Raw genomic sequence first — 61898 nt, 5'->3', positions numbered from 1 at the left:
ATTACTTGTTCCTTCCCCTACACTTCCATTTTTTTCAACCAACTTTTCTCCAGCTCTTTCTGACTGTCTCAGTCCAGAGCTTTGCCAGGTACATATCTCTCACCTCAGGGATTCATTTACTTTCATATACTCTTAGTAAGTTCACAGATGACACTGATTTGGGCAGGAGTGTTGGTCTGCTGGAGGGCAGGAAGGTTCTGCAGAGGATCTAGAGAGACTGGATCAATTGGCTGTGGCCAGTTGTATGAGGTTCAATAAGGCAAGTCATGCACTTAGTCACAACAACCCCATGCAGTGCTACAGGCTGGAGGCAGAGAGGCTGGAAAGCATCTCCATGGAAAAGATCTGGGGATTCTGGTCCATGGTGGCTGAACACAAGCCAGCAGTGTACCCACGTAGCCAAGAAGGCCAATGGCATCCTGGCCTGTATTGAAAATAGTGTGGCCAGTAGGACCAGGGAAGTGATTGTCTGTGCTCAGCACTAGTGAGGCTGCACCTCAAATCCTGCGACCAGTTCTGGACCCCTCAATATATGAAAGACATTGAGGTGCTGGAGTGTGTCCAGAGGAGGGCAACAAAGCTGGTGAAGGGTCTGGAACACAAGTCTTCTGAGGAGTGACTGAGGGAGCTGGGATGGTTTTGCCAGGAGAAAAGGAGGCTCAGGGGAGACCTCATCATTCTCTGCAACTGCATGAAAGTAGGTTGTACCCAGGGTGGGGAGAAGTCAGCCTCTTCTCCCAGGAAATGAGCAACAAGACGAGAGGAAATGGCCTCAAGTTGCACTAGGAGAGGTTCAGGTTGGACATCAGGAAGTTCTTCACTGAATTGTTGTAGTAGGCTTTTGGTGTATAAGAGAAAACAGAGGTTTTTAATAAAAAGTGAACATGCTTCCAAAATGGCTTTGTAACTCTTTGTGCAAACTCACCCTTCTTCTTCCCAAGGTTCCTCAGTCTTATCTCTAGTTTGGAATGTCAAAGAGATAACTGAAAGCTTATCTATTGGTTGTTAACCCTTTATTATCATTGGTTGGTTGTAAGACCTCCTGAACTCCCAGTGGTCACTTTGTAATCCCCTCAAGAGCTATTTAAGTCACTACCCAGATCAATAAACTCTCTCTGCCTCTCTCCTTGCTGCCGTGTCCTGTGGTCTCTGCTGGGGCCATGGAGACCTCGTGGTGGGGGGAGGAGGGGGAGCACCTCCCCCTCCAGGAATAGAAGTAAAAGGAAAAAGCCTCTAGCTTGGAGTCCCCCTCCCTATCCCCCTTCAATGTTTGTCACTGATTGAATGGTTAAGCATTGGATGTGGCTGCCCAAGGAGCTGGTGGAATCAACACGCCTGTAAGGGATGTGATACTTAATGCACTCCTTCTTATTCTTAGCTCAAATGAAAATATAAGCAGAAAATGGAGAATAATATGCCAGAAATTAACTTTGTCCCCTGACCAAAGCGTAAAACTCTCATTCAGATTGGAATTTCAGCCCCAGATGGCTTGGCCAAAGAACATATTCCGATAGTGTGAACTGCACTGTATATGATTTGACATCTTGACACTTAGCAAACTTAAAAAATGTTATTAGACAATGATATGGTAAAGATGAGCCTTACTAATACTACTACACCTAGTTCCTGTTACTGTTTTCCTGAATTATGGGGCAGTGTGGAAGGCAGCTCAGGCTCTGTGCAGAACATCAAATTCATTAGTACTGCACCCTCACTAACACACTTCACTCAGAGATGGGCATTTCTGAAACTTGATTCACCCAGTCCAGTCTCTGGTTTAAAAAAAAAAAAAAAGGTATCATGAATTGCAGCCTATGATGGGAGGCAGAAGAACTCAGACGACTCCTGCAATAGAGCAAATATCTATCTCCACCTCCTGAAGCCTTCCCTATCCTCTGATGGGATGATGAACCAGACTAGTCAGCTGGGGTAGACAGCAATGAGGAATTGATCCAAAGCAAAAATATTGATACAGGACTCCCAAGGAACAAAAACTCTTACAGTGTGACACCCATCCCTATGCCTCATATCCTGTCTGCATGACATGCCTTCTGGAAGTGATGTTAGACTTGAAATGGTACATCTGCCTCAGTCGAGTTCAGGAGTGAGCTTCTAATAGCAAATGTCTTAATATCCCCCACATATCTCACTTTGGCTTGCACCACAGAGGAGGTTTGGAGCTGAAATTCCAAACTTAAACTGAAATGAATTTGAATTTAATTCCTTCTGGATGAAACTGAACAAGAAAGCATACTCTAGAAAAGCACCTGAATCAAATTAATTGCTGTTCAGCTCTCAGAAACGTAATGTCAGTGCTCACAACCAGGTAAGAATTAGTCCAAGGCAAAAATTCTTGGAATGCATTCAATGTGCACATTAAGTGGCATTTCACTACTCAGACCTTCTGGACAACAGTACTGGCTAATGTAGACATGTTAGCTACCACATCGGGAGAAACAGAAAGCCTTGGAGTACCCCAGGTGCTTCACCTAGGTGTCTGAGTCACCTTGCAATTGGGTTTCAAAGCACTAAATATTCCTTACAATAAATTCAATCAATCTTTATGGTGTAGAGAAGTGCAATTGCAAAGTATTCTACAGGCAATTTTTGTAAGTAATTTTTCTTGTAATTTCCATTACAGCTGCGAATAAAAACTTGCTCTTAATATTTTCATAGCAGTCTCCCACTTGAGCTGTTATCATGAAGTATGTTTTCCATCATGAAGTACTAAGGACAGCACAGCACAGATGGGACAGGTCATATAAAATTATTTAGGAAAAGGATCCTATTACTAAACAGTTGCCACGTTAAAAATTAGGAGAAAGGGTATGACAAGATTATCTTACAAAAAGGATGCAGAGGAAGATGTATTACTCCTAGTGAGATTTATTTAGGGTTTTTCCCCCTTAAAGTTGAGACTTAAGACACCACTAAAAACAAACAAACAAAACAAACAAACAAAACCCCAAAACAAACAAACAAAAACAACAAAAAAAAACCACAATAATTTTTAATTATAGAGAAGATTTCTTTTTTTCATAGGGTTCTGTAGAACTTCAGGAGACACCACAGAGAGGTATCCAAAGACTTCTCTGTACAACACTCCATCTAAGTGCAGTTGAAAACATAGAGTTATCTATCTAATGATCAAATGAAAAATTGCTCTGCTCTCAGGAACATAGTTTTTGAAGGAATTCCTAACAACGTCTCTTTGCTTTCTAATGTCACTCATGGAGGATGTTAGTTTAGGCTACAGCTGGCAACATAATTAGTTGATTAAGCAGAGTAATTCTGGAGTGCTCACTGATCTGATGCATGAGATCTAAGTACTGAAACATTTTGTTCCTCTAAAAAAAAAATGCTTCTCAAGTAAATGCACATGTACATACACCATAAAAAACACGTGGCCCTGCTGTGGCAATGTTCCAGGGATGCACCAATGCTTACGAGAAGCACCTTGTACCTAGCACTGGCATGAAACTGGAGTTCATATGACGACTCAGAACAAATTCTTCTGAAAAGTCTGCAAAAAAGGCATAAATATGCCTTACAGGGCAAAAAGATAATAGCCTATCACACCATTTTTTAGCAAAGGGTCACCACCCTCAGTGGGAACAAATAAATCATAAAAATGTTACAGTAAATGTCAGAAAAAAAAGAAATCTCCTTTCTTTAACTTCAGAGGCACCTTCCTCCTATGAAATCAAATGCTACTGACTCAACTGAACTTTTCAAATAAACTCTGTAAGCTCATCTCTGTTTTAATCAATACAATAATTTAAATTTTAAAGTAAAATTAAAGCAGCTGTGTGCTTCCCCTATCCCCTCATCAATAGGGAATTGGTTCCCTGGCAATGCTGAGATAGAATTTTCTACAAAATCCAATCCTATATGATAGATTTCTTGGAAAATTTCATATTGGTTATGATGAAGACTATTTTTTTGTATCTGTCTTCTCTCTCTCCAAAAGGAATAGTGAATAAATGAACTAAATAACATCTCTCTCAGCCCACCAGCAGTAGCAAGAGTTTTTGATTTTAACACAGAAAATTAAATTTTCTAAAGCTAAAGATTTTCACTCCAGATAAAACCTTTGCTTTGTTATTAAGACTTCTGGAGAAATGCAATCAAGATTTTCTGGTAATCTATAATTCCTGTTTACTGATATGTGAAAATTACCACAAATTTCTCCTCTGGGATGCTCATTTATTTCTACTGTTAATGCAAAAAAACTGCACAACTATTTATTCATCCACGTGGTAAATAGCCCGTGTTCAATCAACAATCCCTAATTAATATTCACAACATTTCTCTGAGGTTTTGTTTACTTCATCTTATCATCAAAAATTAATCCAAGATAGAAAAAAGGGATCAAGATTTCAACAGATTCATTAGTAAAGCTACAATTCTAAGCTGCACCTTCTTGACGCTTATGCCTATATACATTTGTCCAGGTGCCCAAGAGAGGACTAAGAGGTATTACCTCCCTTCTTGTCAAATATCCCATGAAAATTCAAGGATTGCCTACAAATCAGAAGCTTTCCATGTTGTTTTGGAAAAAGTAAGCATTTTTCCTCCTGTTTTCCTACATAGCTGTGGAAGATTAACTGCACTCATTGCTCTACACAAGGATACATGAAGACTAACTCCCCAAGTCCTACAGAGACATTTTTGACTAAACTACGTGGATAATGGTCTTCAGTAGAACAATGAATAAGGGTCTGAATCAGGGAGGGAAATTAATTTTATGTTAGCAAGGAGCTTCTGACCTCCTACTTTCTGGCAGCACCACATGTTCCAGCTCTGCAAAATGATTCAACAACTTTCTGGAAGCACAAGAACAGGCCATGCTCCAAAAAGGGAAATGAAGAAGACAGAAGAACCTGGGTTGTTTTATGATACCCTGAAAATCAGGATCCCATTGCAACACTAAGAGAAAACCTGAACACAGATGAAAGCTAAACCTGTAAAGAGATAAGCTCTCTGAAATGATAATATTATCGACATCAAACAGAGAAAAAGAGAAAAGACAAAACCAGAAGGATTGGTAAGCCCTTAAAAATTTTTCAAAAGAAGCTTGAAAGTAATCTCAAAAGCCATTTGCATGGATTACACAATGAAAATGTTTCCAAAGTACATGTAAAATAATGAAAAACACTAAGAACCAAGCAAAATACATAAAATATTTAATAAACTGGAAAGTACAGCAGAAACCAAGTTAAAAACAGCAAACTCACATGATGAGGTGCAAATTATCTGACAAGGATTTGATAGTCATGCTGTATTCAGGACTCAGCTTTTACTCAATCCCTGCCTTACCAAAGGGATTTTATTTTGTGTTTCTGGGCTTATTGCTATTAAAACCCACGTAACAATTTATATTTACATTGCACTTTGTGACTTGCGGCAAAAGATCTCTCACCACAGAGGTCTCAGGGGTGAGAGACATCCTTGTGCGTGTTTGAGGGCCTAGGAGGCATTTGCACTGAAAATGCTGTTATGTTTACAGCAGAGAGGAATGCTTGATATGGCCAAAGGGTTTTGGGCAGGGGGTCTGGGGAGAAAAGGAGCAAGAGAAGTCATTCCTGAAAGACCTTGGAGGGAAAGCAAAATCCTGAAAATGCCACAATGACTTGAAGAGTAACAGGGTTAATTTACTAACAGTTTAGTAATTGTCAGGCTTCAGTGAAAGGCACAGAAAACCTTCAAAATCCCTGTAAAAGGAGCCTGTTTTAAAGAGGTTGTCATGGCTGAAAAGAAAAATAATAGACTAATGGGACTAATTCTAAACCCAGCAGGTCTGGAGCTGAGGCCCCACAAAACAGAAAGGGAAAGCAATCATGTCAGATGAAAGAGAACATCTAAGGGGAGAATATTCTGCTGGGTACCGTCAAGTCAATTGTAGACTAATGCACATCTCTCATTGCTGTCACTAATTTAAACAGGCTGAACATTCAATCACTACTATATGTTATCTTTTTAGCTGAAGGTCAAACACATGGGCATTGAAACATTACCATTTCTCCTGTACATAGAAAAAAATCCGTGTGCCTACATTTGGTATGTAATATTGTCCTTTGTAACTAGAATGTTTATTTGTAACTGGAATTGAAGGACATACCTGAGGAAAAGAAAGCAGAAAATGCTTTGCTGGCAATCCCTATCCAATGAGTAGGAATACATATCAGCAAGGTATACTCCATTTCATAGACCTTCCCAGTGTGGACACACACTCCTGTGCCAGGGCTGTGGCCACCAGTGAGCAGTTCTTTTTACTGTGGATCCTATGATTATTTCTCATAAAACTATATGATGGAAAACGACAAAAGTCTCTATAGGGCTTTTCCAATATTTATGCAGCCCAGGATGCACACACTGAAAAAACCAAAAAAATCATGAATGAGAGTTATTAGTGGAAGACCACATCATAATTCTGTATCTCCAAAACAAGAGCTATCTCTGTTCTCTAAGTTTCTTAAAGAATCTACAATAATTTAGGTAGGAAGGAAAATACATCATCTAGGTGGACCTACCAGAGAAGGACCAGCTTCCAATTTAATGAGGTTGCTCAAGGCCATGTCCAAGAAAATTACATCTACAAGGATGGCAACTCATCAACTTTTCTTGGTAAATATTCCAGTGTTTCACATACTCATTGTGCAAAAATATTTTCTTTCTATCTATCTGGAAGATTTAATGGTTTTGTATTGAAAGTAAAAATTGCTAACTATGGTCTTTTCTGCATGCCAAATAAATATATGTAATCAAACAAATGCTCAGGTCTTTGCTAGAACTTGCAGTGTAACCTGGAATATAATAATACATTTTTAATAGGATATGCCTTGTCAAAAAAAAAGGAAAAAATTCAAGACTCTTCAGGATTTCTGAGTTCCTACTCGCTCAAATTGAAAAATGGGAATAGAGATGAGAGATCATAGCTTTCTATTCTTCTTTTTAAACTAAAATAAAAACAAAACAAAACAAAACAAAAAAAACCAAACCAAACAAACAAAAGCCACAACCAAACAAAACCCCTTGTTTGGATCCTTCCAAAAAAAAGTAGTTTAATGCACCCTGTTGCAGCTCCACATAGTACACACAGGATACACCCTATCCTTCATCAGCAATCACCAAACCTTCACTGAAGTATATTCAGATAATGGATTAGAAATTATTAAAGTTATAGTTAATTTTATATGTATCCTAGTGTCTTAAAAGAAACAGTTCTGCTGTGGACTGTGCAGCACAGAACAGCACAAGAGTTTCTGTCACATTTAAACAGTAATAAAGTACCACAGGCATGGACTGGTCAAGGAGGAAGAGAGGAGATAAGAGAATCTCAGATCTCAGTCTCCTGAATTCTGTCCCAGCACTGGGCTATCCACATCACAGACCCAGTTGCACTGGGCAGAGACCTGCTGTGGGGAGCTGAAGGCTGCAGTGAGGTATGCCTCCTCATCCCACACTTCAGCAGCACAAACGGAAAGAGGATCTTCATCACACACACACTGGGATCACCTTGTCCTCCTTCTCCCCTGCCAACCTGACCTGGGGCTGTGATGACCTCAGAGCCAGATGCCATTGGTGGAAAACCAAATAGTTGAAAGGGCAGAGAGAGACAGCCCTGGCACAGGAAAGTGCTACACAGCAAACAATAATTACTGTGGACTCGAGCAACATACAGAAATGTCCTTCTCAATGTGACTGGTTTTAACTAAAGTCATGACAGTACTTGGAGCAACCCTGTACAAGCCAATGCACATAATGGCACTGTGCCTCTTGTAGTGAAAAACAGTGAGTGATTCAGCAACTGCCAAACAAGCCAAGAGTACTGGGATTAAGTAAGACAATCTTTTTCTATAACTTCAACTATTTCTATAACTATATAACTATAGATGTTTCCTGTCCCATTATCAAATTTTTTTCCTCATGTTAAACTACCCTGAAGCCACTTTTCTTCCTCCTCTGGGAGCTCAATAGATTAATCGACCTTATTTTTTTAATAAGTGGGTTCTGTCCTTACAGCTGTTGATGTTTTCACCACTTCATGTTTCCTCAAGGACATTTACATAATAGTTCACTTGAGTTGTGCTCCAGCAGCTGAAGAAGGGCATGCCATGGTAAGTGGCCCACAATTACTTCTGTGATCTCTGACAGTGCTACAGCAGCCATTGCTATGTGGGTGGGATGAACACGTTTACTGGCAGTCTCAGGAAGAAACCTGCAAAATGGTTGTGTAAACACACATCATGGTCTTCTATCTTAAATTCAAAACCATTCAAAATGCTGACTGAACTAAGCATTTGTGTTTTTTCTTCAGTGTTAAGGTTATATGCATATATATAGAAACAATCTCATTTTATCCCATAAAAGGAGTGATACAATACAGGTCTAGGGCTATAATAGCATAAAAGCAGACATTGTCAGCCTTAAACAGTACTCTTTTTTTCTCTGTTTATCTCTCTAAGTCATACACATACGCTGCTCGGAGACTGAATCAATTGTGGTAATGGGAGTGGGAATGGCACCTGAGTACCTCATTTTGAAAAATACAGATTGCTCCTAACTTCTGAAAGGTGTAATACCACTCTCTCCCCATCCTGTCCCTCCCCCAAATACTGCAAGGATCCTGAATGGCTCCCATTCCTATTGAATGTGTGTCACTACCAATGCTCCCACACTACAGAATTTCCAAAGTATCTGCCAAAGGTTTCGAATGAACTCCAAATATCAAAGTGATACCCAGTGAGTATTGCACGGAATTTCATTTGGATTTGCTTTGAAGTGAAGACCTTCAGGCATGAAGCCCAGAGTTTCCTAAACATAGGGAAGTTTTCAGGAAAGATGACTGAAGTTTGCAATAAAAGGCAATGTTAGGTAAGCTTTCAGAAACCACTATAAGCAGTTCACAACATCGGTATGATAATGCTCTATTCTAAAAGTAAAACACCACTGTGTAAAGTGTAATCTTTCATATAAATCCAGAGTAAACCCATGGAAATATGTCTGCCAATTGCAGCTGGTCAGAGCCGCCACATATGGCTTTATGTCATTCAGGGAGTCAACAAACTGACTTTAAAAAATTCTGCTGAGAAAGCAGTGGAGCTGCTGAGCATGACAATTAATTGCTTCCAGTTCAATAAGATGAGGGAAATAAACACAGGAGACCTGTGGAAGCTAAGCCTCGCATCCATCTCAGGATGTTCAGCAGCTAATTTTTCGGGATGCTGCTGCCAAAACATCTCTTCAGAAATCATCTCTGCAAACCTTGGCCAAGGAAGTTGCTAACTCCATTTCCTACTGGGGATCCTACTCTCAAGTCAAGTCCTGAGAGTTGGTAATTGTGCTCATCAACAGCAGTGAAAGAACTGCAGTGCAGCCAGGCCTCCCCTCCTCCCGAGCTCCTGTTCCTGCTTGCTCACGGACTCCCACTGTACAGGGCCGTGTCTGTTTCCAGCTCTTCAGCAGAGCACAGAAAGGCAGCTTTCCTCCTGCTGAGTGAACAATACATGCTCCCTGACCAGGTCTTGGCTCTTTGCACCAATATCTACAGCCGGTAGGGCTTAACTCAAGCTTGTTCATGGCATGCAATACTTTGGTTTGAAAGCTGGCACCCTAATGTGCAGAGGATTTATGGCACATGAGTCTGCATAACAGAATCACACTGCTATTCCAAGAAATTGGACCCAATCTCATCCCGACTAAGCTAGTGGTAATTTCCATAATTAATGCATTAGGAACAGTCCTCGGGAACTATGCTGAAATGTAATTTTCCATTAGCCTCCACAGGGCGGCGGTTTTACAATGTGACGATTATTCAAATATCGCTTCATTGTAAGAATTACAGATTTAAGTTATGTCATGGGTTTTGACATTTGATAAATTCATGATACATTTTACTACATGTTCCTGCTTGGGTGTTGATATACAAAATCTCATAAATGCAACAAAATACAATAAAACTTTTGACTTAAGTTTATTAATTGGGCGATTAAACTGTCACACAAGATTTGTTTGTCCTTTGTAAATTAGTAGCTCAAACCTCACAATTTATAAGCAGAGCAAATAATGAAACAAAAGGCTCAGCTCACTATAAAAACCACTAAGCTTTTGTACAAGGCCAAAGCAGCCATGGAAAATTGATTTTCCACAGCTTACTTAGTCTTGAATAGGCACTGCTTTGTAAAAAATTTTTATTGAGTGAAGCCAAAACTCATTATAGCTTAGACCATTAGGAACAACGTGTGTTTGCTCCATTATTTTTAATGCCATCAACATCACATTTTAATCTCATGTATTAAAGGGGGAAGATCTTGAAGATGTATTTGGATTTTATTACCAGGGTAAAAGAAGGGGACTATGATAGATCTTTGGTAAAATGTGGACCATGGGAGATGGAAAACAATTATACATTAATTCTCACAGGATGAACTGTGAGTAAAGAGCAGGTTCAAGGTAAAGTGAAGCAGCACTTTTTGTACAGTGTATCATTATGGAACTCATTATTACTGAACCGGAGGACAGCCAACATATAAATGGCACTAGACAAATGTGAGTAATGGGACATTACGCACAGCATTCCAGGTGCTGCCTAAGTGATCTCTTGACCAGTGATTTCTAGAAACTGGGAAGCCCTGAACAACATGGTCTTTCCTCAGAATCTGGCCTCCCTGTGGGAAGCAGGTTGAACCAGAGACCTCCTGAGATGCCTTCCAACCTGAATTATGGTATATCTCTTTATACATGCGCTCATCTCACATTGTTAACAACCTGGCTGGTATAAAAAAAAAGTTAGAGGGCTACATGGACATTTGACTTTTGCTGGTATGGAAGATTTTACACTGTGTAATAAACAAAATTGTGTCACCCAATCCAAGATATATTAAAGTCAGCAGTCTTCAGTAGCTTCTCTAGTCATTAAACTGGTCTAGTTAATATTTCCAGGATTAGCGCAAAGAAATTCATCCAGAGCATACTCCATACACCTGAATAATAATAATTTAGGGACTGGGCAACCTGCATTTTATAATCAATACAATTTCTGATCCATGCAAAAACCAACAGCTGCTCAGCCAGCTTTTGGCAGAGACCCGATCTCATGGAGTCACAGTGCTTAAACAGAGAGTTGCCACTTGTGATCACCTAATCTGATCTGCTTTTCACAGGCCATTACCTTTGTACTGAGCTACGTAACGTTGTATTTGACTTAAATTCATCTTCCAGCATGACATCCCATCTTAATTTGCAAATGAGAGATGGGGAATCCATCTCTTCCCTTCATCATGTCCTTCAATGATTAATCACTCTTCCTGTAAAAAATGGGCATAGAATTTCTAATTTTAATTTGGCCAGTGACAGCTTCCAGCCATTGCTTCTGTAGTACTCGGAATTTTCTTATTGTGAATATGCTCCCGCATTTTAATGAGGTCACCTCTGAGCCTTGCTTTTAATTCACTAACATGCCAATTTCTTTATTTCTCATGGGATGAGGTATTTCTTACAGCTCATGAATCATTTTAGTAGTTTTTTCCCTTGCACTTTTAAATCTTTGAACCATTATAAAAATATGAATATGAACAAGATACAATATTCCATTTCTGTGCAGATAAGTATGACATTTCCACACTTCTACCAGGAATCTGTTTGTTAATGGGCATCCTACCATTGACTGGAGCATACAAACTGGATTCCTCTGGATGAAATAAACCCATATTAGAGGACTGACAGTTACTATATGAGAGACCTTTTTTTATACACAAAGGTTTTGCTGAACATCAAGATTCCCGAGTAAAAAAAACCAAATTTTTATTGGAACCTTCTGATTATCAAACTGTGGCCTTTTGAAAGTCATATTACTATCTGATCTCAGTTTCCATAACTATAAAATTGGAACAAAATCTTGTTAACCATGGCACACCAAAATCCTTGCTGTAATACTGTCATATCAATTCTGTACTTCACCACAACTGAAATTTTCAAATAATTATGCCACATTAGTGGGTTTGTTCAGCATGGAGAAGAGAAGGCTTCAGGGAGATCTTATAGTAGCCTCGCAGTACCTAAAGAGGATTGCAACAGAGCTGGAGAGGGACTTTTAAAAAGGGTATGATAGGACAAGGGGGAATGTTTTTAAGCTGAAGGATGGTAGGTTTAGATCAGATAGTAGGAAGAAATTCTTTATTGTGAGGGTAATGAGACACTGGAACAGGTTTCCCAGGAAGTTGTGGATGTCCCACCCCTGAAACTGTTGAAGGCCAGGTTGGATGGGGCTCTGAGTGACCTGATCTAGTGAAAGGTGATCCTGCCCATGACAGGGGCGTTGGAAATAGATGATCTTTAATGTCCCTCCCAACCCAAATCATTATATGATTCTATGAAAAAACATTTTTATGCAAAAGTTCTTTCTTCTACAGGGGCTATTCAAAGCAACTTCTCAGCCTGTAAAACCACGATATACATATGAAAAGCTTTTATTCTAATGCTACAGTGGTGAGATAGGTGGCTACTGAGATAAAAAACAGGCACAGGCTGCACTGTATTAATTCAAACCTACTGTGTTTTGCAAATTTTAGCTCATTTTAGAATCACTGTTGCCATAATTGATGTTTAATAATGCCAATTTAAATGCATTACTAAATTGAAAATCCTGGCTCTCCAAAATGTGCCTTATTTACTTTTGAAATCATTCCTTTTTGGAATAAAGATACATGGTTTCTCAGAAATTATGGATGCTGCATTCCTTTTGCTGTTCAGGATTCTTATCCTCCTTTCAGACAATTGAATTTTTTCCATTTGTAAAATCTATTACCAGCAGAAGGACTGCAAGTAAAACCCAATGACTGGAATGAAAGTTGTTTTGGCAACACAGGAATACTTTATTGATCCATATTAATACCCAGGACTTTAAAAAAAAAAAAAAAAAAAAAAAAGGTGCATTTATTTAGGCTTAGAATTTAAGTAATATCATGAAAAAACTCACAAGGTATATAAATCCATTATATTCTCACAATAGATATCAGTAAGATACACTCTTTAACTTGAACCAATTTGATCTTTTGATTTTTGGAAATGCCCTAAATAAATATGACCACACTAAATGCCTAAAGACCAATTAACCAGAGAGGCTGAAAAAAACAATAGCAAGTACAGCATCTTTATCGAAAGAGGCACTTTCTAGGCAGGACCTACTTTAAATCAGATTTGAAGCTGCATTTTTAAGTAATCTAAACAGGAGCATTAAACTGATGCTAAAGATATGAAAATACTAATAAAATTTTTGATTTCATAAATAATTATTTGCAGAATTACTCTGAGAAAGTAATAGACCTTTCTAGGCTTAAAAATTTATGAACTGATGACATCCTATTGACTGGAGCATTTACTGCACCTTCAATAGGTCTAATTAATGAAACTGTTCACAGAATTAAACATAGGACTTAGCAGAATGACCCTACGCCCTGGTTCTTTGCAAAAATTTCCACATTCAAACATTTTCATGCTCATGTAGTGGCCTACTGAGGAGCCTACAACTTGCCCTAGTAAAGTCAGAGAGTGTTTCTCATTAACTTCAATTATCTTATGCTTACCTACATATGAATATAAAGGTACTTAGGAGACATGTAAATCGCAGGATCTGATCCTTGATGATGCAATACTGCTAAAAATCTGATGTAAAAGAACACTCCGTTTGTTTCTTCTATCAGTTAAATGTAAATCATTGTTATAGAAATTAATATGTGGAAAAATAAATTTGTTATTTTTGCAAATAAAATATGTATTTTAATATGTTCCAATACAAACTTATAGATCCAGACACTGTCAGTCTAACATAAACAGAAAACAACAACCTGGAAGGCAGAGTCTTAAAAGGATCTGCAAGTTCCAGTGGAGAAATGGCATGAGCTCATAAAAGCAACTACATTACGACAAGAAAAGCCAATACAGTTTTTAAATATGTTTAAAGAAATGAGTAAAAGCAGAGAGGCAGTTTTAGCTTGTTGCTGAGGTCAGTTTAGAATAATGTGTTCCTACTACCTTTGCTTTTAAAAAGATGTTTAATAAAAGGACAGAAATGTAATAAGAAGAGACATAAAGCTAAGACCTAAGATAATGCCTCAAAGCAAGAAGCTTCAGGGACCAGATCATCTTGGTTTTTCAAGAAAAGGACTGAAAAGAGACTGGAAACTAAAACAGAAAAAGACACTAATAAAATCAGAAGATGGACTCAGAAGGCAGAGAAATTAAAAGCTAAACATTTTTCATAAAGATTAGTGGATTTTTTATCTCTTCCTGAATTGTGTATTTGCTCAATACAGGAAATAAAGAGAATGTATGATTTACTATTCCGTTCTGTTCATCTGCAAAGGTAGAAAAGTCAGTGGAGCAAGGATTTCAGCTAAAGGAGAGCAAAGTTTTCTGGCTCAGTGAATCCTGTCCCCAGAATTTCACTGCTAGCCAAGCATCTAACAAGCACTTTTGAAGATCCACATCTTGAAAGGGTAGAATTTAATCATTACCTAACTATTCAATCTGTAAATCCAAAAGCCTAAAGTTGTCATTTTCAAAGTCACATTGCTATATTCATAGTACCCTCTGCATATGGCATGATCTCATGTCAGATATACACTGAAATATTTTAACAGAACAGCATAAAATGGAGATAAGTTTACAGCCTTAGTTTTTTGGGGGTTTCTGAGCTTCAGTCAGCATCACAATGTTACTTATACTTTAGAGATGTGAGAGAAGGACAGTAAAAGGTTTTGGGCTAGCATCCGGATTTTCTACTGAAAACCATCACATAAATGTGGTATTCTAAATTTTGAAATTTTGGGTAATGAAATATTTATAATTCTAAAATACACTTTACTCTAAAAGCTACCAGCCTTTGGAAGCTGGCAACCTATAGCAGCCCACAGAATACAACTGTGGATGGCAACAGGAATACATATTCATCTGCCAGTGCAGATTCCTATTTGAATCTTCCCTAGAAAATGATTGCTTCACTCTTCTGCTTTCAACCTCATTTGGTCCCCAGGAACTTCCCTCAATCACCTCTCTTTTCTCCCTTCAGATAAAAAGAGCTTTTATGTGTTGAGTGATGCTATAGTCTGTAGATTACCAACACTATGACCCATCCAGACTTGTCTATAGACCCCCTACTCTTGAGGAATAAGTTTAACAAAGATGAGTGGCAAATTTTGCACTTAGGATGGGGCAAACCTGGTTGTTAGTTAAGATTGGGGAAGGAAAGGCTGGAGAGCAGTGCCACAGAAAAGGCCCTGGGATCCTGGTCGATGGTAAGCTGAATAGGAGTCAGCAGTGCCCTGGCAGCCAGGAGGGACAACCCTGCCCTGGGGGGCATCAGGCAAAGCACTGCCAGCCAGCCGAGAGAGGTGATTGTCCTACTCTGCTCTGCACTGAGGTGGCCTCACCTGGAATATTTGTGCAGTTTTGGGCACCACAATATAATAAAGATTTTAAGCCATTAGAGAGTGTCCAAAGGAGGCCAACAAAGATGGGGAAGGGCCTCGAGGAGAAGCCATATGAAGAGCAACTGAGGTCACTTGGTCTGTTCAGCCCAGAGAAGAGGAGACTGAGGGGAGACCTCATGGCAGTGACAACTTCCTTGTGAGGGGAAGAGGAGGGGCAGGCATTGATCTCTCCTCTGTGGTGACCAGTGACAGGACCCAAGGGAATGGCCTGAAGTTGTGTCAGTGGAAGTTTAGGTTGGATATTAGAAAAAGGTTCTTCACCCAGAGAGTGGCTGGGCACTGGAACAGGCTCCCCAGGGAAGTGATCACAGCACCAAGCCTGACAGAGTTCAAGAAGCATTTGGGCAATGCTCTCGGGTACATGGTGTGATTCTTGGGCCTATCTTGTGCAGAGCCAGGAGCTGGACTATATGATCCTCATGGGTCCTTTCCAACTCAGGAGATTCTATGATTCTATGATATAGCAAGTCCACTCAAACCCCCACACTATAAAGAATTTTTTAACGACTTTAAGTTTAAAAACAAGCATGAAAATGCACTCTTAGCCAGTCTCATTAAGCAGCTGAACTGGAAGCTTCCATCTAATGTATTTTCATGTTTTCTTATTACAATGGCTGTGTACCATGGAGCCATTGACAAAAGTGGACAGATTTTTCATTTTCTGTCCCAAGTTAGAGCTCTTACATGACTTGAATCTAATAGTATTTGCCTGAATAGGAAATCAGAAATCAGACAGGAATTTTTCAGCCCTAGAAAAGATAAAAGTGAGTTACTGCTTTAATTGGCTGTTGAATTAGCTCATATGAATAATAGCTTATGGTCTTTTCAAGTTCTATGGTTTAATAAGACTCCTTTTTACTTCTTTGTTGTAAGATTTACTGGAAAAGATTCATTCCCTCTCTGAACATAGTGATTACATTCAAACTTCAGACATGAAAAAAGAAACAGCTATGCAAAGCAAAAAGTATAATTAGTATAAGCTGCTGGGAGCCCAGGTTTTTTACCTCCTTCTCCATGTGTGCCATGTGACAGAAACTGAGGGAGCACTTTGTGACATGGGATTGTACTAGGCAGGATTTGCAGAGCTGCATAGAAAAAGACAAAAGGGGACAAAACAGATATATGTGAGACAGCAGAATCATCACCCGTGTCACAGAGCTGGAACTCAGGTGGCACATTGGCTTTTGTTAGTTCAGAGTTGAACTAACAAATGTGGGGGGAAATTTTATGTTATTCAAAACCTAAATTACTTCTGAGACCCAGATCTATACTACCTATGAGCAGACACTACCAAAAACCCACTTTGTGTATATAAATTATCAAAACAAAAGGTCAATACAAAAGGAAACCATTATTTTTTGAGAGTTACTAAGCCCGCAGCTCCCTACCTACATGAACTCTACTATAACACCATTTTCCTTGCAAATAGTAGCATTAAAGATATTTATTTATCCTCCAACCAGTACAAGTTGTTAATGCATTGCCACTATTTTCCATGGCACAAATTAAATATCTACCTAAACACTATTCAGTCTTAACGTACCTACCCATACTGCTCAGAGGCAGTGACTATATGGGGCACAGTTTGGAGCAAGTCCCCATGAGATAAGAACCTCCAAAAACTCCACCACCTTCTACCCTCAGCACTCTCTTGGAAATCTATCCTGTACAAGGGTGATAACATTCTGTATCTATGTTACAGTGTTTAATTGCTATTTTTACATAGGACCACTGCTACATTCACCAAACAGCTAATCAATACTTTACTTTCACCTCATAATTCACTTTGTGGCCTGTGCTTTGTTTAGTACCCATTATTCAACTTTGTTATGATGGCAGAAATATTAATTTCCTCCAGAGTTTCTCAGTGCTTCTCATCACTTCAACAACTGAGTGCTGCACAAAAGCAAATTACTCTAGCTTCATAAAAATCCACTGTGGCAAAGAAAGCTACTATTGCTCTTCAAAACACAGGGCAAGGAGGCACAGAAAAGGTAGAGGTATTCACTGATTTTAGATCTCATATCTGAGGCACCGGAGACGTAATTTAAAAGTATTTAATGATATTTCAAACACAGATGTTGCAGCATCAGTTGCAGGTGTGACTGTTCAGCAAATTGGATTTAGGACTCTAAAAGGGGTCATTAAAAATTAGATAATTAGAAGCTATTAGACTATTAGAGGTTCCACACACAGAGATCACAGAACTGGTTTAAGTGTCTATATTAGCACTAGACAGGAAAAGCATCTTTTCTGCAAAAGTGCATTATTTCAATCACATGACCTTTCTTTCCCCTCCCTTCCTTTACTCATTAATGATTTCCCAGCTCAAGCAATAAATGAGGCAGGAGCCACAAAGGCATCACTTGTCTCTCCTGCACAGCCCAAGTACATCCCTAGAGCAGGTCAATCCTGCAGAGAGCCAGATATCCTGCATCAAAACAATATGTGATCACCCATGTATCATAAGGGGACCAAATTAAGGTTGCCCAGCAACCAACTCCCCACATTATGCCACAAATCCCTGTCCTTCATCTCTTCAGCAAACACATGCCAGGCCTTGTCTCACAACCCTACCCTTTCTCTTGTCTGCTTCTGTGACCCTAATTACCCACACTCCCAAAGGCTTCTTCATTGCTGTTTCTTTGTCCAGCCACTACCCATTTTCCCTCATTACTCCAGTTGTTGCCCTGTCTTTGTGTTCTTCATAATTAGCATTTAGTTCATCCCATTTTCCTATTTCCTTGACCAGCTCTCAGTGCCAAAAGATGAGGCAGACACTGCTGGAAAAAAAAAATAATGGGCATGCAATACTAAAAATGTCAAATAAAGATAATGAAGTCTGGCAAAGCTGTGAGCAAAAACAGTTGTTAAATAAAATTTCCTGTAAACTTTTTAATGCACTAAGAGCAAGATTAGAAATAAAAAAGTTCTCCTACGCTTTATTCTCAAAGTGGGTTTCTGCTACTGTTTCCTTCTAAATGTGAATTTCACTCAACTAATACCTTCAGTCTGTTTTATCCATCTTAAGCATATTTTTACTTTATCATCATCTGGTGTCTAAATCACTGAATAAATCAAAATAAATTTTAGTTGAAAAAAGAATAGATGATATCAAGAACTGGATCTTTATTTGAGAGCCAACAATTACATAATACTTATTGTCTGAAAACATATCTATAAATATGCCTGACTACATAAAGAAAAATGGTCTAGAATATACTTTGAGCATCAAATGGTTGGTTGGTCTTCTCCAAGGTGTGGGAGACAAAAGCCATAATGAAACAGCTGATAACCAGCCAACAGTCACAAGAAATTTAGTCAATCCAAAGAAGAGCAAAACCAGCAAGTTAAAATAGCTGTGCACCTTCTCACTGCAAACAGTAAGGGAGACAGAGCTAAGTGCTTAAAATAAACAAAAGATGCCTCTTTACACAGCAAGGAGCCATCCTGTGGAACCTATTGACATGGGACATTGTGGATACCTTAGAAGAAAAAAAGATCCATCAAGGGTTACTGAGTACCAAAATTGTATCAGGCAGTCAGGCACTGCAATTATCCCTGAGGGAGTATGACACGTGCTTCACCTACTCTCAGCCTTCCCCCGAAGTTCACCTACAACCAGTGATGATAAAGAGAAGCTGGACTACTAGAGGATAACTAAATGTGAAGAGACCAAAGGAAGGCCTAAAACTGCATCTGGGATGAGAATAATGGGAGCTTGCCCTCTGCTGCTGCTCCTACGCCTGTATTTGTGGGTGCTCTTCCTACACAGTTTCCCATTTCAGACACAGCTCACCCCTTACCAAAAATAAAAACTAAAATAAAAAAAAAAACAAAACACACACACACAAAAAAAACCCCAAACAAAAAAACCCACACCAACAACACAGGAACATGGAAGTGGAAACAAGGAGGCAGGGAGAGTAGGGAAGTGGAAACAAGGAGGCAGGGAAAGTAAAAGCATTCCAAATTTAGGGATTCATAGGGGGACATCAAGGAGAGCATCTCTAACTGCATTTGTTGAGCACACTGAATGTGAATGCATGTAAGGATGTGGGGAGGATGCCTGCTGGTGGCCTACCCAGAGATGGGTCAGGATGAGAAAACTAAAACAGTTCCAGAGGCACTGAGATTCCCCTCCAATGTGCCCCATTGAAGATCTGATGATGAGGGGTTCACCCGAGGTAAGAACGTTACTGACTAGAAAATCCTGTTATCTGGTGGGGCCTTGGAAGGGGAGGAATATGCAATTTACAGGCTACTGGATAGATGGCCCCTTGGTCTGATTCCACACAACAGTTCTCATGGTCTCATGCACATGCTGTCCTCATTCAGAATGACACAACTGGTTTCCACCTCAGTTTGCCCAGTCTTCCCCCACCAGGCCTATAGTGGTTTATGTATTTACAGCACAGCACAGATGTGTTAGTGTAAACACACTGGATGCAACCAGGCCACTCCCATCATGTGGCCTCACACAGCTCTAGCTCACATCTCATGGACAAAGCTGTTGAGGGAGATCTCATTATGTCCAATTCCCATGCTAGCGTTAAGTAATTGGTTACAAATTTCTGGGAAAATAATAATAATTAAAAAATTTTTTTAAAATCCACAAATATCCTAATACAGCTTCCCCGTGATGATCCTGAATGCTGCTGAAAGGAAATATCATGTGCAGCCATGCAAGTATAAAAGCCTGCATGAAACCAGGCGAGTGCTAAAGCTGCACTATTCCTACGTGTGTATGGAATGAGCAGCAACTGAAATCACTAACGGTGACATTGTTTGCAGCTGGCTAATCAAGCCACTTCCAAGCTTAAACAAGATGATTTTTAGACAGGCTGTGCCTAGTAAAAAAAAAGCATAATTTCAGAAGCAGAGAAATGCCAGTGGAAATGTAACAGCACTTTACTGCTTTATAACTCAAATATTCCATAGGGAAATATAAGATAGAATTCAAGAAAAAAAATGGTAACCATGTTTCAGATACAAGGCACAGTTATACATACGTATCTATGCTCTTTCTTTCTCCCTGTGCATTCAGTACACAGCTAATCTTTTCAGCTGCTTGGTATATTTATACAGTTTTACAGAAAAAAAAAATCAGAAAAAGTTACCAAAAAAAAGCCAAAACATTACAAAGATTATGAAAATCCCACATGCATATATTTGTAGTCTTTTCTTTCTAAATTTCCCAAGAAAATATGCAGGATTTAGCTGCTAACTGAAACACAGACTATGCTAACATCTTCTAATCTATACTTCATCTGCTGTGAAGAGTGAGGATAGACAAAAGATTTTTTCACCCATGTTAGGAAGATAGTCCGGCAAACAGTCTTGCAAGAAAATCTTTATTGTACCCATGCTTTCAAGGACAAAGAGGACTGTGTCAAGGTTCTCTTTTATGAGAACAGAATGAAAAAAAATATCCAGTAGTGTTCACCAAGGGAGTATTATCCATCTTGTTATGTATGTAGAGAGAATCTGGTGGATTGTTTATAATTAAGTATATAATTAAAAATTGTATAATTATATAAATGCATATGAAGAGTAATCAAGGTTGCATAGGCACCATTTTTTGACTTTTGAAAACTTCATCATACAGAATGAACAATATCTTTTATCATAGGTTTTGGTGAAGGCTTGGAAGTAAGAGGGATGTAAACAAAATAATCATTAATTAATTACTAATTAATTTTCTAAAATTGCACAGACACTAAGAGAAATCACTCCAGAAGGCCTAAAGAAGCAGAAATGGAAAAAAAAAATATCAGCCCCCTCTAAAAAAGGTCCATTACATTTCCTGATGACAAAGGCTAAGTGTAAACAAGTCTTGCAGAAGTCAGTAAGAAAAAAGCTGACTTTCCAAGTTATTTAAGAAAACTAAACCAGGCTGCACAGCCTCACAGCCTATGTGGCACAGACACATAGCACAGGCAGACAGTAGGAGATTCATGACCTACTCCCATCTTTGTGATGCATAGTATTTCAATGCCAATGCAATTCATTTTCTTAGCAGCAATTGTCTTCAAAGTGCTGCACAAACATTTTTCTTTCCAGTACCACCTCCCTTTCTCCCTTGTCTGAAATGGGGTAAAAAGTAAAACCCTTTCTTAGCAAATGGAGAAAAGAACAAATGGGGGAAATTAACAAAATATTTTCAATCATCTGTCCAACAAAAGTGGGATGAAAGCCACAGTTAGGTAGCCACCGACCTGGAGGTAAGCTGGGCTGCAAATGCATTTTAGTGTCAATCAAGAAAAGGCCCAGACTGTGAAAGAAAAAAAGTCCTAGCCTTGCTAGGATATGCTGGAGTTTAATTCATGCTCCAGTAAAATTTATATGAAACAAAACATCAAAAGGTGGCAGTCAGTGGGACAGAAATGATGTATGGAGTGTCTGGTAACTGCTCCTGTAAATGCCAAGCTTTGACATGACAGTGATTGCCAAGCAATTTCTTGCATCACTTTCTCGGCATTACCCGCCGTAGGAGCCCAGTAGCAGCTTCCTGGGGGAGAACCGAGCTGTGTCCATCCCCCCACCACCGTCCCGGCCTGACAACCTCCGCCGGCTCCCTCGGGGATGCGAGGAGTCCAGGTCTGGGGCACCCGGGGGTCGAGCAGAGGCGCCACTCCCGGCCGCGAAGGGAGCAGGGAAGCGCTCCTACCACTGCTGCTGCCGCAGGGAAGCGGGAAGCGAGGTCCCTCCCGCAGGAGAGGCTCTGCCGGCCGCCCCGTGCCGCTGCTTTAGCTCGGAGAACAAGAAAATCAGAACTAAATAGAAGAGAGAGACGCTGGGGCGGGTTCGCCTCCTTACTGGGCGTGCCGGACGGGGGATGGGGAGCCGAGCAGAGATGTACTGTGTCAGCGCTCTGCCGGTGTCACCCTCTCCCCGGCAGCTGAGCCTCGCGGAGCCAAGCCGAACCCCGATGCCGTCCCGTGTTGGGAAGGCAGCATGGACACGGGAAGCAACGGAGCCGGGCGAGGCCAGCACCACGACCCTCACTCGCGGGGGAAGGGGGGGCAGCCGCATCCACCCCTGCCTACCCCCTCCTCGTTCGGGCCCTGCCTGCCTCCCGCCCCCAGTCCGACTCCCTGCCGGTCCCTCCTTGCCTGCCCGTCCCCCATCCCGCCCACGCGGCGCGGTCGGGATGCAGCTGCCCCGGGCACCGCCGCCTGCAGCACCACGGAGAGCGCCCGGCCAGCCTCCGCACGGCCCTGCCCGCGGAGTGGGGGCCTGGGTGTGTCTCGACTGGGGCGAGGCCGCCCTTGTGTGCGGAGCACCGCGTGGTTGCTCACCATTTCCTTCTGGGAATAAGCTCTTCTCGCTACAGATATCCAGGCACAATCCTGTCCCCTGCTCACCCAACCCCCCATTCAGCCACACAGCCAAAGACCCAGAAGTGAAACCCCCCAGAAAGCCACCTGGTTCCCGGACCGCCTTCCTGCTTTCCGCGCGGGAAGGGCCTCTCAGGAAGGCGGATCGGCCCTGCATCCCGACACACCTGCCTCATCCCCTCCTCCTGCGAGCCAGAGCCGCCTCGGCAGGGAGACCTCACGGCGTCTGCCCCGCCACGGCTCACTCGCTGGTGTCTGAGTGCACGGGAATGTTTTTCTCCTCAAACTCACCTCCAGACTCCATTATTCTCATACAAAAAAACCCCATAGTTTCTGCAATTCAGAGATTATCATTAGTGTCTCAAAAGAAAAAGCTAGCCTCATGCTCATTCTCTGGGTACTGCTTCAATCAAAGATGCTGTTTACTGACCTCAAGGAAGCTTGAAAAGCATAATCCTGAGTTATCTGTTCTAGGCAAGCACACACAGAATGAGAGTACCACACTTAGAGATGGCACATGGTGTAGCCTTTGCAGCTGCAAACAGCATCACAAAAGGAAGGAGAACAGTGCCAATGCCCTGCCTGCTCTGGGACAACCCAGCTCCACCCACCCTGGAGACCTGTGTCTGCTCTCCTGGGTTTTCCCACCCACCTATACACCACACCATGAAACAAATCCATAAGTAATGTCCTCCAAATTCCAAGCTGAAAATTTGTCCTATGCCCTGTCTGTCTGCAAGCAGTGTGAGAGTCTGTTATCACTGCAAGCTTTTAACAGTAAGTCTGTTTTTCCCCTGGGAGAAGCACATGAGCTCCAGCTGGACAGCATAAACGTGAAAAGGTAAAGATGGAGCATCCTTCTCTTTGTGCCATCATTTTCTTGGATACTGTCTTCTCTAGGTCAGCAACCACTTCCAGGCCCAGGAGGTTTCCAAACAGGTCCCATCATTGCCATGTTTCTAGCAAAGGTTTCAATTAACTACTCACATTTGTTTAGTAGCTCCCAGTCATGCTACAGACTTTCCTCCTGCTGAGGATAGAGAATCCTCAAAATTAACATAGGCAATCCTTAGAACATGTCCATCCCCTTTCATGCAATAACAATACCAGGTCCCATGCTGCACACTTTATCAAGGGCATCAAGCACTTCCCAATGGCTCTTGTTACAGTGCGTTAGGGAAGTGGTTATTAACTTCTTTGCACATTTATTCTGGTTTTGGCTTTCCAGAGCCCTTTCAGAGTGAAAGCAGGTCCAGCTGCCACTCCCCATAGTTTAGCAGAGTTCAGCATGTCCAGGGTTAGGTCTGGGGACACTAAAACAGGTACTGAAATGCAGAAACATTCAGTATAAAGCAATTGTATGGGATATCTGTGTATCCTTGCAGGAGGCAAAAATAATCTGAGGAGCTGTTTTACTGAAATGGTTTTGAAAATCTGTCGCAGTGGTCCCTTTTCTTGTATCTTTGGGGGAAAAAAGTGTTAAAATGAATTTGTGCATGTTTTACAGGTAGCAACAGCAGAGCCTTCAACACCAATAGGCTTTTTTCATGTAAGACATAAAACATTTGACATGGAATGTACTATTAACACCAGACCGAGGGGGGAGAGGCAGCCAAGGACTGATTTCCATTTCAAACTGCATTCTGGCACTTTGTACTCCAGCACTATTGGCGGATCAATATTTAATGCCCGGAGATTCTGGCTCTGCAGGAGTCATGTCAGGGGACCTCTCGAGCCAATCTGCTTGGGTGGAGGAGTGATAATTATTCATGGGCTCCTGCCTCTTGCTCCTTCTCTTGCACAGCCCCACTCTGCTGACTCAGTGCCTTATTCAGTCTTCTCTCCCTCTCTCCACTGCTGTAGCTGGACCCCTTTGCCTTCAGCGCCTCTGAGAGCTGCACATCCCACCATGGCTAAAACAGCAATGGGTAAGAAACCACCTCTCTTTTCCTTCAGCCAGTACCACGGCCGCTGTCTCCTAGGTCCTCTACCTACAGTAGGTGCTCTTTTCGCTGTCCCGAAAGTTTGGGGGGGAAAAAAATCAAGACAACGCTGAACATATTTAATTTCTTTGATCAGGAGGGTGGGTGGAACCAGGGGCTGTTTTAGCGTCCTAATGGAGATCGGATTAATTATAAACCAGTGGGTGAGGTCGGTACTTGAGCACAGCATAATTTTGAAACTGCTTTCATTAATTTAAATATGAATGTATATATATTATATGTTAAAAAAAAAAAGGGGGGAACAAAACGAACGGTAAAGTTATCCCCCGCTATCAATGTGCCTCACCCCGTCCCCGGCGGCCGGAGTCAGCGCTCCTCTCTGTCTCTGAAACCGCGTGGGGAGAAGAAAAGAAGGACGGGGGAGAGGCACCGCCGCCCGAAACGGGCACGGCGGCCCGGGGGGCTGGGGAGGGTCGGGCCGGGCCGGGCTGGGCTGGCGGGGGGCCCGCGGTGCCGGGCAGGGGGGCTGCAGCGGGGCGGGCCCTGCCAGGCACGCACTGCGGCCGGCCGCGCCCAGCCCAGCCCAGCCCGGCGCGGAGGGCTGCGGGAGGGGCGGCGAGAAGATGCTGTCGCTCGGCGTTGCCCCGGCACTGCCCGCACCTGCAGTCTGCCGGGGGGAGGGACATAGGGGGCGGCTGAAGTAGGTCACTGCATCGCGGAGAGCTGGTGTGCGCTAGCAGTGGCCGCCCTGCTCGCTCTCCCGGGGGGCAGCCGGGGCTGTTGTTACTTGGCGTTTTCCAGCAGCCAGCAGAGCATCCTCCTCACCCCTCCCCGGCAGAGCCGCGCCCTGCCACCGCGACGCGCCGCCCCCCGCCCCAGCCCTCCCCGCCGGGCCCCGGGGAGCGCCTGGCGGGGCGCGGCAGCTGCACCCTCCCCGCCCCAGCACCGGGCCCCGGGGGGCTCCCGGGTCATCGAGGAACCCGTTGGCGTCGGGTCCCTGTTGGTCTTCCTGGTCCCGGCAGGAGCGAAGGGCGTTAGCCCGGCACTGGCCCCTTTGTTCGATGGAGACTGCTGGGGAGGGAGAGCGGAAAAATCGCAGTGAGGGTGTGTGGGGGAGAGATAATAGTTTGGGGGTTGTTTGTTGGTTTTTTGTTTTGCTTGTTTGCTTTTTGGTGGGTTTTTTGTCTGTTTTTTTCCGGAGGGGAATGAGGCTGGACCTGCATTTGACGCATTCAAATTCAAGTTTTCACAATCATTCACCATTAATATCGTGCACTCACAAATCCCATAAGAATGAAAGAGCTCCCAACACAATTGTTGCCTTTCCCCAAGAAACAAATCCCATTCAGATTTTCATTCTATGCAGACTCTTGTTACCACTCTTCATCACATTGCATAAAGTTACGACAAACCCTTCGGGCAGTGCCTGTAATCGATGCATTATACCGGTGCATTTGTTTGAATGCTGATGTTCCACTCCCGAGCAGTAATCGGTGTGAATTGAAAACATTTTAACCTGGCCGTGGCACCCCTGGGAACAGCATGAGACAGCTGTAGATGCAAACAGAGGAGGGAAGTGAGGGCTGTGGGAGCCTGGCCAGCCCTGCAGTGGCGAGCACGCGGTCCCCTCCCCACTGCAGCAATCCGGTAATCAGTATTGATAATTTGTAGTCGGTCGGGGACCTATCGCGGCAGAAGGCCCTGTTAGGAATTCTACCACAAGGGAAGAAAGGGCTCCTCAGCCTGTGGTTAATGGTCTCATAGCACACAAATATAAAGATTTCTGCAGCAAGAGAGAGGTCAGGAATCATTAAGTTTGCCTAGAGACTAAGGGACTATATGATGCCAGTTTGTCTAATGATACCTGGTTAACAAGCCACATATGCCAACAATAAAAAGCTGTGTAACTACCTAGCTCAAGTTTCTAAAAATACTAATTACAATAGCATTTAGTTAAAAAAAAAATTGAAAGTTACATTTTTAAAAGCATCTTCCCTCTTTAAACTCACAAAGCTTTAAGGATTCTCCTCACCATTTCCTTAAACCTTATTTTTCCTTGTATACAGTTCTTAGTAGAGAAAATTTGGATCTAGACAGTCTATTAGAATAAACCACTTTATTTCAAGAGTTACTACAAGGTAAAAAATTTTCATGTGAAAAAATAGATGTATTCTCTGTAATACACATTTCCAGTTAGTGCTAAATGAGCTACATTCGTCCTGTTGTCAAGCTTTACCCAATAGACCACTGAGAAAACTACAGAGCACCTGATTTTTTTTTCCCTTTTGAGCACCATATTTTGCAAAGTGGCAATAAAGGCTGGATCCTGCTTCCACTGGAGCCAGCAAAACATTTCTAAACAGCTTAAGCCAGCCCACTATTATGTTTCTGGCCCTGGTCCAGCAAGGCACTTAAGCAGGTGTCTGAGAGTGAGCATGCAAAATAGTCCTGCTGGCTGTGGACAGAACTCTACACGTAACTCAGGTTAGGCAGATACTAAATACCTTGACAAGCCTGTGTTTATATTTTGCCATAAAAAAACCCCAAAATTAGGCCTCATTTTCTCTTAGGTTCAGTAAAATAAGAGGTTTTCAAGGAAAGCTCCTTTGACTTACCTAGGAATTTCAACAGCTGCAAGAACTTCTTGGAGATCAATACGGCCTGAACGCCCATGAGATTCTCCAATTCTTTCTGTTTAGTTTACGTAGTATGTGAATGATGCATAGCAAACACACACACACATTTTTTTATTTATTTTTTTTAAGTCTGTCTTATTTTAAAATTCCATGTAACACAACTGTAAAGAAATTCTGGGGGCTTTTAAATTTCATCCCCCCTTTGATGCCATCTTCTACACAAAATCTATATTGGATGGAGGAACTCCTTCTTTCTTTATAGTCCCAACTGTGCAGGATGTATGTTACATAAGTCAGCAGCCTTTGCAGGTGAGGTCACTAAAGACCAATCAGGCCACGTACCTGGTTTGATAGACTTACTCAGTGTATGTACATGGCTGGCAGTGTGAGGTTGAAGCAGTCTGTGGTGCCACGGGAACTAAAGAAGGTGTTTGAAAGCATTATTTCATTGTTTCCTTGTGGTGGTTTGTTTAAAGAATATTTATTAGAACATCTTCAGTCATCACAAAGAAACTCTCAGTCCCGATTATGGCTCTTGTTTATTTTATAGGAAGTTGTTTCACAGAGATACGTGGGATATATGTTAATAATGTGTTAAGGAAGTGTTTAAATTCAACTCCTTTTGAAACAGTCAAGAATGCTGTGAGGTGATAAATGGGTGGAATTATGAGGATATGGGAATTCAGGCAGCTCCATGCTGCCTCTTTTGCATATCTCAGTAAGACTGATTAAACTCCTGTAAAAGTGCTTTAGAGTTGTTCTTCTACTTTGTCATTTACATTTTAGTCATGAGCTCAGACACCTATAATTAGCTTGATGGATGCAAGGCCATTGCTAAGTTTGTCTATTAACTGAGTACTACACTGTTGTTTTATCTGGTATGTAAACATACATATGAAGTCATAAATAAGTGTATGGTTGTTGAGTTTAACTGGTTCACTTATTTTAATGACTTCTTTTAATGCAAAGGTGTAAGCATTCTGCCTCTTATTTGCCAGCTGCACTTAAACAATTGTTTGATCTTCAACAATTGCACACGAGTAGTCATCTGGACATCAGTGGCAATGACAAGCTTCCAGTTAAACAACATATGGCTAAGTGCCAAGCTGACTTTGGACTGAGCATGCTCCTTTCCATGTTGTGCAGTTTTTAGCTGAAGGTTTTAACCTTCCCTTTTATAAATAAATGAACACAAATCAGCTCTGAATTATTTTCAGCTGTCAGAAAATAACATTTTTGCATAGACAAGTAGGAAATTATGTTAATATGAGAGCCAATGTAGGCAAGAATCAGAAAATAGTGTATTGTTTCATAATGTTATCAGAAATGTGATAACATTATGTGAGACAATGTTTTTCCAAATTTTTTTCAAGATCTAGCAGAAGAAACATTTTTCTGAGAACTTTTATTACTGAGCTAATATAAAGTTCATTGCAAGTACACTTCAACAGAGAACTGAAGATTAACACCTTTTCACATTTTTTGTTGGTTTTTGAAGAGTCAATTACTCTTCCTGCTATTGAGAATTGAGGCAGGAATAATTTTCAAAACAGTCCATATGGCTAAGAATTTATATTACCTCATAGCAGATTTTTACTTACTCTGTGATGTGTACAGGCAGGAGGATAAAATGTCATCTATTTCATTTTCTTATGGAAGAGATCCCATAACATGCTGAGGAAATAAAAATAAAATTCAGCAGCTTGAACACTTCCAAAATGTTCTCTCACCTCCACCTCCATCACCTCTTTTTCCAAATATAAACTCTAGTTAGACTAAAGACTTCCGTGTTTAAAAACTTGTTTTTGTAATTCATTCACATCAATTTTGTCAGTTTGAATTTAATTTATTATTTAAGTCTGGGAATTTATTATTATTTATTTTTATATTTGTACTGCGATAGTACATTTCTCTAGATCATATTTTGCACACCTATTTTTTAGTATAAATACTGTGTAATCTAACCTAATGGTTAGATTTATGTCAGATGACATTTATATTAATTTCTTTAGAAAAGGATTCTCCATTTTCAAATTAATAGCATTGATTTAAAAACAACTCAGAAGGCAGATGGGACACTCATCCAGCAATGTATTTAGATACTGTTTTAGCCTTCAAACTAATTAATTCTCATTATTGCCTGCAGTGAGAAGTAGACCTTATTATATAGTCTGAAACACAGAGATCAGAGGGTTCCCATGATAGGTCGGTCTGGGCAATACTTGACCTCTGAAGCATTTTCATGTAGGTCTGATTTAACTACCTCATTTGTTCACAGTCAAAAGAAACAGAGGTGTTCAGCACTCTTGAAAAACATCAAGCCCTGGGTGTCTTAAAGTAGGCATCCTAAAATGGTGTCACACCACATAATTGATATAGGTGGAAAATTAACTCACTAAGAGCTTTGCTAAAGCTGATACAGCAAGAAAGCCACCACTGGAACATAAAAGGGACTGAGAGAGGCATTGAGCCTTCTCACAGTGTGCCCTCCCCACAGGCTGTGTGTATGTGTATATATATATATGTGTGTGTGTGTGTGTGTGTGTGTGTGTAGTGCATTTGCCTTTCAGTTTAGGTTATCAGGCTTCAAAACTCTTTATTCTGGCACTCTCAGCAGATCTACCCAATGCTTTCAGGAGGAGTAAATGCCACATCTCGAAGCAGCAGCAGTGCTTGCTTACCTCTGCCCTCAAAAAATTCACTCTCAGTTCTCCCTACGAGTCACCTTTATAAACAAAACCTGTTGCCATCATCAGGTGGCTTGCAGAGAATGTGTCTTCTTCAGCAGTATCCATAAAATGGATGATAGATGAACAAATTTTGCAAATGACTCTTGTGTCACTGCAGCCAATGGAGTACAGCCACTGGCCTCAGCACAACTGGGGGCACAGCCTATGGGGACACACAGGTTGGCAGCTGATTTGGAGGAATGTCTGATATTCACAATGCTTTCTAGGCTACACACAACCCTCACACATTCTGTGGATATAGTCTGAGGTGGTGTTGGTTTTCGTTCAGTTTATCAATATTGTTGATCCCACTTGGAAGTGCGAGTCCCCTCTGTGAACATCAGCCAGCAACTCTACCTGGGACACATACCTCAATCCTGCAAGGTACTGGGCACCCATGACTGCAGTGCAGGCAGTAGCTATTGCCCTAGTTGCTCAGCACTTTTCAAAAGCAGGAAAAACTGCTTTGGAGACCTCAACACATATGGACCTGCATCCTCAGTTGAAAAAATGGACTGATGCAGAAATGCTGGCTCCTGGGAACTAAATACTTAAGACATCGTGTGTCTGAGAAAAACCAGCATACAAATCTGCTCCAAAATTATTTCATTTTCTCTTCCACTTACTATGTTTTTCTTTTTCTTGTCTGCTAATACATAATTTAACCAGTAAAGTGAATTTCAGCTTTTTCTGCCAGGTTGTGCAGTTAAACTGATGCACACTGTCTACACAAAACATTAGACTTTTCTGAACACATATAGGATTTTTTTCTTTTTTCTGTAAGGTATAGCAGTCAAATCCAGGCAGTTCATAAATAAATTATGATTTATGCACTCATTCTAATACACTAAACCTCATGGTTGTGGCAGTTGCTCTGTGTGGGGAAATTGTGATCCTTCACACACACAATCACGAAACAGGATTGGTGGGGGTTTTTTCACCAGTTTTGCCCCAGGCAGATGATTTAGTTTAGAGAGGTGACTGAGGATAGGGTTAATAAAGCTCTAATGCACCTGTGGTGGCATGCAGGTATGACTGTAACTCCACAGCAAGTGGGGAGAGGTCAGTGCCTCTAACTATGGTCAAGAGTGAATGCACTCAATTCAGAAACCCAGAGGAAAATGCAGGGAGGAATAGGGACAGTTCAATCATCCCTTGGGCACTTCAGAGGGAAACCCTACTTCAGTCTCTGCCTTTGTGGTGGGAGGAAAAGTGGTGGCAATGGGCACACTCCTGCCCCAGAGCCACAGGCTGGTGGCTGGCCTTCAAGTGGGATGGTGGAATCTGGTGTCCCTTGTCCATTCGTGTACTCCCTCCCCATATAAGACCAGAGCCACTGAGCTAGCCCGCTTTCCACCCTCCTTTGGGAAGAGCATCATGTTAGAGAGAGGACAAGAGAGCACACAGGAGGGAGGATGACCTCCACCCAGTAACTGGGGACCCCAGGACCATCAGTAGATTTTGCATGGTATGTCAAAATAGAAACAGTTATGGGAGAAGAAAATAGAACTTGAGTTTCTTTAGGTGGCACAGCACACCAATTTGAAGAGCACAAATTGTGTTTTTCTGGATTTTCATGACCTCTCCTCACATGTGCAGAAATTTGCAGAATCCACATTTTGGATTTAGAAACCTGAGTTTTTGTGGGTTTTTTCTTAAACATCATTTTAGGCACCTAACTCCTTTACTGGTTTTGTGGGTTAATCATTTTATGACCTGACTTTCTTTTTGTTAAGATGGGGAGAATCATATTTGGGATGTGAGGTTATGTTCCATACTGCATGGAAATGTGTAACTATGCTCCAATATTATAGAATATGCAAAAAATCCATAGTGATCAGATTAGGAAACAGAGCAACTTAACCTTCTAAAGGTGTATTAGCATTCTGTGCTATTCAGGTAGTTTTTTATAATCCTTAGGGAATTTCTTAGGTAAAGAAAAATTAATTTTGTGGATATTTTATACTATTGATTGACATAGAGATTTTAAAATGGGCAATTTATCTTAAGCTAAAGTATGCTGGAGATAGCCAAAGTACCTTTTAATGCTTACGGTTTTTACATTTGAATACATTCACCAGTCACTAAGTGATTACATAGCTATAACTTTTGAGCTTGATGTTATTTTTTATACTCTCAAAGTTATTGAAAACACAAATTGTCCTTTTGGGCTAAGATTTCTCAGATACACATGTTCAAATTCATCCTCTGGTTTCCACTGGGATGACTCTTGATGTCATTTTATTGGCAGAGCTCTCTGGAGTGACTAATATTATTGCAATTGTTTTTTCTTTTCGAAAGACTGTAGAGACAATAGCCAGGTCCAAGATGCACAAATTTTTTTTATCTACACCAGTATATAAAAATGTAGCCAAAATTATATTTTTTTGTTTCCTGGTATTTTGGTACTGCAGATCCTCCTGGTACCTGAATAGAGCTGTAAGAAATGTTGCGTGCTCCTAGGAAATTTTTTTACTTAAAATGAATGCATGAATCAATCTCTATAATTTTTCATTTTTATTAGTCTATTAACTGTTTTAATATATTTGTTTCTCACATTATTCATGTGAAAAGAAACAGCAATTGGTATCACTCAAGTCACGTTTATGTCATTGAATATACATTGTTTGTCTCCAGGTACTGATGTTTATTCAATTTACTATGTAGATAGTAAAAAAAACCCTATTTCTAAGCTAATATCTTTCCTGTGCTCAGATATTTTTGGTGCTGTTGAGACTGCAGTCAGAGACCTTTCAGTATATGTTGTAGATAGGAATGAAGCCCTTACTCCTGATTTAAAAACTTAAATATTTGAAATTTGTCAACAAAACAGTTGTTCTCAAGGCAAATAACTTCTTCCTGGGAAATGATGTTCTACCTCTAAACATCATTATTTTCTAAGTAAAATATCAATAATGACTTCTTAAGTAAAGTAGTAGTAAGGTATTTATTTTAAGCTGCACTGAGGGTTCAAGTTACTCCTTTTTGAAGTGCATTCACTTTGTTTTTTTGCAGTGAAAGATCAAGAAGGGAAATACATGACCTAGAGAATCATACTGCATTTCATTAACAGTGTAAAGAATTTCACCTTCTTGAGGTGGAAGGCCTGAAAAACAGGATTAAACATGACAGAGGTACTTTCAAGTCCTCTGCAAAATTGTAATTACTAATTTATGTAGCTTGACAGTGCTATGCTAGAGGTCTCAGTTCTGCTGGCATCCTCATCTCTGCACAAAGATGTGAACAGCACCGTCAAGGGTAAAAAAAATTGCAATAATAAAAATAAAATCAAGACATTTAGACAAGCAAACAGAAGTAATCTACAATATAAAGGCTGCAAATTTATATTTAGTACATTTCTATGTAGTTATATGGATAGAATTTCCTAGATTAAAACAAAATTAAGAAAAAGTATTCTGGAAACAGAATATTATATCAGATGGACCCCAGTCTGTCCCTGAACTACTACTCTAATAATTATACTCTTTTAATGTTATTTGCATTAGAGGAAGGTCTGAGCTAGTAGTCAGGAAGATTTCTATTTCAGATGACTCTCAACTTTCTTGTGAACAATCTGCTGTCCTAATCAGTTTCCCATCTGCTTCATCCCCACCACCTACTGATTTCCAGTTCCAGTTCATTTCCTTGCTACCCTTTCCCTGATTTTCTTAGCCCAATATCATTGTCCAGTCAATCAAGTGCCACCCTCATTCTTGGTCAAATTTCAATCCTCCCATCCCATGACTGACTTTACCTGCGTGGTTTTTATTCTTTTTTTTTTTTAATTTGTCTTTTCTCAGCAATTTCTTCCAGTATGCAGATTCAGCTCTCATCCCTTCATACAGCCTCTTCCTTCCTGTAGTCCTTCACACTTTTGTGAGGCCAGAAGGGAAGGAATTAAGACCACAGGATAGTTGTTTCCTCTTGTTTTTCCAATTTCCAGTGCTCCTCTGGTACACAGCATCACTCTCTGCCCATGTGGAATCAGTCCTGCCCAGCACAAAGTGCCTTGAGACAAACTGGCTTGGATTTGTATCTCTCAGCCACGGCTTAAGCCTGCAATCCAGTATTTCAATGACTTCCACAGCCAGGCCTGGACAGACGTTTTTCAAATGAAGAATGATTTCCTGGCACAAAGCCCTAGAACCTTTAAAATAAATAAAATAAGCACTTGTTTAGTTTACCACATGCATGGATTTTTCCCTAGTCATCTTCATAGAAACAGTGAAATGTTTTTAGCTAAAAGCTTCTCCAAAATTCAACAAGAGGCAGCCTTCCAGCTGAGAAAACTGTAGGCCAAATTGTAATTTATCAAAGTGATGTTCAGTGGAAGAAGGACTCCCGTATTTTCTAATGCAGTGTGGAAAAAACCCAGCACAATATGGGAAATAACAAAGGCTGACTGTGGTGTACAGTCAAATGTTTAAGGCTAAGTTGTGCAAAGTCCAAGAACACCAATCTTGCTAGAATTAGAACCTAAACCTGTGGAAATCTGTGGATGCATTTATAAATCTATGGATGTATTTATAAATCTATGTTGGTTTACATCTGATGAACCCATTTTTCCACCCTTTAAATCTCCTAAAGTATCAGCTTAGTACAGAAACCTCTTCTTTATTATTTTGAAAAGTCATGTAAAAGCCAGCTACACTAATAAAGGAGAATTTGATTATGCAGGCAAAGAGATTTTTTTTTCTTATACAGGAAAAAGAATTTGATTATACAACAAAAGAGACTAAACAGTCTATTGCAAGTTGACATTTGGATATATCCAGCTCCTGCTACTTTTAAGAAAATACTGAAAATCAAATGGACAAACCAGTCCTAGAAGTTTGATGAGTCTGTTAGAAAGGGCAGGCTGAGCAACACAGAAGTTCTGGTTTGCTGTTAATGACAGACTGTTGATACTGGTGCACAGTGCCCTGAAAAATCTCACTATTGCAAGTGAAAATCTTTTTTTATTATTCTAAATGAGCCAAGCACCCTCACACCACCAATCAGTGGAGCATCTCTGCAGGGATCAACTCCTCATGTGGTTAATTTAGTAGCAGAGCAGTGTCTCTGAATTCATCAAGATCTTCTTCTAAGTGGAGGCCAGTTTTGCAGAAAAATAGAGAGACAGAGAGACAGGTAGATAGATAGCTGCAGAGGGATAAATAGACTGACAGAGCAAAGGTGCTCTAGAAATCTTCAGTAATATTTCAGAATAGGAAAAAAACCTGAAAAACAGTATAAAAGAGTGAAGGAGAAGAGAAAGATGAAAAAGAGAGGTGAGTCATGAAAGACTTAATTGGGAGTAGTCATATTACTGAAAGTCCATATAAATTCTTATAGTGTAGACATTTATGCATTAATTTTACATCTTCAAAAATCCATTTATTTCTATTATGCAAATAATAAAACACAGGTCGCTTCCTGTGACTAGTGGTTCTTGTTCTAGTTTTATTTTAGCATGAATTATAACAAAAGTATCCCAGCAGTAAATGTTCTCCCTCAACCAATTTAATCAATTCTGAATAATACAATATGTTCTTTGCATCATCAGCATGGTTTCCAAGAAGAGGCTGTAATTTTTTATCTTTTTTTTCTCAATAATTTTATGTATCTTCTGGTTCGCATACTCAGTAATATTTTTAATCATTGCCCAACCATGATAAATTTTAGCAATATCCTGTTGAGTGGTATCATTATTTTTGTAATGGAGAGAGTCAGATGTTTGCATATATGCATAAAGACATGGCAGGATACAATAGTAGAAGTATAAATCTGGTAATTAGTAGTAATAGCTGCATAGATCATTTAGGTAAAGGTCACATAGAAAAATCTGAAAGCCACAGAGTTAAAAATATCTGTCATCTGGAAAAGTTTAATTCTGTCATTTCATTGATCTTTCCTTCAAATAGTTGTAAGCAGCTAGTTTATTGTCCTTTAGGCCCCCCCTTTGCCCAAGTAAACAAACCAGGCCCTCTCCAACTACCCTTCCCAAGCCACCTGCCTCTGGTCCCTCACCTTCCTGGTAGCCTTCCACTGGACTTTCACCTGTTTCTCCATGGCCCTTTTAAACTGGGGGACCCAAAACTGGATATAGTACCTCAGGTGCAGCTGCACATCACCAAATATCTCCAAGCAGTGGTGAACACAACCTCCCCTCCTGCTGGTTCACACACACCTTTGCTTCCTTTCTTGGTTCTTCCAAATTTTGACCCTTAAAAAGAAAGGCAGAAGAAATAGCGGCGGGGAGGGGGTGGGGGGGAACAGAAAACCAGCAAAACCACACACCACAAAACAGCCTCTTCCTTGTGTGACTTTTGGAGCCAACCTACACATGCCAAATTTATTCCTATAAGTTTATTTTTTAACAAAGTCCCTGCCCCAGTATCCATTCCTATTTTGGTACCTAGACTTCACCCTTCAGGATTGACAGTTATGGGTTTAGGTAGCCACGCACTGAAACACCATCTGAAACCTCACTTGGATATTTTTACTTTCTTTTGGACTGTGTAGAAGACTAAGAGAAAATTATCCTATGTCTTTCAATGCTTCAGAAATAGATTTTCACACTAGCCCTAGTTTCTAGATTTGGTGACCTGCCAAAAGATTCTTTTCCTAGTCATTCTGCTACCCACTTGTTAGGAGATAACGCCAAATGAGAAGATGAGTTTTACAGAACCTGCTTTGTATCAACATGGTTGATGAGGGAGTTGCTGTCATTTTTGCTTACTCTGTAGAGTGCTTTCATAGTCCTTCAAAAACTAAAAACATTATTTTTGAACCAGAGGATTTCTCCAAGGATAAACACGCCTTTGATAGGCTTCCTACATAGGGAGACTTTTTTAAATTAGGGACTACATTTCTCTAAAACCAGAAATTCAGTCCTTTGTAATATCCTTTAATAAAAATAAATACAGCCCCTTGCTCCTACATATACCCCATGGAGTAGACTCAAATCTGTATAAAGACGTTTACATTTATAGTGTCTTTGTTATGAAAAAAGGGAATTAAGCCATACAGTATAAAACATCATAATAACACAGTTTCTGCTATCCCACCTCCTTGGGTTTAAAGCAAAATCTTCCACAAATACAAGTTATGTTGACAGGCAGACTCTAAAATCAAGTATTTTTACTCAGAAACTCAAAAGTCATTTACTAGGAGCTTGTTTGGTTCTGGCATTTGAATTTAAAATACTATTGTTAATTAACACAATATAATGTGTGTGCCATTGTATTATTGCAAGAATAGGAACTCTTCCTGTGTAACTAATCTGCTTACATATATCATTTTCAATTGTGTACAGAAAGCAAACTAATGCCTTTGTTCAAAATGATGAGACATTCTTATTTTAAGATGTCTCACAAAATTAAAATTCCATTCAAAACCCAGAAGTAAATTGAATTTTTCAGGCTGTCTCCTTTCATTGTCTTTTTCATTTTGACATTTAGTCGGTAGTCATGGCAGCCAGCAAGAGTGATTGTGTAGCATAAAGATGCAGTTACACATATTTGGCTTTGGGCTAAGTACATTAAATACATGTCAATTGCTCAAAATCAACCAATAAAGTTACGTAAATACATATATATATATATGTATATATACATATATATTTACATTTTTGTGTAAATGCATATATGTCTAAACTAACTAACAAATTATTCTGTTTGATATTCAGACACTATAAAATGGGGTTTCTAGTCTGTATGAAATCATTAGTTTGAGGGGTACTGTTCACAGCCCTCACAGCAGCATATTTTCTCTAAAATGGATTCTCCTGATATTTATGGTGTGAAAATAATTTCAGTATGTTCTGCACTCAGTGAAATGACTCAGCAAGCAAGGAATGCATTTAATCCCTGGAATATAAAGATCAGTAGTCCAACACCACCAAAACTTAAAACTGCATTTATATCCTATGTTATAAAGACAAATTTCTAGTTAGCTGATTCTCCGCATTCTTTTTTCTTTTTAATAAAGAAAAATAAAAGCAACTTGCAATTTATTTTGCTTATTATTTTCTGAGCTTCAAGTTACCACTAACTAATATTTGACTTCATCAGCTCAAAGCACAGTTTTGAAAATACTGGAAGACATCAAAGGTATCTGCACTTTGGAATGGCATAGGATGAGTATTAATGAACATTGTGGTTACAACTCCTATATGAGTTCTAAAAAAAGTCACATTTTATATCAGGTTTACAGTTCTCTGCATATTTGAGCCCAGAAAAATGGCAAGAACTGGCTTGTCTGTTAGTGGAAACTGGCAGTGTAGCAATCCCTCTGTGTTCCCTCAGGTGAGGTGCTCCAAAACAGATGAGACTCCCTGAGTGATGAAAACAGAAAACACTGAATTTTCTACCCATTCGTTCTTAATTGCTTGCTCTGCCTGAACCATGTTGTTCCATTTCTTTCCTTGATGATCAGTGGCTCGCTTTTGGAACATGTGGGTAGTTGTGTTAAAATTTGTTTTCTGGAGAAGCTCAGTATGAACAATTTGACTGTAACATCAGTTCAGAGATGAGGGAAGGGATTTCATAACATAATTGAAATAATATCACTACAAGTCCAGAAAGCATCTGCTGTGACCAGATGAAAAGAGACAGTAGCAGGACTCTTATTTCCATTACAAAGGGTGGCAATATGCAAGATTATGCCACTACTCCCTAGGCATGACAAAATACAGATGCCACAGAATAAAATGACACCCAGTGTCAGTGGTGATGCATGGCCAGCTGATGCAAGACCACGAAGGGTTTGCCAAGCCTCCATAAAAGGATAAGGGTGATGCAAAATTAAGTCAGTTGAAGCCTCTGAAAAATTATCATCAGGAAAAACTGAATAAATTTCACCATTCCAAAAACACGTGGCTGAGGGTGAGATTCAGATAAATAGAAGTTACACTGGCAGCCAGCTCTCTCACACCCTGCTCTAGTAACCCAGTCTTACTGTGCTAGAACAGAACCTAGAGCATGATTCATACCTCAGGAAGATGCTGTTTGATCATACTAGGCTGCATGACTAAACCACTGCCGTTCTGTTTCATTGCATTTGATTTGCATCCTCACTCAAGGAGCTGTTTCACCAGCCAGAACCCATGTTGCCTGCAGCACTCACAAAGACACAGCCTGTACCAACAGAGGTGTCACTTATACAGAATTCAAGAGAACTCTCTTCCCTTGGAAGCTTTCTGATGAACAAGTCTATGACCTGAGGCAGATTTTTTTCACTTCTGGGTCATTTTTTTCCCAGAATCCCTTGCCTGTCTTTCTCATTTAGACCATAAACTTTTTGGCATAGGGTGTTTGCATCTGACAAGTTTGTACAGAAAGTAGTGCAGATCTCAGCTGGGCCTCTCCATGCTCCCACAATGCCATGACAAGATGACCTCAAGAGCATACTGGGAGACAGCAGCTATTTCTGATGGCCTAGCCCTGGGTGCTCTGCTTGATGCTCTAGGGGAGATCAGTGTGCTCAACACAGGGACTTGAAATTTCACTTCCCACCAGTGCTTGGTTCAGCAGCAACATGCTGCTGTTGTGGTGGCTGATGCCTGCATGCCAGGGCTGTTGAGGAAGAGGGGGCTGCTTGCAGGCCTGGCAGCTTCCAATCTGTAACTCAGTTCTCCCCACCCCACACTTAGAAAGACACTGAAGAAGTTCCAACTCCTTTGCAAGTCCTTCCCTGGTGCTTCAGCTGCCAGCATGGCCCCAGAACCACTTCATGCACCACAAATTTGCATGCAGGAAAAAGCATGGCTCAGGGAGCTCTTAAGCACTGCCTGGCCACTTCTGAGGGAAGGATCATCAATGTGGGGTTGTCCTGTTGCAGGGAACTCCTGAAGCAAACTCCACTAGGCTGCTCTTATGGCAGGCTAGTACAGTTCATAGCCCCAATCCCAGAAATGCTAAGACAAGATAAATCATGTACAGCAAAACTGGGGTGGTTGGAATGAGGAGAGTCTCTGAAAAGCCTTCTGCTTCCCTGGCCTTCAGACATGAGCATCAGGACTCCTTGAAACATTTCTTTTTAGCATGCATGGAGATTAAGATCTTGGTTCAGTGCTGCTTACCACAAGAGATCTTCAAAGCCACTGTTAGTGGAAACTTTGCAGTGAAATATCTGGCTTTTTAAGCCATTTTATATGTACCCTGTCTCAGAAATAAAAGAATTTAATGGCTTTGTGTGCTGGTAAAAGGGTATGTCACAACCCTTCAGGCATATGATGCAAAGGAAATAGATCATGTGCGGTGAGCACTAAATCATGGGAAGCAAATTCACCCATTCAAAAACTTCAGAGCTCAAGGTTTTGTTTCTTAAATCGTTCATGTAAGACTCTAAGTGATACCTCAGGGGAAAGGGATTTTTCTTGAGAACTGGAAAATTAGTGATAGGATCAGACCCAGAATGAAACATGCAGAATTGTTACTACTACACTAACAGGAGTACTAAACTAAAGGTAAAACAGATTTTCTTGTAAGATGTGACAAAGCCAAGCTTGCTGCAATGCCAATCAAAAGAAACTGTTTGCTCCTTGTGCGGGTACGTAACAAAACAAACAATGATTCTCAAGCAGGTAAGATGAGCCAAATAGGGAAGATTATTTCCTCCTGGTACTGCTGCTACAACCTACTCCCTTTTTCCATACAGTTCACATTCAGGAAAATCTCTTTGGTTGACATCATCCCATAGCTGAATTTCCAGTCTTTTTTGCTTCCACAGAATACAGGAGACAGCAAATAGCACAATGGTTACTGGTTGGGTCTGCCTTAAAGATTTTCAAGCTATTGATGTTCACATAACTTTCACACCTACATGATAATCAGGAACTAACTGTGTTTATGGTGGCCTATTATGAAGGTAGGCATAAGTTCAGCACCTTAAATATCGACATCTTGCCAAACCATCTGAAGAACAGGGTTTGAACTTCTCACTGCACAAAAATTAAACAGTTATGTTCAGTTAACCAGCAGAAAATAAAACTGTCTTAGCTATACTATAGCCTTCAAGTTGATTCCTCACTCTTTGTCCTCCCCATTGTCTTCAAAGTCTGTTTTAGTAACATCCTTTCCTACACAAAAAGCTCTATGGGGAGAAAATTAGGGGAAAACAGATGGGGTGTGAAAGGGCAGAGGGAAATATGGGGGGAAGCCTTGATAAACTGTAAAGGCAAAGCAGACCTTAAAGAAGGTCTTCTCCCCTTGGGGGAAAAAAAAAATCTCTGGAATTTTTGTTTTCACCTTGGCTGAAGTCCTCTTAAGTTCTAATTAATTTCGGGAGGGCCACAGTCCTCTGTATTAGCACTGGGTCCTTTGCCTTTCCCTCAGTCCCAGAGCACTTTCAGAACCGAACTGCCAAGGGCTTCCTCATGCCAGTGTGATGCAAAGGGATGGCTCAGAAGAGAGCGCAGCATCTGGCTCTTCCACTGCAACAGACTAGTTTCTGCAGAGCTGAGGAATGAGAAGCTAACCCATGGCTTTCTTGTCTGTTCTTCCCATGTTTCCACCAGCATGCAGTGTGGTGAGGCTGTCAGGGCCCCGAGGCTCTGCACAGGTACATGTCTGTTGTATTCCTTCCACGCTAAGAGGTAATATGTGTGTTTTCATTTCAGTAAACAGAAAGCACAGAGCGACTATGGCAAAGCCTCTGCATCGCTCTTTGTTTTGAGTAACCATGACAAGGTGTTTATATTTTTCCAAATTCAAAAAACCCCTTCCATCAAAATCTCATTTTGACAATGCAATTGCATTAGCTCAAAAAAACAGTCCCATTAACTCGTGTCACAGATGACTGTAACAGTTAGGGTTCAGTAAATGGGGTTTTTCATTGTTCCAGCAGTGAAAATTACATACATTGAAATAATACAAAATAGTAACTTTACATCATAACATTCTGACATCAGAAAATAAATACATTTGACTGCAACGACACACGTTAAGTAAAAATCACAGACGTGGCACCTGGAATAGTCCAGTTTTGTCCAAAAAGCCATAGTCATGATCAGTGATAGATTAAGTTGTAAATTTAGGGGCAATTCTTAGTCAAACTTGTGCCACCCTGCAATCCATGTTTACATGTGTTTTTATCTGTGCACCATAGATACAAGAAAATCGTTAATGGGCAGTCTTTGCATAAGCAAACAGCTTCTTGTGTATTCCATGGGATGGGTTTAACAAAAATCAATGTTAGTTATAAGTAAGATTTACACTTTTCTCTCTGCTTTCACATGTTAAAAATAGTCTTGTTTATGAATAATGGTCTCTGCTGTGACACAGCAATCTGTCTGAGCTGTGCTTTTGCCAAGGAACAAAATGTGACCCAAATTGCCCATGGCACATCAGTCAAAACAGATTTTCATTTCACAGTGTAAACTGTAAAAAACTCCTTATAGCTACTGGATAACGGATGAGAACAGACAGGATGGGTTTATCAGTGTTTTCCTTAACCTTCCTATTTCTCCCAGCAGTAAATAAGGGGTTGCTGACTTCTAATGGCAGCCGTAGCTTCACTCCTCAGGCAGGTGAGCTGCAGGACTGGCCATGGGCTACTTTTCTGTCATCGGTGGAGGAATACAGAATGTATCTGAATAAACATATTATTTGAGATCAGTAGAGCACTTTCAAAGAGGATCATCAAAACAACCCCAGTTGACCATGCTTTGGTTCATACCTCAGAGAGGTCTTGAAGCACAAACTGGTTTACTTGATAGGTAATGAAACTGGAAGGTGTGTACTAGCAGTACATCTACTAGGCCCCGGGCCCTAATGGTTGTTCAGGTCATGGGACCAGACTAGTCTAAAGAAAAGATCCCCAAAATTATACAGAATGGGCATGAAATCCTTAGAATTGCATCCCCCCGGAGATCCAATCTTGCTGTGCTTCCCTTCTTGCTCAAGCAGATGTGCTCTGGCTGATGTGAAGATCTTACCTGGACCAGCAAGTAAAGAGCCCAAAATGGAATAGCATGGATGTTCACCCAACACCAGAGAGTAATTTCACAGTTTTTAAATGTAGCTCTTAAATATAATGCCTGATGTTTGATAAAAGGGTGAGTTTGGCTTAAAACAATATATTAAGGTACATTTGGGACTTGTTAAAAAAAAAAAAACACACACACGTTCTTGAATTTCAGAGCTATTTGGGTTTACTCTTCTCTGAAGCTGTCAAAGCTTTTAGGGGCATTTGATAGTATTTCTAAGGTTTTCTCTGCAGCTCTGAATATGAGGAATTTATTTTAAAAAAGCAGATGAGGTTCTGAAATAATCACACAGTTTCAGAATTTAGAAGATCTATAAATACTAATATATTCAGAGCAAAACTGCAAGAATTGTTAATATCAAATTCTCTTCTTTTTTTAACAAAAAACAGTGTTCTTCTCTTGCCCAGCTTTAACGTTTTTAATGCACATAAACATTTAGATCTTGCTGCATATAACTAAAAGATTCTGTTGCCATCTTTTGTCAACATTGTTCTTTCCTAGCAATTTCCCTATCAAAGCTTTTGTAATGTTACGATTACCATAATTTACTTTCCTTCATTTAGCTTGCACAGTTAATGGAATGATATGTACCCTACATGACTGCACAAGGACATATATAATTAGCAAGCCAGTTGAAACACATTTGGAAAATAAACTTCCTTGCAATCACTGCGTATCTTCAACGATTTTTAAAAGCTCCACTACAAGTCAGGTAATTTTTGTGCCTATTTCAGTTTACACAAGAACTCCTGTGCACAAATGCTATGCTGTTGGCTGTCTGGTCTGTGGGTGCTGCTTTCTTTTTGAGAGAACAGGCTTCCATGGCTAAAACACTAAACACTCGAGATTTGGGAAAGTACAGTTACCTTCCAGTCTAAACTGGGTGACATGGACCAGCCACTTTAATCAGACCACTAACCAGGCTAACATTACTGCTTTCAGGTCTTTTAAAGTATTTTAGGGAAATGTTTAAGGAAAGGACAGCTGAGCAAAGCAGAGCTCCTGCTACTCAATGGTGCCAAGTAAGCCTGGTCGAGGGACACATGTCATGATGATGCTGGTGTTGGACACCAGAGGAGATGTGTAGGTCCTCATTTCGTTTGATGCCCTCAACCCTTAAGTTTACAACAGGAAAAGCAGTATTTGCCAGCATGGCAGGCTGTTTGCTTCCCAGAGTTGCAGCAGCCTCCAGAATTTCTGTGGATATCCAAGCCGAGTTCCAGTTATAGCTGAAGGACTCTATAGGGCAAAGGAGGACTAAATCAATACGATGAAAAAAGAAAATGTAATTCTTGTAAAGTATGGAAAGTCTTCCTAATTCTGTCAGTGGCTGGAATTAAATAGGACAATGTTTTTACCGATGGGCTTTCAGTGCAGCAATTGCACTGAAGGAAAGAGAGCTGAGCATGTTGTTATCTTTCTCCAGCTGTGTTTTGCAGATGGCAAGCTGGGAGAACAAACACCTTTTCCTAATCATTTTAAATGCTCTTAGAAACCAAAAGAAATTTAATGTCAAGCAAAGATAAAAAATAATAACAAAGGCCCCAAAAGGCAAAATTCTTAGGATCTTGCTTTGTATGCCTCCTTTTACAAAGATATTTCAAGGTATACATTTTGGCAGTGATTCGGCAGATCTTTTACAAGCACATTAGCTTTCAACTTGTGTTGTCAATGGCCATGTCTGTAACACTCAACCCAGTTTCCATTTTCTCTATGTTTAGCAACCTGCCAGGGTCTACTGTGCATTCACTCCACAACCTTACTACTGAAAAGGATGAAATTCCAGTGGTGTGGGCAGCTGGCTGGGCAAGCCCTCCTCAGAGGGCAGTTTGGGCAACCACACCTGTGTGCTTGTTGGATGGAGGCCTAAGTGAACAATTCATTTTGTTTGACAACACACATCAGTTGGACATTATTTTCTCTTCAGAGGATTTTTGAGTTATTCCTTGCAAGTTGGTGTTTAGCGTTTAAGCCAAAGTCTTGTCAAGCCCAAGCTTCCTTGACAGCCTAAGTTCCCACAAAACAAAATTTTCAGTGTGCTCTTGACCTGAGATGCTGGCTTTTACCAATGGTTACTGAAAAGCTAAATGTCCTTCAGGTGGGTTATTCAAGGTACATGATTAGAGGCCCCCATGCAAAGCTTAATTAGATTAACTAATGATTTACTGACACCTAGAAATCCATTCCTGAACTATGGCTCTTTCAAATACCACAATATTGAGCAGCATCCAAAGGCTGTCAAGACCTCTTCAATCTCAAGGCCCTTTCTGAGTAGGAAAAACAAATTCAAACCCCACAAGAGCATCTGTTAGAAAGGCTGATTGACAATTTCATGTGTATCCACAGTTTGAAGATCAAAGGACTGTCTGACTTTAATTTAGCAGCATCAAGGGTTCATTTGGTCCAATCTGTTAAGTACAATACTTTCAGTCACATGTATTTTAAGCCATGTTTTCACATGCTGGCAGCAAATGAGTGTCTGCTTCTGTAGATATGATATTGATAGTAGCAGGGATTTTTGTGTGCCAAGATGAATTCTGATCACCCTCCCCTTTATATATATGCATTATGCAGTGTAGGCAGTGACTAGGGTAAAGCTCTAGGACTCAGGAGAGCTGGGCTCTAGTCTGGACTCTGTCACTGACTCGCCAAGTGACCAAGTACAAGGCTCTTTTTCTACTTAAAAGCACTTAGAAAGGGTGAACGCAGAACACTGCATAATGATTAGGTATTGGTATCACCATTTCTAGACCAGGGATGCCTCAGTTGACCGCTGGGGCCTACCAGTATTACAAAGTCAGTAAAGATAACATGAAGGTGAACTACAAGGGTATTTATCACATCAGCTGATGTACACTAGACCTGAGTCTGAAAACAACATATTTTGGCCAGTAAGTGGTGAAGGAAAAGCTTTGTTTCAAGTAGTTACTCATATTAAGGACATTATGCAAGGGATTTGATAAATGTATCCTCTTTTCTGGTTTTATTTTTAATTATCTGGGTGACATTTTCATTTGTAACAGATAATGTCTTCAGCATCTGCCTGTGGCAATACTTGGGCAGTGTTTCAGAGCTGTTCTCAATTGCATTTGGATACGTCAGAGAATTTGTAAGAGCTTCATTCTCTCTCCACCTGCCAGGAAAGAGTGGCGTCATGGCATTCTTCCAATGCTAAATACATTTCCTGGTAGCCAGATTCACTTTCTATAAACCAGAGAGGACTGTCTGAATTACACCCAAGGCTGAGGTCATGTAGGAGATGGGGTGCTGTCTCTGCAGTACTGAGCATCAAATGTGTGATTTGATAAAGGTTCAATGTCGAGAAGAAGTAGTTGAAAGTAAATATTCCAGAGAAATGTGCCAGGTGGGTGATAGAGCAGGTTTGCTGGTCCCCAGCCTGTCATCTCAGCTAGAAATTCACTAAGGAGGAGCTGGGGAAGTGAAGCATGCTAACAAGATTTCTCTTTTCAGCTTACAAGGAAAAGATGAAGGAGCTGTCCATGCTCTCTCTGATCTGCTCCTGTTTTTACCCGGAACCTCGCAACATGAACATCTATAAATATGATGGTGAGTGACGTTTTCTGGAAATCATCCTGCAGGTCAGATAATGTGCTAGTGCTGGGAAATGACTCAGTTCGCCTCACAGTCCACAGTGTTAGTCGGTGAATGTTTTGCTGATTTAATCTTTTATTTACTAGTTTGGGCTATTACTTTATACTGATTGCAGACAATGCTGGATATTGTTCCTAATAGCAGCTAAATAAACTTTTAAAGCCACCCATCTCCTACTGAGCTGTACTTTCCTTACTCCCCACTTGAGAATTATGGCTCTTCGTAGTTGACATAATTCCCAAAGAAATGAAGAAAAGATGAAAGCATGGCTTAAAAAATTAATCAGCTTGGGCACTGCTCACAGGGGGGGTGAAATGACACAGAACCCAAATAAGCTTCCAGAATTGCTGTAAATTTTTATCTTTATGGCATTAAGGTACAATTAAGCTATTACACATGAAATGTAATGTACTCCTGAGAACAGTTTTCAGCCCATAATCTGCCATTGCATTTAAAATGCCCAGGGCAAAGATGCTAAATCTTTTGTCTGTGCTTCTGATCTCTCCTCAATCCTGCTGGCCTATTGAAGGACTTACCATTTCTCACTTTATTGTGCAGACATGGAAGTGAAACAAATCAACAAACGTGCCTCAGGCCAGGCCTTTGAACTGATCCTAAAGCCGCCATCTCCGGTCTCAGAAGCACCACGGACTTTAGCTTCTCCAAAGAAGAAAGAACTCTCCCTTGAGGAGATCCAGAAAAAGCTGGAGGCTGCAGAGGAGAGGAGAAAGGTATCTTTCCTTAAAAAAAAATTGCCAGTAATTAGATGTGACAATGTACAGGATAACAGCCAGGTTTCCTGTCCATTGGTACGTTTTCCGTCGACATCACTGACTCACAGTGGCCTGCATGGACAAAAATTATTAATACATTTAAAGAAACGAGTGTATTTTGTTTCAGCAGCTTGCAAACAAGCCTCACTGGTTTTGATGCTGGGGAAGTATGCATCACATATTATAGATAGCTTCAGATAGGAGCCCAGGTAGGCTCAAATACGCATGTGAATACTATGGGAATATAAGTTAAGTGGTTCGTTCAGGACATCTATAATAGTTGCTGAAAACCAGTGCAATTCTTCTGGTGTCTGAGTTTAAGAGACGAATATGCAATTCAGTCTACTGCTGTCTCAGCTACCAGACCTTGATTCCTTGTAGTGCCTGTGAGAATTTCTCACAAGGCCTGCCTGAGGCAGCTAAAATGTCTTATTTATGCAGTATGGAGGAACATCAGCCCTGAGTAAAGCATGTTCTGGATCATTCACACACACTTGAATGAAGGCACTAGCATAGCACAGCTACTAAGAGGCATTTCTAGCAGTCTCAGTAGTGCTGGAAGTTGGCCTTGTAGGGTTTTCCACAGACTAAGTCTTCCCTTCTTTATGATCTTACCCATAAAGGTAAAGTCCTGTTTCATAATCAGTAAGTTTGTCACACAGTGTTTGGAAGAGTTGCTACACCTTCTTCACAAAGTTGGCACAGATGCAGCAGGAAGTCCCAACTAACTGTTTGTTTGCCTTTCATCATGACTGATGTGTTGAAGAGATCTTCATTTGCTCTAAGTCAGAGCTTGATCAGGTTGCTTTTTCTTTTTCCAAAGAGAAAAAACCAAATTCCAGATCAGTTAAGCCAGAGGATGACAGGCAAAGCCACTGAGACTCACCATAGCCAGCCTGAATTGCCATTCTGGAAATTATCTGTATCCTGTATGATCCCAGCATTTGTGCTGTGTTGCGCCATTTCAGGAAAGTCAAAACTGGCTGCAATGACCACAGAAAATTCAAGATTGGTAATATATTGTCCTGGTAATTCATGTTTCCTTTTACTGTCGCACAAAAGGAGAGCCACAGAAGCCTTAGGAGCCATAGAAGGACTTTCTGTGTCCTTCATCTGGGAGATCAGTGCAATTTTGAGGCAAATCAGCTTGCACCAGCTAAATAGGAGTTAGAAACCTCTTCTGCCTGCCCTCAGAGTCCCTGGTAGAAGGTATCTGAGAGTGAAACAAGCTTATATGTCTCCAAGTCTTTCATTTGTCTTTTAAAAAATGTGATTTGTTACTAAAACTGATTTTTACAGAACTTTCCCCGATATGGACAAAGATGAGTACAGAAGTCCAGGGACAGCAGCTACTCTACAGATAGCACATGGATCAGATCCAAGGAAAGCAGCTTCATTCTCCTTCACTCCTGTCAGACCAGATTAGGGTTGCTGCCAAGAAACTACACTGGTGTAGGGTTTGATGTGTGTCTGCTGGAGTCAGTAGATCTGGATTATTGACAGGTCCTTAAAACCTGGCCCTCAGCTTTGATTTGCAGTGAAACCTGACTATTCTGGACCTCGCTAATTTGAACAATTCATCTAGATGAGCACTGCAGTGTTGCCATTTTTGCCATTTCTGCTGGCTTGCTGGCAAAGTCTGTGGTTCTAATGCACACTCATTAGCACTATTGCTTCTTTTGCAGAAATACTTCTGCCAAAGTATTCAATTCAGTAAAAGGACATGATTGTGTATGAAAGGAAATGTGAAAGGATATGCATTTGGACTAGCACCTGCTGAAAAGTATCAGCTCTCACACACCCAAGCAATGATATGCCCCAAAAACTCAAATGTGTGAAGTTCCACTGTGCCGAGTACAAATGCTCAAGTAAAGATACGGACACAGAATTAAATGGCAGCAATTAAAAAGCCTGATATTACGCATATACTTGGTGATAAATATAAAGTGAACTTTCCAGATATTTCATTCCATTGGTCTCATTACTGTTCATTTCTTCCAAAAGAAAAACTCATTATGCAATAGACTGGTAATCAGTGATAGCAATACAGACACCTGCCATTTCTTCCTCCTAGTACTACATTAATTTTGAATGAACATATAACTGAGTTATTTTAATAGACAAGATCCTTCACATTAGCATTGCAGCAGAAATTGCTGGGAAAGGAACAAAGAACAGAACAAAAAGCTTCTTTACATCACTGTTTAAATCCCTGGTACTCTCACATCTCAACTATTGGCTTCATTTTTGGCCTCAAAACGAGTATAGTGCAGAGAAGGATAAAAAGCAATTAGGGGAACAGAAAATCTTCCATAAGAAGATAAATTAAATAGTCCACTTTTCAGCTTGGAAAGAGACAACAGATAAAAGATAAGATAGAAGTCTACAAAGTCATGAATGGTAATGAGAAGATGAATAAGAACAATTATATTCTGTTTCACACAATCTAAAGGGGAAGAAACACCCAAGGAAATCATCAGACATCAATTTCAAAAAGGAATCACCTTCTCATGTACTGTTTATTCAAGGTATATTTGTTATCACAGACTGTTCAGAGATTATTAAAATATTTAGTTCAAAATTGATAGAGCATCTCATTTCAGAAAATTATTATATGAATGCAAATTCAGACTGAGAATATGTGTAACTTGCTGACTGCTGAAAGCTAGAAATGTATGCATATATATATCTCAAGGAAGGAACCAAGCAGATTTGCCTAGCTTCATCTAGAGTTCTAAGCATCTTCTACTTTCTGCTGCTAGACAAACCAGGCAGACTTTTTCTGACAGCCAGCATTGCAGTTGTTATCATACTTTTCAATCTGTGTACAAGAGCTGTCAGGCATGACCATTCTAGATCTTGCCCTTCCAGCACAGTTCTAATTAAAATCAAGTATGACTAATGGATGAGAATTGCCTTTTTGGAAAAAATGCTAATTAATTTCACACTGTTTAGGAATTAGGTTCTGCTCTGTTAATTAGGCAATGTTCATTAATAAATTTTCAAACTCATGAGAACATCTACAGCAATTCATGCACTTCAGCAGTCTCCTGCTCATGCATATTTATCATTCTTGTTTATTTCCTTGCAAGATTTTACAGGACTCCTTTTCTCCCCCTTTTTCTCTACCTCCCTTGACAGTCATGACCTCATACTCTCAGACCAAAATGAGAGTTTCACCTGAGGCATTTTTTCATTTTGCACCACACAGTGAGACTCATTTGGGCTAGTTACAGATTTGTCCTTTCCATTTATAGAATCCTCTCTACAGTATGTCATTGTTATCCCACTATTTTTTCAGCATAGATGTGCTATATTTTCCCACCTGGATGGATAAGCAGAAAGATCTTTTCATCTTTCTCACTTCAGAAATCAGAGTCCTGTGACATTGTATGCAGCAGTGTTTCTTAGCAGAAATGTAGTTTTTCCAGTAGAAATATGCATTTCTACTAGGCTTGGGATTATGGGAGAGAAATTCTATGTAATTAAATCCTTTAAATGGCTTTGTATTGGGATGAAATTGAATCAAACTCATCCCTAGAGCTTAGCACTACAAAGAATGCAGGAGAACAGTCATAAATGCTTTACCACATTGTACAGAAGGCTAATGGGTGAAAAGGCTTTGCCAGGACAGGGAAGGCAGCAGAGCTGGGGGACAAGTGTTCCCTCCTGGACATTGCATGGGACCTACAAAACTGCCCTCCAGGTAAGAGAAGAGGCAGAGGAAGGATCCACACCTTTCTTGGCAAAAGTGGAGGTTTCTTTTTCCATCTCATTCCTGCTCCCCTCTTTGATTTCCCACCAAATTTGTAGGCAAGCAGGCTGGCAGGGAGGATAGGCACTGCCCAAGACATTTGTCCTCTGTCTTGCCTACCTACTAATTTCCCTTCCTATTGCTCTCAACATGAAGTGTTTTTTCATATAAAGGTCCCAATAATTGGTGTAATCAGCATGAGCATACATCCCAGTGCCAGCAGAGCTGCTCCCTGCAATCTGTCACGGGCTCTGCCTCTAATGAAAAATCCTAAGACAATCTGACATTGATCTTCATTAACTTTAAAATGCCAGGCCTCAAACTGCAGCAGATCACAAAGTGCCTCATGAGCAGTTAGGGGAGCCCTGGGCAGAGGGCGCAGGTGGTGCTGCTTTCATCCCTGCAACATGCCTTGTTCACCCCCATGGGTCAGAACATTGAGAGCAGCAATTGTGTGCCAGCTTAGGAAGAGAAAGTGAGTTTTCTTGAATCACATCATGGATGGGCTCGGTTTTTTTTCGCTCCACATCCTTAGTAGCTTTGACTCGCGACTTTGACTGGATGAAAAAAATAAAAAGATCCTCATCTAAATATAAGCAAAATTTTGCACCGTCTAGTTTCACTAGAAGCAGAACTTCACCTGTGGTTACAGGTCAGATGTCTCTGACTCTCCTGCCATGTGGGTATTTCTGAGTGAAGTTTGACTTGAGTCCATTTCCATGCTTTTTCATGGAAAAATCCCAGCCTCAGTTCCTTCCCGTGAAAACATAAGTACTTCAAGTCACCATACCTAGGCTTCACACTGGCATTTAGATTGCAGTAGGAGTGTTTACTCCTGTCTTCACATTCTGCTCCATTAATAGTATCTCTTAAATACACAATACATTGAGGAATGTCGAGGCTATTGCAGCTTCTTCTGAATAACTGAATTGAAAAAAAAAGTCAGCCCAGTGAATGAACATGCTGTGAAAGGGGAACTCTCATGACTGGTAATGTGTGTCATACATCCTAGTATAAGGATGCTGGTGACTAAGGTGAATGCATTCAAGCTGAAATTCCCAGTTTAAAAGCAGTTGTCTGAGCCCATTTCTTGCTTAAAAGTAATAAAGGATTACTTTTATCTCTGTATAAATGACTTCAATATTTGGACGTATCTGTCAAGCAAAGATAAATGTGAGAAAATAAACCACCTGTTACTTGGATAAGGAGATTTTTCTTTCTGTGAGTAATAATTAAAAACTATATGTACCTCCAAAGCTGGTTTCCATAAATAATTTTGCTCATGAAGGGAGTGTTTAGTTGTCTGCATATGTCTCTGGCCAGCTAGGTAAGAGATTTGGATTTCTTTGGAACCTCTCATCTCTGAAAACTAAGGATGTACATGATCCGTTAAAAATATGACATGAACATCATAGAAGTTTGCTTGCATTTACTATCCTTTTAGCAAGCAATATGTTTCTAGAAGTAAAGGTATCTGTACCAGGAATGTTTCCCAATATTTTTATTCCTCCGCATTTAAACATTAACAAATAAACATTTTTATTCTTCCACATTACTTTGTGGCCTTTCAGTACCTAGAGAAGGCTTATGAAAAAGGGAAAGTGACTTTTTACAAGGGTGGATAGTGATAACACAAGGAGGAATGGTTTTAAACAAAAAGAGGGACTTAGATTAGATGTTGGGAAAAAATTCTTTGCTGCATGGGTGGTGAGGTACTGACACAGATTGCTTAAAGAAGCTGTGGATGTCCCATCCCTGGAAGTGTCCAAGATATGGTTGGATGGGGCTTTGAGCAACCTGTTTTAGTGGAAGGTGTTCCTGCCCGTAGCAGGGGGGTTGGAACTAGGTTATCTTTAAGGTCCCATCCAAATCAAGACATTCTATAATCTTTGAGTCTATGATCTAGTGTTAGATTCTGCAGCTGGAGCTTCACTGATTATGCTTTGTTGTATTTAAGAAGTCTTCTGAATATTCCCCCTTGAGTATTGCTTTTTTCTTTCTCCACTATTTCATACTTTTCTCTCCTTATTAGTCTTCTCTATCTTTCACCCCATTTTCAGTCTTTTTTACTCATTTTCTCACAACAGCTGTACCAGAAGCACTTCATCATAACCCATTTTATAAGTATGTTAGAACATAGACTATCAGGGATTTGAAAATACCCTTTCCAGCACTTCAACAATACAGTGTTGAAAATAAACTTGAAATAAGAACTCCCCATGTATGTTGGAATCCTGCATCACTGTGGAACTGTGTGAGTCCAAAACACAGCAGTTAAAGGCCAAGACAAACAACAAAGGGAGTCTATTAATCCCAGCTCCTGTGGGTATCCATGGTCATTCATTTATCCGTTTCTGGATGTGTAGTAGACTTTGAATAGACAAGGGTGGCCAAGTTCTTTTGCCAAATGTATTGGAATCAGAAAATTATTTGACAATCCAGTACAAACACATACCAGCTGCCTTCCAGAATTGTCATAAGGGGATTTCAGAATGGTCTGAACACTAGGGAAACAGGCAGACTGACAGCTGGGGTACAATGCCATTAGACGAGGGACATCAGCCTAAATCAGACTCTACCCCATGGCTGTTTTGTAGAAGGGTGGGGGAGTTCCTATATTTTGAACCAGTCCTGGGTATTGGTGATTTTCCTAAATCAAAATTCCTCACAATATGCTGTTTAAGGCATATTGTAAAGGAAAATCACATTAGTGTTGCAATTAGTTCCTGAGGCCTGGTTCAGCTTTCACACAGTCTCTTACTGATGCCAACATAATTTGCATCCTGTAAATACTGAATTAGAGTATAAAGATCTTCTTCATTATCATGCCTAGTGGACAAATTATTTTTGAATGTATTGTCTACCAGGATAGCCTCCAGAAATGTGTGTACTTTATATGAAACTCTAATTTTTCACTGTTCAACTGGATTTATGATAATAAGTAGTTCCAGAAGACAAAGGGCTTGAATGGAAGAAAACAAATCCTGAAAAATGGGGAAGTGCCTCAAAGTCTCAAAGGCATTTTACTACCTCCTGTTGAAAGCCAATGCTCTTTTAAAAAGTGCTGCTCATATGCATAGTCCAAATCTTATTTTTTATTAGAGTATGGATATGTCCTTCACAATGTCTGCTTTCTAAATCTGAAAAGGTCTGATTTTATAACATGTTATGTAGACATATTTAAACAATAGAAATGTTAGCCTTTCAAATTAACAGGTCAATTCTTAAATGTTTCATGGGAAAGGATGTTACAGTTGGGCTCACTGTGTCTTTTCAAGCTCCCTACAGGAAGGGAAATAGATTCTTAGGTTATTCATTACTTTTAGATGACTTAAGCAAAGGGTTCACAAAATTCATGTCAGCAAGCAAAATTTAATGGCAGTAACTTTTCCAAAAGTAGATGAAAGGTTGCCATTGAGTAGTAAATTAAACAGAAAATAGAGAATAACTTCACAAGCACTGGTCAAACTGAGCCACTCAAATTGGTCCAAAAATGGTAAAGCAAGATGAAGATATTTAATTATTTTAGTTTTACAGTGCATCAAATCTTTCAAAATAACTTTATTTACATTTTTAAATAGCCTACAGTTAAGAACTGTTAGATTCTAAGTATTTGGAATCAAACAGTCTGCTTCAAAATAACCTATTTTATTATATGATTGATTATTAAATTCTATTATATTTTTGTTAAACTTATCAGGCTTCTATTATTTTTCAGTTACTCTACAAAATTCCTTCTTTGCCCAGCTCTTTTTGCCTTTTTGCTTTTGGCTCATTCTCCTTACATATTCCAGCAGTGAAACTCCCTGGTTTTACTGCATCTGTCTTAGGGGGGGTTTGTTCCCATTTGTAACATCTTTTATCTGACACAAGAGTCAAAGAGATGAAAAACATTTGCTGTATTACTCTCTGTTCATCATATGCTATAATGGGGGGGAAGAGCCTTTGTGAGGAACCAGCCATTTCAGGAGACCATTCCCATCAGCAAGTGCTCCAGAGATCACAGTTCGAGAAATGAGTCTGTAACTGCAGTCAGGCCAGAGGTGAGAGCAGTTACATTAAGTGTCCAGGATGGATAGAAGTGGCTCTCTCCTATGATCTCAGGAAGCCATTACAGCCTTTCAAAGCCAGATATGTTTTATGCCAATGTCTTGCTGCATGATATTCTGTCTGGCCTTTGCAGCCTTTTCCAGAATCTCCTTACTTTTCCTCATCAGTGCATTTGGCTTTGTGTAAATCTTACCTTCACTAAAATATTTGTTTTCTGCTAGTAGTTGGATCTTGTTTGTATAAAAGAATTGCAGCCTTTTTCACTCCATTTAAAGCCACATGACAGAATTTAATAGGATTCATTACAGCTATTTGTAATTAATGGTTAAAGCCCTTAATTTAGCCCTTAAACTAATTCATTTCTATGGATAACAATGGCAACAGTGTGTTGTGATCTGCACTTATCCTCCCGGAGCCATATTTCATTCTCTCTTTTCTATTTACTTCTGGTGCTCCCTCTAATTTATTTTTTATACAAAAGTGTACAATGTTGTTTATCATTTCCAAATAACTGTCTTTTCAGCCAGACTTGCCAGGAAAATGGGTCCAATGCTGCAAGTTTTTTGGCTTCTCTCCTAGGATTAATGGTTTCGTGTTAGCAATTTGATTTAAAATAAATAACAAAGCTTATGCTTCTGAGGAGTGAGTTTGCAAAGAGGAACACAATATTGAGCAAAGCCTACATCTGTTTAATTCGTACTTGCAGTTTTCGTCTTCCTTGCAAAATTTGAACTTGTAACTGAAACTATTTTTATGTTATTTTCTGTAGAATTCAATTCTTTTTCCCTTCCTAGGCAGTGAGACTTAGCCAAACATAAATATAATGGGAAAAAACATCGAATTGGTGCTGCTTGTCTTTCGTAACAATAAACTTCAAAGTCTTTTATTAACTACTCAAGTGCATTAAAAAATAGTCCAACTCAAATGAAAATTGCACTTCTCCTGCATTAGCAATCTCCCTTTTAACACTGTATGTCCCTGCAGCCCCCATTTCCCTGTCTCTACAAATAAAATGCTCATAGTTGAAAATCTGCAGCTGTCAGAGGTTGAGCAACCACTGCAGCAATCCCGATGACCCAGGGCAGTAATGGGTCATCATGACATGACAGCATTTCTTAACAGAAGTGCTTTGGACACATCTCTGCTGCTGCCTCAGGCCTGTGCCCCTATTGAAACTAATCTGGTTTATTCACAGAATTGGTTTTTCCAAACAGTGCATGTAACAAAAAAACAACAAACTTTATGCAGTTTCCAAACTCAGTAAACTGTGGCCCTATAGGGGTTATTTTGCTCTACATGAGTCTTTTATTTAAACCATATCTCTCTGTTTTCAGTCCCAGGAGGCCCAGGTGCTGAAACATCTGGCAGAGAAGAGAGAACATGAGCGAGAAGTGCTTCAAAAAGCTTTGGAGGAGAACAATAACTTCAGCAAAATGGCAGAGGAAAAGCTGATACTGAAAATGGAACAGATCAAAGAAAACCGTGAAGCTAATTTAGCTGCTCTTATTGAACGTCTCCAAGAGAAGGTAACCACACCATCACTCTTCCCTTTAGACTAGAGAGGAGAGTCTAATCAACATTTTGCAGAGATGCTGTGCATAGTCCTTATCTCAGTTGCTACACTTCAGCAATTTTTAAGTCAGAATCCCTGGTGGTTATCTAAGCCACCACTCACTTTTGAAAAAGACTAAAGTTCTGTAATCACACAATCACAGGATGGTTGAGATTGGAAGGCACCTCTGGAGCTCATCTGATCCAACCCCCTGGCTCAAGCAGAGCAGGAGCTCGGAGTTGGTTGCCCAGGACCATGTCCATGTGGCTTTTTAATACCTCCAACCATGAAGACTGCAATTCTTCTCTGGGCAACCCATGCCAGTGCTTGGTCACCATCACAATGAAAAAGTGTTCCCTGATGTTCATGGGGAACCTCCTGTGTTTCAGTTTTTGCTCATTGTCTCTGGTCCTGTCACTGGGCACCACTGAGAAGTGCCTGGCTCTGTGCACCCTCCGTTCAGGTATTTATAGACATTTGTGAGATCCCCCTGAACCATCTCCAAGATAAACAGTTCCAGCTCTCTCAGCCTTTCCTCATAGGAGAGAACTGAGAGATCTTCATGACCTTAATCTTCATGGCCCTTTGATGGACTGTCTCCAGAGAAAGGTTGATTTTCTAGTTTTTAAGAAGAACTGTGAATGAAGGAAAGGTCACTTGTGTTTAGATTTCATTTTCTAGGAAAAGTCATTGATCAAATCAAACAATTGTCCTATATCTGTAGTTCTTGGTTTCTCAGAGGACAAAGAGGAAAAAATAGGGGGAGAATTCTTCCATATAGCAGAAAAAGGTGTCTGTCCTTCCACAAGTCTTGAAAGAAAGAGAGTGAATTTTTTTGTGGAGATCTTTCTTGCAGTCAGAGGAAATAGGGAATTCACAAACCCCACATGCGATGAAGTGTGCCCTTCTCAAAAACCCCTTTCACAAAAGAGGGAAACATGCAAATGAAGATTTAGAAGTGTTAAGAAAAAACAGTTAGTTCTGCATGAGTGATCACTTGTTCCTCTCAATAATGAACTTTCTAATCTGTTAGTAAATTGACTAACAGAAAGAAAATAGCTCTCGGAGATATTCAAGATCTTTATAAGCACCTCAACATCTTTGATGGAGGCAGAAGTCTCAGAGAGTAGGAAAGAAAGAACAAAAAACAAAGGATATTGTTTCAAATAACTATGCAAACGGGATAATTCTTGATCTTAAGAACTATACCCAGATTACTTTATATTTTTGCATTAGATTAGTTTGTAGGCACTTATCCCAGAGCTTATGAAAACAAAGAAAAAAGACAATTACTCATCCTTGAGGTCCAAAAGGAAATGGGAAGAACAGCTGAAACATCTCTGTGTCCTAGATTAATGTTAACAGACTGTTAAACCCCTTTTCCACAGAAATATGATGTCATATAAGCATGAAACCCAAGGAAGGCTTCTGATCAAAGATGACAGTAACTCATTTGGGAACATTTGTACTGACCAGTAGTTAAAAATTGTATGACTATACATTTTTGCCAATACAAAAGTGAATCCTGAATATACAGGAAGAGAAGTGAGATATGTGTCCAAGTCTTCCAGAGTTGCACAGAACTGTGAATGCCCCAAGGTGTTGGTGTCTAGAAGTTCTTGCAATCAGGGATAACTTTTTTATGGGGCAGCTAACAGGAACACCAAGAAAGAAGTCCCTTTGAAAATCTAGCATTCAGAACTGATTTACAGGTTCAGTGGATGCAATAAGCTACTTTGGCCTGTGATCCACTGTCCAACTCAGATAATGAAAAGGTAACTGTTGACTTCTGTGAATTTTTTACCAGAAAAGACCCTCTAATGCATGGAAATACCTAGGCAGTGTCTTAAACTGAAGTCAGCTAAGGATGGACATTTGCTTCTGCTGCCACCTTGTTCTTGTCATCTGGTTTTCTGGGAGTTTTTTAAGGGGATCAGACACAAGAGGTAAAACTCTGATAGTCTGACAGTTGAAAGGGAAGAGGTGTAAACCAAAAACTCTAAAACCCAGAATCTACTGAAAATAAGTTTTATAAACACCCCAAGGAGGACATTACTCAATAGATTTGGCAGCTGTCATTCCTGACCACAGGCCCATTTCCACAGAAGTATCTGAATATACAGTGTCTCTAATGAAGTTAAACTAATTACAATTGCTGTTGTAAAAGGGAAGACAATATCACTGAAAGTGGACAGAAGAGCCTAGCACTGATTTTTGGTAACCATGTCCCTTCTTCATCATAGCTAAAGAAAGAATGGAGAGGGCACCTAGCTTAAGCATTCAGAGTAAGGGGATATTAGAGATGTTCAAATTGCCCCATCTTGGTGGACTGAAATTCTTGGACCTTTTTTTCTGGTTCCTAAGTGCTACAAATAACACTGTAACTAACACTTCTTCTGCATACAACATGAAGGCAATTATTTCCCCAGTCATCTTTCCCTATATTTACTTTAATATCCAGGAATTCAAAGGGCAAATGTGAGCTCATGGCCCATTTTATGCTGCCAGCAGCACCTCCCTATGAGGCTTTTTGAAATGAAACTCTGTGAGATGCTGGGGATTATAAGGCCATATTACATAAAAGACTGAGTTCCAGAGCAGCAGTAGAAAGTAAGCACCGAACATGCCTCAGGTTGGTCTGGTGGATGACACCTCTCCTGAGCTGAATCCTTCAAAGGTGATTGTGATATAAAACAAGCTTTGTGCAAGCATCAAGTGCATGACCTAAATGGGTTGTCAGCATGGGCTGACAGAATGAGAAAGGGCAGGCAGAATGAGAAAAAGTTTTGATTTTTCCCTTCTTGATGTTTTCCAGGAGAGGCATGCCGCAGAGGTCCGTAGAAACAAGGAGCTCCAGGTGGAACTGTCTGGCTGAAAACAGAAATGGTGGATGTGACCCATCCCCACCATTAGTAAACTCCCCCTGCCTATATTATTATGGATCATGCGATATCAGTATGGGAAATGTATGACATGGTTTAAAAAAAAATTAAAATCAAGAACTCAATAAAAAAACTTTAAAAAGGAAACAAAAATAAAAACAAAAATGATGCGGTCTCTTTGCAGAATGATTTGCTTGATGTTTAAAAAACTTGGATCTTATTTTGTAAATACTTACATTTTTGTTAAAAAATACAATTATTGCATATGCAAGTTATTTCATAATCTTACATGTCCTGTAACAGGCTTCTGATGTTGTCTACTTCCACTCGGTTGAATTTGCTGGGTCTGTTCATTTGAGGCACCTCACGTCTAATTCCATTCCCTGCGACTTTTCATTCCAACCCCCCATGAGGTCAGTAGTAGTTCTATGGTGCTAGAGACCAGTCATTGCCTAATAACCTAGACCGCTTTGCCATCAATAAGCTTTCTTGAAACAGTGACTAGATCACAGGTATTGTGACTTTACATTCAGCTGCCCAAGACAAAAGGCTCTTAAAATGGTTTTTCAACTTGCGCTGCAGGACTCTGCAGTGTGCTGTATAATTGAGGTTAAATAGTCACGTGGAGTACTTGTTGCTTCTGCTTTTTGAGATTAAGAGGCAACAAAAACAGCTGTGCCAACAGAATGAAAGCAAGTAGGATCAGTTTGAGACACATTTATGAGGCACATTGTAACCATCAAGCTATGGCAAATTCTGGATGATGCCAACAGCCATACAAATGCTAATTGTAAAGTGAGCTTAATTCACCACTTGAAAATTTATTGATGGAGCAACTAAATAATAGATAGCATCAAGTGGCTTTATCTGTAGGTGCCATGATCTATGATACTTACCTGATACTACCATATTACATGTGTAATAAATAGTACAAGAAGCTACTGAATATTTCTCCTGAAACCCATGAGCCAGTTGTTACCTTTTTTTCTTTGACACTGCTGACTTCCATTTATGACCTTTACTCTTCAGTGTTAGCCAACCCTACCTAGTGACAGACATCTAGGACTAAGAGGGCTGAAGCAGGAGGAATGACTAGACAGGGTGCTTGTGCCAAGTACAGTATCACCAAACCTAACACATCATCCCCAAAATAGCTGCAGTTTTGAAGTTGTCCCTACCCCCCGGGAGGTTGCTGCCTGCATATTCTACTCTTCATTAGTGCTATTTTCCTGTATGTCATTGTGAGCAAGCTGTGATTAATAAAGAATTGGGGTTCTGTGAACTGAAAAAGGGCTTGTCTCTTCTCTTGCTCCATTACTTCTCTGACATGTGCCCATGTAAGGGGAAAACCCAATGTAGTCATGAAAGCATGGAAATGAGACTTAAATAAGAGCTGTTAATAAACCAAGCCTATTTCTCTGCCAAGACAGGACTAATCCCTGCTATGTGTTTTCCAGTGCTTGGGCTGGTTGTTTTCAAAGATTACTGTATAAACTGAGCCTATAAATGTGACCTCTAGCACTGAGTTTATTAAAAAGAACTACCTACACACACATACACATGGACTCCTTAGTCCTGACTCAATACTGGGGGGGAAAAATGGAAGTGAGGGAAAGAAACTGAATAACATAGCTCTGGGTACATACATCAATAGCTGCATCAAGACTCTGAGTGCTAACACACTGGTTTTCAGCATAAAAAGGATTCATTAATAGGATTTATTGAAAAACAAAATCACTAAGGTAGCTGCTGAGCTGAAGAGCTGAGATATAAAATTGAATCAGACCACATTTTGAACTAGAGAGGTGATCAAGAATTACCTCTATGATTAGTTTTCTGATTAAAAGTCACGAAAGTGGCATCATTTACTTGGTTTTTCAGAGAGATGGCCATAAAGTTCCAGATCTGCAACAGTCATTTTTTGACCCATGCAGACTATTTTATTTCAGAGCCAAGTGATGTCCCACAGTCAAAAAGCAGCAGAAGTTGATCCAGGAGAAAGGCTGTGAGCTCAGTTCTCTGTGCGAGTGAGCTCCATACCACAGAATGAAAGGAGTACTCCAACTTGTTATGGCAGCTGGGTTTTCTTGCCTCAATTACTTACCTCTCTGGTGAAATTACCAGAAGTAAACCTGGCAGAGAAGCCAGGTAGCAGACTTTGAACAC

General features: G+C 40.3%; 1 protein-coding gene across 1 annotated transcript; it reads left to right on the top strand.

The window, feature by feature from the left end:
* The first annotated feature begins 24508 nt into the window (after window positions 1–24508).
* STMN2 (stathmin 2) lies at window positions 24509–61022 on the top strand. Its single transcript, XM_050328199.1, has 5 exons — window positions 24509–24759; window positions 46581–46676; window positions 47280–47452; window positions 56633–56824; window positions 59666–61022. Exons 1-5 carry the CDS (start codon window positions 24741–24743, stop codon window positions 59723–59725), a joined length of 540 nt encoding a protein of 179 aa, XP_050184156.1. The 5' UTR covers window positions 24509–24740; the 3' UTR covers window positions 59726–61022.
* The last annotated feature ends 876 nt before the right edge of the window (window positions 61023–61898 follow it).

Source organism: Myiozetetes cayanensis, unplaced genomic scaffold (genome assembly GCF_022539395.1).
Source record: "Myiozetetes cayanensis isolate MyiCay16 unplaced genomic scaffold, myiCay2020 scf1, whole genome shotgun sequence".
NCBI classification, from domain to species: domain Eukaryota; kingdom Metazoa; phylum Chordata; class Aves; order Passeriformes; family Tyrannidae; genus Myiozetetes; species Myiozetetes cayanensis.
The sequence above is the reverse complement of the archived record's forward strand: the minus strand, read 5'-3'. Positions and strand labels throughout refer to the sequence as shown.

Excerpts from the sequence above, each read along its gene's own strand:
- STMN2 (XM_050328199.1), top strand. Across the intron at positions 46,677-47,279 it reads GAACATCTATAAATATGATG|ACATGGAAGTGAAACAAATC; the intron begins GTGAGTGACGTT and ends TTTATTGTGCAG. Across the intron at positions 47,453-56,632 it reads CTGCAGAGGAGAGGAGAAAG|TCCCAGGAGGCCCAGGTGCT; the intron begins GTATCTTTCCTT and ends CTCTGTTTTCAG.